Below are 72,089 nucleotides of genomic sequence, written 5' to 3'. Positions count from 1 at the left end.
CTTAATATTTTATGTTGTTTTTAATGTAGTTTATAGTAATACACAATAATCTTGCAAAAGAAGTATTAAAAAAATATGAATATCACTCTTGAGAAAAACTTAAAAAGTTAGGTCTTCTCGAGATAAACAATAGTATTACCCTGACCACGCTATTTATTCTACCTTTAGATATGTCATCAATATATTTACAATTATATAAATACATGAAAAACAAGGTTCTTGAATCTTGAGGGAGTGACGATACACCAACCGCCAATCACATAAACAAAAATACAAAATACTTAACAGTTGTTATGTTTGTATATTATTGTGTATATTATCAGTTATGACCTAGTTTGTCTATTGATCCTTGACAAAATTAAGTGGTTGATAATATTGTTTAACAAAATAGCTTAAACACAGTATTAAATTCTTATAATTTTGTTCGTTTTCGTTGTGTTTAAGTTTCGTATTATCGCGTGCTGATGTTCAGTGACATTATGGTGTCTGAAATTGGACTGAAAATGAGGACGACGTTATTTGTATTTGTCAAACTTCAAGTCCACGGGCGATTATATTGCAGTGTCAATGATTTTCAGACTATAATTCTGTAATATATACCCTGCTTTAGAGGTGCTGAATAGTAATCTGGAACACCGGCATAATAATAAGACGGAATACCAAAGACCGTTTACCACACCTACCCACCATGGAAAACCAAGTTATCGTATATACTACAGATTTGGCAATTTCTACTATTCGACTATTATCAAATTCCTGATCTAGTACAGATTTACTTATCTACAAGTTGATGACATTTTGAGCAATGACACGCATAAAACTAAATTTCATCGCCCCTTTCTTGCTTTATGAGTGAAATATATGTCAGCATCACACGTTTGTAAGAAGGTCGTTTTTCAACAAACATGGTGATGAGACAATAAAGTATTATTTTATCACCCCATAAATCGAATATTTTTTATAAAGTTGATAACCAAGCAACAATAATTAAATATAAAAATAATAATAATTAAAGACTATGGTGCAGCTGATTGAATACATTTTGAACCACTTTAACAAGGTAGGTACATCAAACAAAATTTAATGGCTCTACTAGAAATTTATATTGAAAGTTACGAAGTATTTTCATCGTTCTTGACAATAATTGTTATTAACTCGGTAATCACTCGTACACAAAATTAGCATAACCACGATATTTTTTGGATTTTAATCTCATTAAAGACACCTTAATCAGATGACGATTAATTATATTAACCTTATTTATTAGTGATCTCTTTCAAATATTATTGATTTTTAAAATAAAAAATATGAGTAGAGATAATGTATTATAAATTAAAACCACTGTTTACAAACATTCAAAGTTACATTTATAGTTTAAATAACTTTAAGTGTGTAGTACTAAAAGTTAATTTCAATATAGGAACTACCCTAATTATTTTAGACTAAAATAAAAAAAAGTTTGAAGATTGAACATAAAATCTAATAATGTATTGTGAATGTAATAAAATCAGATGAACATATAAGGTATAAAAATGTTTTTAAATTATTTAATACTGTAATATGTTTGTATTATAAATAATATTATCTAGTATACGAGTATTGATGAAAAAAACATTATATACTTCGTATAATTCTATGTTTGTGCTTGAAGAAAAATGAATACGTCGTGTACGCATGCAGTATCTAAGTGGCATACGACAAACAAACTGGGAAACTAAACAGGTATTCTTAGGGATTCGAGAGCAAGCACGCACACATGGAATGGAAATTACGAAAGTTAGGTCACAATGTCTCACGCATTGTACCGTTTCGAGTGATGACTGATGATAATAATAACAATGATACGAACCAGGAGGTATGATGAGGTTCGTGTCCCACATTTTTTTAAAAAAAAAGAAATATATTTTTCAATTTCAAAAGAGCTTAAATTGAAAAAATTACGTTCTAAGTGCATTTCTGTTACAAATACGCAAAGACGTACACGAACTGTTTACACACGTCAGTTGTGCCCTTAACCCTCGAAACACATTTAATACATGTGAGTAGCAGAAAATATGGATATAGTATTGGATCATGTCCACTCGTCCAGAGCTACATGTCGTGTATATGTGTTTTTTATACAATTTTTTATTTTACGTTTAATTCTTTCACGAAATTGTTAAAATAAAATCGAAACCAGGATGTCCCAGACGTTACGTTGCACACGTTGAAGCGATTTCTATTTTCACTCTAACGTTTTACCTCCTGAGGATCCACTGAAATAATTATGTCCCTACTGCCTCGTACATCTATTTGAATTTGGAGTAGACGTAAGGAGTACTATAATGGTCGCAATAAGGACTTGAGTGGCTAGACTTGTTCTAAAAAAAAAAAATATTTGTTATTATATTTATTACCTATATGTGAATTAAATTTATTTCCCATCAACACGTGTTATAGCTGATGTAAATTAATAAAATATATTACTAATGATAATACTTAAAAGTTGTACAGCCGTTGCTCGTTGCACTGGTCCATAAATCGTGTGCAATAATTTGTACATTATTGTACAGTTGTACAACGCATAAGTTACGGTTTATATAGGTTAAAAGTAAATAACGACATGCATATAGTACAAATTAAAGGGGTCCGGTAATTTATCTCACTGCATAAGTAGTTTTTAACTTCCAAATAATTAATCTATTTTACATTTTGTTTTTACTTTGCTCGAAAACAAAATTACGTTTCTCGATGGAAACAAATTTCGCGAAATTTTTAAACCCTCTATAATAGTAGGTACCAGGTACAAGCGTCGGGTATATTATATTATATTATGGAATAAATAACAAATTATAGTGTGTTCTTACATATTATACGCAACGCGCTTTGAACGATTCGCTTAACGGCCGAGTTATTCGTTGTGTTTTTGTGTGTGTGTGTGTGTGTGTGTGTGTGTGTGTGTGTGTGTGTGTGTGTGTGTGTGTGTGTGTGTGTGTGTGTTTTTTTTGTTTTGCGGTCAGTTTTATTACCTACTCTCCGCCTATCGTCGTTACTTCGCCAAAAAACAGTAGGCGGACGTGTGCAGTGCATGTACACCGTACCACAGCTATTATAGTGAATCGCTTTGTGCTCGCAGTATATTAACTTATCATAATATATACATATTACATTATGTTTTACACGAGATAAAACCACCAAAACAACGCGTGTGTTACGCTTGTATATATAGGTACTCGTCTGGTACTTGCTGCGAGCAAGCTAAGATGATGACTTAAGTCACGAGTGTTGTCAGCAACCACGGAGGTCAACACATCAACGTGTTCGGGGTGTGATTTAAAGAAACAGAGGCCCACTGCTTGTACTACACCCCCCCCCCCACCCGAGGACTTTTTTCAACTTAAAGTATGGATTTAAAATAAGAACCAATAATGACATGTTTAAAATAGCTTACTGCCGAGTACATAATTTTAACACATTAATCGCGACGATAAAATAATAAATTAATAAATAATAAATTACAATAGGTAAGCACTTTTTTCTTGTTCTATATTGTTTGCAAATATTTAGAAATAGTACCTTTCTTCGAACGTTAATTGTTTTGTAACATAGTGCGCAAACAATCCAGTTTCGTTGGTGCTTAAGAACGCCTGTGAGTTTTTATATGCGTTTAAGTAAAGAAAATGTACTCCATTGCTTCACAAATTGTGATTGACTAGTATTTTTTTTTTTTTTTATAGAGTAGTAATAAAAGACCCTAAGTAACTGAGGGCCACGGGCTCGTGCTTCACTGTATACTACAGCCATAAAGACCACTGTGGAGCGCAAAGTTCCAATAATGGACTTATTCAGTTATTCATTGCCAGAACAGAAAAATCGTTTTTTGATCCCTTAAAAACCTAATATATGTTATACTACACTAAAATGGTTTATTAATAAAATCGAACGTCGATAAAAAAAAAATATGTAAATTAATTTTTTACTTGTGAAAACTGAATGATTATTTAACAAACTTTTTTAGTACTTATTTATGTACCACGGGGTTCGACAAACGAAAAAAACGCCACAACCAACTACGGTACAACACCGAATTACTGAAATGTTACAATAAGCCCTGAATTAATAGGATAAAAATCAGTGAACGGAACTACAAGACTTGTTATATAATAATACTTTTAATACCTTACCGTTTTGTGAATAGAAATTTAAATATCGTGTTGGTGTCTTATATTTATTAAAGATATTAATTACAAATACAAAATTAGTACCATTTAAAATGTATCTCAACATATTTGGTATCCAATATGATGTATATTCTTCTCAAGTTATAATACTTACGTATACTTATTACCTATAGTCAGGTGCTGTTTTATTTTTAAATGTATAAACGTTTTTGAAAACATTCTATGGTGGGGAAACGTATCAGTTTTTTCATGATCAAATATTATTTATTAAATAATGAACTAAAGACTATTTTCTTGTCGTATTATTCATAATGTATAGTGCATATTTAATCTAATATTGTAATATGAACACTTAAAAATAATCATAACAATAATAAAAATAAAAAGTTGTAGATAAAATGTTGTTTTATTAATTGAAATGTTGTTTAAAATATCAAACATTTTTATTTTAGAGTACTTAACAAATATTTGACATGATCTATAGTTTTTGAATGGTTTAAATATTTGTCCCGAGACAAAATGTACATAAAAGCCGTTGGAAATTATCAGTGAATACTAATTTTGTTTCGTAAAACGATTAAAAACTAATTCATTATTAAGATTTTAGTAATTATTTATCTTTTATGTTCGGTATTACCTTGAAAGATAACTCGAGTAACGATGCACAAACGTATATAAATATATATGTATTCACACTCGGATAAAAAAAGAAATCACATCAAAACCTATACTACATAATATAATACGATCGTTTCAAGTGGCGTATATTATTATATTGTACATAGGTACTACATATATATAATTAAATGGTATTGGATAGTGTGTGTGTGTGTGTGTGTGTGTGTGTGTGTGTGTGTGTGTGTGTGTGTGTGTGTGTGTGTGAGCGCGTGTGAGCGCGTGTGTTAGGTCGAGTAGAGGGGGCGTGTTGTAAAATTCAAATTTTTAGCACTCCGACCAAAAAGATCGTTATATACACGTGATTATCGGGTCACACTTTTATTAGGTATCATTATTATTATTATTATTATTATTACATCTTTCTTTACCATTTTTTTATTTTTCCCATACAAACTGTTTGGAATATATAGGTATATATACATATTTTTTTATTGGATTCGACCGTTGTCGGCGAACACCCTCTGCAGTGTGTGAGAAATGCCCGTGGCGGTATCGTGTGGATAGGACCGACTACCAGGACATAAATTATCCGTCCAAACACATGAATATAGACACACACACACATACAACACTATTGCCGAGGAGTCGTGTAAAGATCTGTTATCTAGATATTCACTACCGTTGTCGATGATTTCAGTCGGAGAGTTAAAACTGGTCCAGATTCCTACCGATAAAAAAAAAATAATAATAATGGTAATAATAAAAGAGATTTCTATACAATATTCTGTACCGGTAACAATGATAATCAACTACACACAACTACTATATTACATCAGTATGCACATATACTAATTCCGATGGGTTCTTTTTATTTTTTCATTACGAATGAACGGGTAGGTAGGTAATAGGTATACGCGTATCGTTTATTTTTTTTTCCGTTTTATCTTTTTACGGGTCCCGTCCCGTCCATCTGATTTACACCCGAGAAGATATTTTAACGATCCAATAAAATGGTTGTACCTATACATGTACACACCGTATTCGTATATATGTGTATATATTTATTATTTTACGTTTTATTGCGTCGTGCACAGAGGCCACGTGTAACGTCTTAATCTCGCCAGCGTCAACTATATAGGGACGGGGTTAAGCGCCGCCGAGTAATTTTTCCACCATCCCCGCTTCCCCGAGGTCCGTCGCAGTGGCGATGGGGATGATTTTATTGTGTACACGGTCTACTGTTATTGTGTCTTTTCACGGTAATACATGCAACCCTTTTCGCCGGTAATTAAAAGTACAACACTGACGTCGGTGCTATATAAAGAGGGGGATGAGAGACAAAAAAAAAAAAAAACAAAATTACACGATAATCTGGAAATTTATCGAGTGTTTTCAATTGTTTAATGGTTCGTAAAAAAGGAAACCCCTTAATGGACTTTAAAATATCAAAAGGTTCAACAATTTATTGACCATTAAAAACAATTAAAAACTTAGCTTTTTTTTATTAGTTACCTAACTGTAATTTTTTTTTGTTATTTTAACAAATGCTCACACGATAAAATATTACACATTTCAATAAAATTGGGACCATAAAAGGTATTGTTCTCGAGTCGCACGATATAATCATCAATTAATATTGTCGGCAGATACACTTATTTATTTACATTTCAATTGATATTATTATTAACGTAGGTATTTTATTAAAATAATACCTACCACAAATTAAAAATGTTTCGTACAAGACATTCCATGATTAGTATTTTCATATATAATATACATATTTTATTTGTTGGTAGTTACCGCACATACCGGTTTCGGCTTTATTGACTACAAAAATACTTTTTATTTAATTTAAACATTTAAATAAATATTATCTACACGTTTTTAAATAGCATATTAACATCTTACTTACACAGCCATCAGACATCAGCTATTGAAAAATATTATAATCTATAGTGTTTAGATATTATAATATAATGTAATTTGCTATTGCAATAATGTTTACTTGTTGGTTACAAAGTTTTTATTGTGTAACATAAATAAAATTGTTTTTAAAATCAATTCAAAAATATTATCTAACTGAAAACAGTGAAAACCCATTTGTATGTTGTTATGATATATTACGTATACCTATGTTTATCCGACTACTCATTATTTACGTACATTATTATTTATTTTAGAAAAATTGTTTGGGTTTTGGAAACACAGTTAAACTATTTCAATGCAGAACTCATAATAAGTCATAGAATATATAATAGCCTAACCTGACCTAAATCAACTTGGGCTTTATTTTAATAAAATATTAATTATCTCGATGCATATATACATTTTATTTGTATTGATAATAATAACCATAATGCGTCTTAAAAATCGGTTATTGGTATAATATTATGTATACGATATAACATAAACATACTAAGAAAAAAATACGTTTTTATTTCTGTGGAAGGACCGGTGAATTATTCGTTTCGCATTCGGTACCACATTTTGTTTAACTGAAGGACACGATCGGGTAAATAATTCATTAGTTCGATGAAAACAATAAATTAACATTAAAATACTACTTAAGGACCGCCGTTCTCGCATGTTCGGGTGTGTGTGTGTGTGTGTGTGTGTGTGTGTGTGTGTGTGTGTGATAGATACTTGCACAGTTGCTCACATGAACACGATTAGGATCCCACGAAGCGTTCTGGCTACATTTCCAAAACCCCGGTAAAATGTAAAGTGTAGACTATAAATTATTGTGCTCATCATTGCATACTATTGACAGCCACGAAATGTCTCCACGAAAATCTCCCTCACGCCCTTTTATCCACCAAGCATCAAATTAAACAAACACCTTCCGCTTATAGGTCAGTATGTTAATCATCTTTTGATTGATCTGTGCTCTAATTATTATAATAGTTTAACTAGTTTCAGATAAGTTTTGGTCCACTGTATTCCACTTCCGCAACATATTTCTCGAAAATCGTTACTTACACGCTAACCTACACCTCACGAACAAAACCTGTTAGCTACTTTACATATTATTATTGAGAATATTAATTTATGGTGTAATTTATAAGTAATCATCTATATTGTTAATGGTAAGTACAACCTACGTGTATTTATCTACTTTAAAACTCGGGAAAAAAACATATTATTAATTGTTTCCACTAAACACGTATATCGATATCGATGCGGTATGATTTAAATATTATTTGAGTAACCTGGTTGGTCAACATGCTTAATAGTTATTATTTTGAGGTACTATTTTAAATGGAGACGATATTTTCTAAAAAAAACTATCAATAATGTATACTAAATACATCCTGAACTGCCAAAGTCTCATTTTTATTAAAACGTTCACCTATGAAATAAAATTTGAGTAAAAAAACTCAATATCCGTATTGAATTAATTCTTATATAAATTCCTACTGTAATATAAGCATAGTATAATAATAAGATATCATAGCATTAATAAGACACTAAATATTTGTAAGATTTACATACGTAAAATTCAAGTCTCATGAACTAATAACGTAGTTATAACAAGTCGTATGACTTATTTTTTTATGTACAAATATAAAAAAAAAGACCATAAATCATAATCGTCGATACTATATTGATATGACACATGTCTAAGTTGGCATAAACTTGACAGACCCTAAATTATAAATATCTGAAGTAATTCAAAATGCTTAATCATACATTACATTATTATCTCCATTTATATTCATTGATATTTCAAAAAGACTGAATGTTAATTATTACTATCTGTTTTTAAATTCATCATATACTTTTTATTTTTAGATATAAAAGTAAATAGTATTAGATTTGTTTTTAATTATTGTTAATTAAAACTTTTTAACTTGATGTAAACGTTTGAAAATTTAATACATCGTTCTTCATCATTTATTTCACGAGCAGTTAAAAAAATATATACATATTATGCAAGGTTATTTTTTATATGTATTTATTTAGTATAAGTTTTTATATATTATAAGTTAAATTGTTGACAAAATTCATCAAAATCCCGAAAATTTTGCAAATTATTTTTGAGTTAGAAATTCTAAATTTTTTAAATTTTTTTTAGCTAACATCAGACATTGTGATACAACATCTCCAACCAGTTGTCTACTTAACAAAAAAAAAAAGTTTACCTAAAAGTAACACCAATTTTTATTATTTTTTTTGGTTTGAATTTTAAATGTTTACGATACTTGATATTCAGCTGTTTTTAATTATTAATTTTAATTATTTATACAAGTATTCTAGGATAACACACTGCTATCTCCACGCTGAATCGTTTTTCATTGGGTACAATGATTTATCATTGAATTCAAATCAAGCATATCCATTGCAATGATAAGCTAGATATTTACTAAACATGGAAAGGGTATACCCACTCGTCCACCTTTTTTTAAAAAAAATGTTTTAATTTATATTGCTATATAAGTTAACTAACTTATGACATACAAACCCCAAATTTCGAATCATTATTTTTTTTTTAGATTTTCACTGTAAAATTATCATCATTGTTATATTCCGGTCGTTCAGATAATTAAAATTAACCTATAAAATTAAAATAGTAGCACCCCTATACTTACTATATTGAATTATATTGATATTTTTACTAATCATTGAACTCTAACCAAAGACTACTGCATATTAACCAATAATAGTTAACCTCCTTTTCATCCTATAAGGCTATAACAATGCATTTGTTCAAATCCTGACTGTCGGAATTTTAATTATTTCATTAATATGTGTAAATATTATCGAACATTAAGAAAAAATGGGTACGAAATCTTATATGTATATACTGGCTATCATTATTCTCCCTTAACATAATAACAATACATTTTTTATTACGCAGGTATTATGTTTAATATGTGGCCTCACATATTATTATCATTGTGTGCTATATATAATTAGAGACTTGACCGCATGAACCTATAATTACCTACCTACGGTAATTTATTGAAAAAGGGTGTGTAAAGTGATTATCTATATTATTAAGTGTCTAAACAAGTTAATTCAAAATACTGAATATACATGTCAATATTGTACGAATTGAGTTCTTAATAATCATATATATTTATATCAAATATAAACTAACAAAATTATAATCAGTTAGACGGTTAGCGAATTTGGGTACTTTAATTATTATCAGTGGTCGAAATTTCATAAAAGTAGTTTATGGTTAGAGAGTGGGTTTACAAATTAGATTAATTTCAACAAATTGCTTGTTAGGTTGGTATACACTGTAGTATATTCTGTACACTGTATAGATATTTCATATGATTTATTTTATGATAAATAAAAGAACATATTTGACATACATTTTAAATTATAATACATTAGACCGAATCGTTTAATAACAATGTAAGTTTGAGGTCAAGTTAAAATAAAGTAAATATTAAAAAATAATAGTTACCATTTATTATATAGTCTTGCAAATAAAAATGTTTCTAAAAAAACCAGAAATTAAAAACCTGATTTAATCAATTTTAAATATTGTTGAAAGATAGTTTAATTAAAAAATATGTATAAAATATTAGGAATGGCAAAACAGAAACATTTTTTTAAGCTATTGACAAATTATACTGTCAGAATAAACTTAGAAAAATTTTTTTTTAATAACAAATAATAGTAAATATCTAACCCAAAATATTTTTAAAAAATAATTCAGAAATAACAAGTCGACAAGTTATTAAATTTATCAACATGTACATTTTCAATTTGATAATATTATATACAATTAAATTGTAACGAAGAAAAAAAATTCATCGTAGTAAAATACTAAAATGTATCATTTCTAAGGATTCAAGCTTAAAGAATAAAGCCATATTTCCTTATCCATCCACCACCTTTTTCACTTAAAATTATTACTAATTATAACTTATAAAAACTAACATGTAGATGGTATATATTGTGAAATGTGATAAAAACTGTATTCTTGTAATATTACGTTGGCAAAATAAAACATAATTGATGTATGCATACAATACTACACCTGTGTTGGTTTATTGCTTTGGGGCTTACAGCTGCAGCGATCGACAGATCAATTATAACCTTTTAATGGGTGATTGTAGCACTCATCCAGAATTTAATAAAAACATAACACTTGAACATTAAAATTCTAAATTAAAATCAGGAATTATCATATGAATATATATTAAACACATTATAAGTTAATACCTGCATTATGTCACTCTCAAGGAACAAACATTACATTTTACATAATCCCGAATTAACTCAAAATAAATGTGATACGCATACGATACAATACAATATATTATAATTTAAGCGTTTTTTATCGGTCATTGTGGATTTCTGGGTATTACATTATTATATTTTGTTTTGCTTCCGTCTCCGACGATAAAAATAAACATTTGGTACAGATAGCCGACGTCATGAATGTGTACCTTTACAACATTCACCAAAACATTGCACAAAATAATATTATATTTTTTTAATCTAATACCATCTATATAGGCACTGACATGCTTTATAAAAATGAAGACTATCGACAAAACTGACAAAATTAATGGCCTTTGTCTAAAATTGTTGATATCCATAACGTCTTATTTTAAGAAGACTTTATACACATATACGAGTACATTTCACATTTTCACTACATTTCGTCTCTTATACAAATGAGTAACATACCAAATTTACTTGTAATCAGAGTGAATCAACCTATTATGAAAATTGATGGCAAGAATATTAACTGTGTATGCGGGTTTTTTACGATAGTTCAATAAATTGTCTATCAACTTTTGCGTATATAATAAAACATAAATTAAAAATGCCCATAACTCATTTAAAAACTGAGTTATTGTCAAAAACCCACATTCAAACACAGGCAATGTTATTATTATCAAGTTTCAAAATAGTAAGTTACTAAATAATAATTACTAATAAGTCACTCTAATTTTTAAGCTAACGAAGTCAAACTTGATCTCAGAGCGTAAATTTGCTACGTGTTACGCACTTGAAGACGGATACCACAAATTCCTGTGTAGCATCCTCTTAATCCGTGGTGACTTGTATACTATACTATTTATGGAACTGTTTAAAAGACATTTTTTTTCAAAGAAGCAATTTAAATATTGTAGACATCATTTTTACTCTCATAATATACTATATAACAGGCACTCGAAAAAATGTAAAAAAGCATAATGATTGTGTAAAAGGATATAAATCATAAATAATTATATTTAAAAAAAACAGGCAGTCAGTTTGCAGTATTCGTGTATAGATGGTTTTGACTTTTCGAGAGTATCTCGTTATTGAGCTGTAAGGTCACTGCACTGGATATGTTAAATTCTTAATTCAATGATAATAATTCATTGCTTACCAAAAACGATTCTGATGTTGGACTCCGTTTAGACTCATTAGGTGATAAATTATTATTATTTATTATACTTGTATAGGTTTAAATATCCAGTGTCATTACATTTGTTGTACAATTTGAACAACAGATGATTATAATGCACAATATTGTTACTATTATTATTATGTTTTATATACATGTTGTACTCTAGAAAAATGTATGAGGAATATTGTACATGTATGCCTTTAAATATCTTATTATTAAATTAAGAACAAATCATGAAGAATTTTGTATTACATTTTTGACCCGTAAATAGGTATAAATATTACATTTAATTTTCAATTGTTTGTAATTTTGATAGTCAACATTCAACTTTCAATGCGTATAAACAATAACTGGATTTGTGATATTTTGCTTTGCTTTAAGAACAACAGTGAAGAAATAAACATAAACTAGGTATAGATTTGTATAAAACGTATTATAAAACGTATTATTTTTATCAGATTCATTTTTACGAGTATATTAGTAGATGAAACAATAATTTGAATTAGTATTTCATGTACCTATATCATAATAGGCTACCTATAATCATAAATAATGTAAAAGCTTTTAGCTTTATACAGCATGTAATTAAGTAACTACACATTATTATTGTTGTTATAATTAATTGTTTTTGTTTCAGTTAATGTAAAATAAAAAAATCTAACAACATTACAACGAAGAGTCATATAATTATTAATTAGTTAATAACTTTAGAAACGATGGGTATATTACGATATTAATGATATTATGTTTTAAGTATCTATATGCATACCTATGCATATGAATCCATTTTAATGATACTATATTGGCGATTAATTATTATACTATGATATAGATACGAGTAAAATAATAATAAAATGTATTTAACCTTAAACAAAACCTTTCATCCTATAATGTTGTTTCTGGTTTTATTATTATATAGCGTTTATAACTGCTTTAATTACATGTTATGTGCAGGAGATACTTTAAAAAAATCTGAAGATTATATTTTAATCATATACAATGATATTGCTAAAACAATAATAGGTACTATGCAAATAGGTTATAATATAATATTATAATACATATTATATTGAAACATGTTTCGGGCGAAGTGGAAAATTTTCCCTTAAAATAGTATATTATTATGATTTATGAGTTATCGAAACACTTCACAAAGACAGGGTATTTCTTTAAAAATGTTCTTTTTTCATGTTAAATTGTTTTATTATTCATACATCAAGAATGATTATAATTTGGATTCGATATATTGTGTTAAATTGTTCCTTTAGATATTATTTTTATTTCATTTATTATAGTAGGTATTAGCGCTGAATCGATAACTGCAATACAATTTGACAACATTTTTAAGCTCTGAAATGTCCGTTTCCAATTTTTTTTTTTTTTTTTTCTGAAACTGTAGTAGACAGGAATAACAACAATCATCGGATGTTTTCTATTCGTTGGATTGTGGAGGTGACTAATGACGCCACGTCGTGTGTAACCTATATTAAAGAAGTATTAAATGGCGTAATTGGATGTTGAAGTCGATCTGAGTGCACGTGAAAAATATGTTTTTAAACATGACCACTTTCCCGGACCTGGGGCCAAAGGGGACGCACACGCCGTTTGCATAATAAATAATATTATAATAAGCGTATAACATAGTATAATTTATATTATATACATATACAGGGTGCTTTTTAAGCACGCTCACACAGTCACACCCAATTTTTATGTTTAAATTATGCATACGCAATATATTCATATTCTGATTTTTGGAATTTTGGAATTTTCATATGTAATTAATGATGAATATTGGTTTTTCAAACAAGAACCTATACAATGCAAATTGATGCAAACAGATGATTTTTCTGAAAATGTTAACCTATTGTACGTAATCGAAATTTGAAATAAAATGTTCAGTTATTCAACTTTAATACTAGTTAGAATATAAAATTGTATATTAAATTGTCTTTTAAAAGTACTTTTTAAAATAACTTATGTTTTGAAAATTATTGGGTGCAATATTAATCCATAATCATTTTGTAATATTAAAATACTGTCTTAGTATACTTGACTAAAAAGTGATCATTAACAAATATTTTAAAATGCATACATAAATATAATTAGATTACCGAGCTCGCATCCATTTACAATGTATTTAATATAGACTATTATCCTTATAGTATTAAAATAGAACAACTCAGAACATTTTCATTCGAATTTTGATTAAAATGTGTTAATATTTTTTAGAAAAATCCGTTTATAATCTGATTAACACACAGCATTAAAACGTCATATACGTTGTCATTTTAAAAATTAATTTTGATACTCAAATATTGTGAAAAATCTAAAGACCAAAAATATCGTGTTTAACTATGTACAGTTAAATATTCCAAAAATTCATAATTTCACAGGAAGGCAATGCTGTATACATCACTCTGTATAATATATTATTATATTATTATAATATTGTGTCCAGTGTGTCGGTCGTGAAGTCGATGATGAAATGCATTTCGGTGGTCTTACATGTTTCTTAATTATATTATCCATAACAGTTACAGCAAACTCTGAAACTTAAAAGAAACTCACCCGGGGCAGCGACGCAGGTTGATGCCGCTCTACGCGTCAAGTGTTGTTATTACAATACATAAAAAATTTCTGGTTAAAATGAAATGATAAAAATAAAATGAAAACAAATCGCACTGACAAAATAAATTATTACAACAACAATAATATAGTATATATTGATATTACGATAAAGGAGTGCGTCGGGTGCAGGGACGTAGCCAGAGGGGGGTCCATGGGGTCCGGACCCCCCCCCACCCGAAATTTTTAGTAAAATGTATTTTAATACTGAAATTAAAATTCTGCGTACTACGAATAAGCAAAATTATAGGGATAATTATAAATTATAATATTTTTATTCATGTAATTCATTAGAAGAGTAAAATAAAATATCTGTATTTTTACCATGTTTAGATGGTTTTATTTTACATCTCGAAAATAGGTTTGAACAGAATGACGATATTTTATAGTCAATAGAAATATTGTAACCAAAATTCGCTTTAGAAAAAAACGTTGAAAAACTAAAAAATCTCACTTTTTTTCACTTGATTCACTTGATTCACGTAACCGATCGTAAACGGGGATCGTCACTGGCCTCTAAGTGGAAAGTTGTTGATAAGGTTTTCAGAAGCTTACTGTAACTAAAAAAACTAAGGACAGAACCTACCAATACTTAATAGTATGGTGTGACAGTGGCTGTCTGTTTTAAGATCGACGAAGAACAGAGGCAGGGAATTTGGTCTGTGGTGACTTAAAGAACAGCGTAGTCTAATATATTATGCTTATTCTGCTTATGTAATCACCTTAATAAATCATGTATTTGACATTTAATGTTTTGATTCTTTGATCGGACTTTAGAATAAATAAAATATAATGCAAAAATGAAGAAGAATCTAATCCGATTTGATGACATGGAGACAATTTTTAGATGGTTATATTTGGAAATAATACAATACATATATTAAACAGTGAAGTTATCCATTATAATTTTTATAAATCTATCTAGGTTAGATAGATTAATTTCAGGTTAGATTATTGTGATAATATTGTTATTGATTCAGTTACATCTAAAATTAATCAATATTTAATAGTCTGATCATTAAATTAAAAAAAAAAAAACAGTATTCAGTTCTTTATTCTTCGCTTTTTTCACTTTTAAATTCTTCCATCATATCATTCTCAGACATTTCATTAATCTGATTGTGGCACTGAAAAAAAGAATTTATATCATCAAATAGTCTACATCTGATTTTTTATGATAATATATTTTAGCTTAATAACGTATTTTAGTAGGTACCAACCGTCCAAATTCAATGACATCTATACTAAGATAGCCATAAGTACGTAAATACGAATTTCTCTCGACTGGTTTTTGAAAAAGATAAAATCACAACAACTCACCATTCTATCAACGACTTCAGCTAATTCTCTTTCAATTTCTTCGATCGCCACCTTAGCTTTTGCTGGTAAATCATCGACTTTTTCTGGCAATTTTGTCTGCAATTTAGTCTTATGTTCACGGTGCTTAGCTTCTATTATTTTTTCTAGCCTAGTTTCCCGATCAAACATCTATCGATAAATAATATTAAACTAAAACTCGTCGTCATCTGGCACTATCAACAATTTTGAGACCTTAACCTAATTTTTACATTATCTAATCTTCCTACATCCAAGTATTAAATATAATTCCCAATTTGTATAAAATAAGGCAAAATATAATTATTATGCTACATTGAAATTAAATTCAATAGTCGGTTATAAAAAAAAGACATCAATTAAAAAAGATTTTTTTTTTAAATAATAATTTTTGACTGAAAAATCAGTTTAAAAATGTATCTAGTACATTTCCCTAAAAACCATTATATTTGTAAATAGCAATTTTATATCATTGGTTACATCGTTTTTTTATATGACGTCATAATATAATATTATTTTTTTAAATATATAATAATATTTAAATCACTCAGAAAACTTAAATATCAACTATGTATAGAAAAGGGAAAAACATTTAAAAATAATTGTATGAGGACCCTATGCCTAGCCAAGTTCTTTCTATTATCGTATGTCTAAACTTTAAGCAACTCCCTTGTTTGATGTGGTTGTGTGAACTAAGTTGTCAGTAATGTTTGTTGATAATATGACTACTCAACTCACAGCTGTCAACCGCACTCTATCGAATGGTCCGGGAGTCACAAACCAATCGTTCATTTCGATCACACGTGTGTTACCGCATTCGTCACCGATAGCTATCAGTGCTCCGTCAGCATGGCAGCTAATACAATTTAACCTACTGTCAGACGCCTAAATAAAAGATAAAGGAAATAATAAAAATAATAATAATTACTATCTTAGGCACCTTAATCGAAAGTATCGGTTTTTGTTGTTTCTGTAGAACATCCCAACAGTCCATGAACCCATCAGCTCTGGACGTATAGAAAACTGAAGGCTTCGAATTGCTCCATTTGCCATCGGTTAATCTCATATCGTAATTTCTATAATAGTATATAATTTAATATGACGTGTAAAATTAAATCCAAGGTGTTTGTTTTTATTATACTATTATTATTACTCATATTGGTGTTTATAGATATACGTACTTGGTCCACATTATCTGGGATTCCTTTGCCTCTTCTGACCATATTTTTGCCTGCCAATCACCAATAGTTAAAAAGTTTTTTAAAAACGTCGGATTTCGACGCACTGAATATATGGGGCCATAATGACATTTATAAGTAGATGGTATTTTTTCGAACACTGTTCTGCCCTTTCGGTTTCCATCAAACACGTGTCCAGTACTTGTGCCAATCTATATTTTGTAAATAATATAAAATTATAAACTATTTTTTTTCTATTTTTTTCACCTTCAGGAACAATAAACTAGTTTTGAAATAAATATCAAGTATTTTAATAATAATTTCAAACGGCACAAAAAAATAAACAGATGGTTTTCTATACCAAAAAAATCCAGAGGAAACTCTCTCTATATTAAGTTGTATACACAATAACAATTATTTTTAATACCACTAGAACACTGTCCAATTAAATAGTGCCCTATTTTCCTCTATGCACACTGTAATAGTTATTTTCATAACTAAAATTCTAAACCAAACACAACGCAACAAAAAATTAAATAAGTGTTCCGTGGGTTTCACGAAGTTTTGGTCCCGGTTACCTTCGGTTGAGCTCTGAATTTCCAAACTCTAATTATTATAAATAAATAATAGTAATATCGCATATTCGCATTGTAATGTGTTGTGGATTATGTTTGTTTATCGAAGGTTTCATGTTACGCAATTAAAAATAGTCTGCATGATTATAGTAGTCGTTGTCTGGTAGGGTCATTGGGAGGGATAACTGATACTAAAAAGTATTATAATATTATCGTAGAACTTCTCTATCCTGAGAGAACATTTTTAAGTACCATGAAGCGTATTGGAATCGGAAAATGGTAATCTATGCAAGTGACTCCATGTGCGCGGCCCCACTGCATCCATTCCGGTTCATCATTTTCCTCGGTTTTCAATAAATCTAAGAGCAATACATCCGTGGGTTCTTCAAGGTTTCTGGTATCCCACCACATGATCTGTGGAAGTTATCACAATATAATGACTATTATAATTATAGATATGTCTGCACGATATTGTGCCAAGACGTTAGCTGAGTAATTTAAATTGACGATTAATAATTATTTTTTAAACTGTTGAGCAATACGTTTTTATACTAGTAAAAGATAAATACGCTATAATAATTTAGCATGTACCTACTTGGCCATCACTGGATCCTGTCAAAAATTCCGAGTTGGTCTTGGATTGAATCCATTTGAGACTATGAATTTTGTCACGATGACCATTTCTTACATTGCTAAAGCCAACGTTTGTAGAACTTATTCGCATGTCCCACAACGCGACCTGTCCGTTCATCAAGCCACCCGCGAGCAGCTGTCCGTCCCTATGGTGAAACTTGATCCTGGTGATTGGGTATTGGGACTTAATCGTAAAATGTGGAGAAGTAAACATCTCTGTAAATTTAGGAGGTTTGTACATCAATCAAGGTATGCCCAGGGAGTTAACCAAAATTGAAAATTCGTAAAATACTCTATTGATCAAAAATACATCAATCAAATAAAAAAAACATAAATTTGGTTACATTCGGAATTCCAGGCTTAGCGTTCACATTTTTTATGTTGTAATAATAGTTAATCTATTCTTAGTGTAGCGTAAGTTGATAGGCCAATTCTTATGTCTTAATATATTTAAGTGCCCTTCACCCTAAAAACCGAAAATAGTTTAAAAAACAAGGTATATAGTCCTTGTACATGGGTACTTTCATTCAACTTTTTAGTTAATTATATTTTAAATTTGTCTTGAGAGGACGGCGGTACCCAAACATTTGTGCTCTCCGGCATACACAAGTATTATATACCAAATTTTCGTTCACTAGTTTCAGTTATGCGGTGTTAGTTTTGTTATTTGAGTGAATTTAACTACTATCAAATTTTTAGGTATAAAAATTATATGTGTTTAAGCATCGGATTTTATTTAATATTTTAATTTTCAAGGGATATATGAATATTTTTAATTTGTGATATTTCACAATTTCACACACCCATTTATTGCTTGATAATTAAAATATTAGACACACCACAGACGCTTAAGCGCAGCTAATGTTTTTATCTAAAAGTTTAACGATACATAAAATTCACTCAAATATCATAGCGAACAGCGCACTATTGAAACTAGTGAACGGACATTTCGCTATATCGTACATTTGTAAGTCGGAAACAACAAAACACATGTGTATCCTAGTAAATTGTTATAATTTTGATTTATAAAAAGTACAAATGACCACTTAATACAATTTTAAATGAAATGGGCTTTACATACAGCTGTGAGGGCGATAACCCCTTCTCACTACCACCCATAATTTTGTCCTGTGAAGGATAAACTTATTTACGAGGATTGTCTATAGTTGCACATATTTTTATAACATTCAATAGTGAAAAACATTTTGTCTATTGTTAAAAAAGAAATTTTGGAAGGCATAATATTTTAAGAGCACACCACGTTTTGTTGACAGATAAAAAGTAAATATTAATTTATTATTATTAAATAAATCCTATTTGATATCCATATTTTACACCTTGCATTTATACAAAGTTATGAATTACAATTTTTACAGTTTTTATAGTGTTGTTTAATGTGTTGTATAGTGTTGTAAATGTTATGGCAATCGCCGCTAAATACTAAGTTAGTTATGAAAGTTGATCCATATTGATCCATACATATATATATAAATATTGTCATCATTATCTTATCTAATTAATTTAGTTGAACTTGTAGAAGCTTAACTACAAAATAACTTTCAAAAATTGATTAACTTTGTATATTTTAAAAACCCTTAGCAATATAAAGAATTTGGGGAAATATTAATTCTTCGCTATTATCGCTTGCGCCTTTGCTCTTCACTCCAAATATTTAAAAAAAATGTCTACTAGTTATCTTCCGCTAAATATATAGGTATATACTTTTAAAAATGACACTGCTGGCAATAATGAGATAAAAATAATAGTTAATTAAAGATTGTCAGTAATCATAAATTAATCTAGAAGAACAGTCAACTTTTATATTTTAAGTATACCCTTTTTTAACTTAACCTTTTTTTTTTATTATCACAACTCTTGTACTTACTGAAAATGTAGTAGAGGTGATTTTTTTTTCTTTGTAACTAATAACCTTAACCGTATGATAAATGTAAATATCGTGTAAGTGCTAACTGCGTACTTTCTTACCCGTATCATATACGTATGAGTCAGGACTGTTCTTTGGATTGGCCATCTGGAATCTAATGTCAGAGTAACTGATCGCGATCATTGAGCTCTGTTCCGATGACCAAGATATGTTTTGTATCGGTCTCTTTGGTGAGCAGGGGTCCACAATTACCGCCACTGTCTGATAAGACGGAACTAGTGTTTGGAAATCTTTACATTTCGATTCGGTAAAGTACGGTTGAAATATATCTATTGCATTATTTTGTTTTATGAAGTGTTCGGTGAGCTAAAAATAACCATATGGATTTGAACATTTTTCATTTACAAACATTCTTATTAATAAAACAGAAAATATGTCCTTATTTATATACTTGGCTAAAAACATGTATCAAAATTAAATATAATTTATACTGTATACGATGTACATTGACTGATTTTTCTATTCATATAAATAAAAAATATTTGATTTTCGACAGAGTTAGGACGAATAAGACGAGGGAATTATAACATAAAATTCATTACTATTTAATGCAATTATTTCTGTAGATATATTTACATACAATTGACATTGTTTTAACCGATTGTAAATACAATTTGTCTTTCTCCGCTTTCCTCCGAAATCTGGACACTTGTTCCGGATCGTCTAGGTGTACGTCAATCGGCCAGCCACCTTCGCTATGCAAAATTCCGCGATCAACATACTTCACTCTTATCGTGTTGGCCTATATACACACCGTGTACTAGTCAATAAATAATATAGTAAAATGTATTATTTTACTAGGAAAAAATGTATACGTCGTGTTCCGACCACTTGTTGGTTTCGTTGGTGGATTTGTCAACTGGATTCCTCTGTATCCAATCTTTCTCCAGACTAACGTCTGGCAACATATTTATCAACACTGTAGGTCCGTTGTTGTGAAATCGACATTGTTTGCCATAGTCACTCCTTTTTTTTTCGTATGTATACATTTTTACGGGTTTTAGTAGCTCATGCAATAATCACTTTTGACAAAACAAAACGAAAAAATGATTTATGATAAATTAATACATGTACATATTTTTGCTTGCATATATTAACAACAACTCGTTGTTATCGTTGTACCTATACGTGCTAACGGTCTCCATAGTCACAGTTTATTAATTGTAACTACATTTATACTTACCTCTAACTTATAGTATTTTTTATAATTTTGTTATTATCTAGAATATGCTTGACGAATATTATCGTATTATAGATTTTCACTAAATATGTGTTTCCGCTCTGGATACACTGGTATTTTACTAATTTCACAAAATTCAAGCAAAAAATAAACTACAAAATCTTATTATATTTAACCTATAATATGACCAATTTAAATTACCCACATACTTATGACAGAAAAATATGGTGCAATTATAGGAGGTACCCATTGCTTACCTACTTAATAGTAATAGTAATAATAATAATAATAATAATAATTTTACTAAATGTAGCCGGTTATTATTTTTAAATCATTATTATACTGAGACATTATTGCCACTATATTTAACATCAAGTTTGAACGGCATCACTCCAATGTCGTTTAACCTGGGTGGGCTGATTCGGCACGGGCCACGTGCTCAGAGGCTTGAAATTATTAATTGCCAAGGTTTTCTCCAATGTGTATCATTTAGGTTAGTTAACCTAATACATCATTATGTTATACATATGATATATAGGGACGCATATTACATCAGGAATTATTTATTTCCTAAACAGTTAAATTAGTACATTTTAATATGATGTGTATAAATTCATTTTTACGACGTGAATACTATAGTATTACGCTTACGCATAAGTAACTATTAATAATATAGATTATTGAAAAAATGAATTGTATTAATTAGACTCAATTATTTTTGGATTTTAAGCTACCTATGTAATATATATTTGGTCATAGAACATATTAATGTAACTATTCGTAGCTTTACCTTTTGAATATTTATATATTTCAATAAATTAATCATCTTTAATTTACGTAAATAGATAACTTATGTTTATACTTAACAGGATTTTTCTTATATGATAATTACTAGATATTAATATATTATTATCAATGACTCATATAGGTACTCAAATATTAAATATTTATACTACTTTATATTATTATATATAATTATTATTATTATATTATTTTTATCGACAAAAAATTACAGCCTACAAAAGTAAATAAATAAGTACTTTTACTTTCATTGGCTTTAATGAATTAGGCACTAAGAGAATTAGCTGAAAGTAGAGCAAGAATAAATGCATTTAATAAAATAGTTTTTGATACTAATTATTGTAAAATTTGGTGCACAATTTTACAGTAATTTTTATTTACTGTTAATGTTTTATATTTTTTATTTTCGTATGCAGTATACACGTACAATATGTTAATAAATTTAATACTTACCATTGAAACGTGTATCCAAATTAATAAAATATGCAGTAATAATTTTTATTGACATGTGAATGACATTAATAATTTTATCATACAATTTGTATTTTCTTGCAGGCGTGTTTTGTCAAAAGGGCCCATATTAAAATTTCAGCCCTGGGGCCCAATGGGTCCTTAATCCTGCCATGGTCACGGTTAAATGCCATGCACACTGCAATAATATTTCATAGTGTGTCATCACAATTCAAGCAGAATGCTTGTGTACATTTCTAAATTTTTAATCCGATGTAGATAATAAATAATACGTGTTCATGATGGTACTTATATTTTAGGGCAACAATTGCCATGACAGTCGTAAACTTTTTATTGCACCAAAAACCGAACAAATCATAACCACTACCACCGTATAATAATGAATATGGTAAACAATATATAGGTGGTTTATATTTTCAAAACGGCAGAGTTATAAGTGTTTGTTGTGGTATGAGCTCAAAACGGTATATTATAATATAGATACTTACGTGTATCTACTATGCATAGTAAAGAAAAAAAAATCGAAAAATGTATATTGGACATAAAACGTCGGAGAAGTCTTTTTGATTTATGCATAACACGAAGCGTTGTGTATATTATGAAGGCATTATATTGAGTCGATTTCAAAGGGAGAAATTCGAAAATTAACTTCGTAATTTATTTTTCCCCACTCAAAGTGGTTGATTGTATTGTAATTATTATAATTATTAAAACACCGATCGTATTAAAACACGGACATAACTTGTATAACTTTGTGTAGTGTAGGAGGACACCTCGTGAATATTAACCACACAATATTATATATTATTATGTAAATAACATAAAGTAGGTGAAACGTTTTACAAAGGAACCTCTCTCGTACATAGGAAAAACTTCAAAGCCGATATTCGGTGGATTAGGTTTATACGATAAAATATTTTATTATTATTATATAGTTTTAACTGGGTAGGTACTTAAAGTATTCCGGAGCGGACCTCTCCGTTAGTGATAGATGATTCGTTTTCGAGCGTTGAGGCTCGTCGTCGGTAGTACAAATGTGTATAAATTATAAATTATTTAACATAATTTTCAGGCGCATAACAGCGGCAAAGTACGAATATAACATTGTGCAATTCGGTTTTTACAATCGTCATCCCTCTCTAAACCCGAATGTCTTTTTGTAATTTTTATTATCTTATATACGATATTATAATACACGTATATACACGTACCTAACCTAAACTAACCTAACCTATACAATGCGTATTATACCGAAGTGTATAATGGGCGTGTTGGTACACGGGTAACAGACGCTTTCAACACTTCGGCAGCTCCGAACAACACGATATTTAAAAAAAATATTACATATTCGTACGATCACGTCGAATTTTCGGTTTTTATAGACATTTTTCTCCGTCTGTAATATAGTCGACTACAACTACAACGTCTACAACACACGCCCGGACGAACGGCAATCCTCGTGCGTACCTTTTACTCTTTGTTGACGTCCGTGGAAAATCACACATTATTATAAGTAATAATATTACCTACTGCATATTAAATAATAAAGAAAGACAAAATTATACGGTTTATACGGGCACTCGCACTTAACGTCTCGTAGGCGTTCCGAAGAATGTTGTATAAACATTATTAAATGGATGTTAAGAAGGAGCTCATCGGTCCGTGCACCCGTAATTACATGTATTATTACAACACGCGTTACGTCTTGCGGTCGTACCCGAGCCTTAAGGGACAATATATTTTATTATAGGTGGGTATCAGGTACCTATCGTATTTTCGTACGGACAACTTCTGTCCCCTGTTGTGGAAAAAAAAACAATAATTAAAAAAACGAGAGAGGCTAAACAATTCCGTATCGTGGATTTTTCGTTAAGTGGCAGTGTTGAACGAACTAATTCTCCGTTTGTTACCAAATCCGTACGATACGTAAACGTGTGCGAGTGTGTGTGTATGTGTGTGTGTGTGTGTGTGTGTGTGTGTGTGTGTGTGTGTGTGTGTGTGTGTGTGTGTTATATTTTACTCTATTGTATTTCACCGCCAGGCTGTAACAATACTACTATAATTACCGGTCGAACGAGGAGAAATGGAAAAAAAAATAACCGTCAAAACCCGGGAATAAGGTCTGCATTCCTTGCAGACACGCGTTTTTTTCGGCCTGCGCATTAGATATAAATAAACAACACACAATTATTAATTATAGTATGGGTTTAAATGGTTTAATATACCGATACGCTACCGTGGTATATCCGAACCGCACTTTTTTCGCCGTCCTTCAATATCCCTCTACATTACAATATCGGCTCATGTACTCAAACTTTTATCACACCATATTATAATGTAGGTAGACCCTTCTTTTGATACAAACGTTTAGATATCCACAATAGGTGTCGTTTATAGAACCAAGTATGTTTACCGATATACTTTTATGGTCCTAGCATCTAATTTCATAGAAAAATAAGTTTTCATGCCTGTATTTTAAGAACAATTTAATTTAAAAAGTTAATTTTATAACTTATTAAAATGGTGTACGAATAGACAGTATAAACACTGATAGTGTAAAGTGTCCCGTACAATAATAATACATAATAATAAGTAAATGTGTGTGTAGTATATTATGTGTTTGATATTTGTATAATATACTGAAAGAATTATAAGGTCTATAATAATTGACATTTTTATCAACCGTAGAATTTTACATTTGTAAGTGATGAGATGGGTTTCATTATCAAATGTATTTTTTTGTCAATAAAAACTTAGATACTAACAACACACCTCATTTCGTAAATATGCATCATGCCAATTAATTCTTAGTTATTACTTATTAGTTTAGGGTGGAAATGATGTTTTTTTTTTGTTTATTTCTTAATACACGTTTACCAAAAAACTTGTTTCATACATTATACTATCATACAATTTAGAAATGAAACTTTTAATTTGGATTTATTTGGGAATTAGGAAAATTTTATCTATTGAGAGCATTTTTCATACATTTTATAAAAATGTAATTCTTAAAAAAGTGTAAATATTATTTATTTTGCATGATGCATGGTCATATAATTTATTAAGTAGACGTGTATGTACTAGAGAAAAGCGGTGGCGGCTTCACATGTTCAGACAAACAATATTTGCGGCATATCTAATCAGAAATATATTATAATGTAGCTAATGAATTTTTAGTTTTATTTACGACTTGCATCAAAACCAAAACACAAATAACAATTTAAAAATACAAATTTGACTGTCAAGCCAATTTTTTTTAAATTATGTTAAATAAATGTATGGACTTTTTTACAATTTTTTTAATATTATTTTTTCATTAAACTATATTAATGTAAATAATTTTTCTTGTTTTTTAAATCATTTAAATCCACGTCCTAGTTGTTGTCCAAAGGAAATACATTCGGGTAAAATACTGAAAGCGTTATATGTATTTGTTAATAATTGTAAAGTTTTTAATTGCAGTTGAGCTTAAATATGATGTGAATGCATCTGTCAAGTGTCGATAAGAATTTAAATAAAGTTACCTTTCATTGCATAAAATGCACTCAATTCTTATATACCTAACTTTAATAATAGTATAGTTATTGTACATGTAGATTCGTAGAATATTGATTACAGAAACGATTATTGTGAAGAATGACGTCAGCTGAATAAAACAATTTAAATAGTTAAGTAAATTGTTTAATTTTTCCAGCAAAATCTTTGCATGTCGGAAATCAATATTTAGAAACAAATATTTAAACAAAACACGTCCACTATTGCCTTTGTTTCCCTAAGTAGAATATGAGTCCCGCCATAAATATATACGAACCACGTGACCTGCAAATTTTTACACGGACTGTGAATTGTTTTAAACATTTCATGCTGAATACCATTTAAAACGTAAAAACAAAAACAGCAATATTTTAATCTCGTTCTAAGTACATTCGTTTCGAGCAATTAAAAACATGACGTTCAAAACAAACAAAAATCATTTGTTTTGTTTTTAAAAGCTGTTTTCATTTTTTTTACACTTCCGTGCTTTTTCCGTATACATTCATCCTGACTGACCGAGTTCCTGATTTGAACTCATCATTCCAACAACATATAGAAAATAAAACTTTGATAGATACAACAGTAGTGACAATTTACTGTTGTAAACAGTAAATAGCTAAACTCAAGATTGGATCCAGCATCAAGAGCACGGATAGTGATTATTTTTTTTATTAATTATTAGTTACGAACTTGAACATATTTTTTTTTTATAATTGATTTAGTACTAGGTACTTACTGTAAATATTTGACTATCAAACTGGGGGAGGGGTTTGTTCCCACCGCCCCTTTCCCTACACAACTAGTTCAACTTTTGTTTTTGTGGTTGATGTATGTGGCAGGATGCGGATAATGTATCGAAAAATGAGCTTTTGTGGGTATATACATTCTGTCATACTATAGTCGTTGGATTTTTTTGAGTCCCGTGGTCAAAATTATTAAATTGATGATGGCCATTTCGTGGGTCGGTATTCCTGAAGTGTTGGTACAATTCATTACCACGATGCGAGTAAGTACTGCAGATGCGGATGGTTTAAGGCCGACCGATTTACTCGCAGGCAGATTCCGACAACCTGGGTGGATCATAAGGAGAATTTATTTTTAAAAATACAACCTAGAATGTAAATTTATCTTGACGAATGGTCATAATATTCAAAATCCTATTATTAAAAACGCACCTATCACTGACGACTCACCATATATTACATTGTTATTCGTGATGAGTCTTTGAGTCGACGCAGTTTCAATTATACAGTAGTTACCTATTTTGTTATAATCAAACGATTGCGACAAGGATACTTTTTTTCTGTCGACGGGTCGGTTTTTATATTCTTTTTTTTTTTATGTATCGTACGAGTATAAAAAACGTACACAATATGCATATTCATCACAATTAATACTAATTAACACTTGAAAGATGGCGCATTTTGTAAACAAAAGAATTGTTGAAACTATTGGCAATTTGAAAAAGGAGCAAAAATAGTTAAAACAATTTCTATTTTGAACTTGAATCAATTCAGTGTTTATTTTCTATTTCAATTCTAATAAAAACTAAATAAAATAAGGTTGTACATGCTCACTTAATTGTATAAATAAATCACAAAAATGAAAAATATGATTTTTCTATTACAATTTCGACCACTGGACGATACTAGTAGTAATTAGTTCGGTTATGTTTTGTACGTTACACACTACTATATAGTACCTATAATTAATTTATAAATAAATTCAATAATTATCACTGTGCCACAAATATCATAACTCAGCGGTGAACTTCGACATGAAAGTTATTATATAGTCGACATTATACCCAACGCTGTTCGTTGGCGATCCGACCTGATTGACTATGATCAACGCCGTACTCGTTTGATAATACGATAATAACGTATACCCATCACCGTATATTTTAGTACCTACCTCACTATTCTAAACTAAAGGGTTATTTAATATAATCCACCGTTTTCAAAACACTATTTTTAGAGCCAATGTTTAGAGTAATACTTATATAGTTATATGATAATATACATTGGTTGTCCCACCTGGCTTTGCCCAGGCAAAGATTTGTTTTTTTATAAAAACGCTGGACAGTCATTAGATCCAAACTCCGTGTGGCCGTGTATAGGAGACCATGTTGATAGATATCAAAATAAAATTGATAAAAAAAATCAATTGGTACCTAATGGGTATTAATTATTAAATATCAATTATTATCAACACAATATATTGCCATTTAGATACTATACATTGTTTCATCCATTAATTTAGTAGTTAAGTGTATTGGAAATATTTTATGGATTAAAAAATAGTATTCTAGAAAATATCTTATAATTTATAAAAATAAGTTTCAATGTTTTTAAATTAATATTTTACTGTAGTATTTAACACTAATGCTAACAATAGTTTTGTGCACTCAGAATTTTGTGTATTTTTTTATTCTGAATCCTGGATTTACTCTTTATTACTTAGAACGCTAGAATACATCCTTTATCTGGAAGTATGGGAGTAGAGACCTGAAACCCAAAATCCGAATAAACGATTCGGGTTCACAGCCCAGCACTAATATTATTGGTATGATAAGTCATTATTTATTACTTATTAGACGAGTAAAGCAGACAGATCATTTTCAGTTTACCTATGTTAGATTCATGTTATAACATCAAAATCACGGTCTTCGATCAAAACATTACATATAATTATCATTTAATTCATATATTTTATAAAATTATTAATTTACAATGATATGAAATTATATTTCACTATATAGTATATACATTAAATTGATAAAATATAAATTATACGACTGAGCTGATAAGCGTATATTTTTTTTTGCAATTTCGTGGATATATATAATGTGTTGAAGAAATTAAATTTAAATATTTTCCTGCAATGTTTATTTTATTGAATTAATAAGTTAATTACGATTTAAATTTTATGTATATATTGTTATGTTACCATTAAATTACACTACATTTATTTCATAAGAACTCATAATTCTATTCTATTATAACTATAATAACACATGGAATTAGTAGTGCTCTGCTATTATGAAAACAACATTCTAGAATTTATTTCGATATTTAAGCTGGACGCTTGTATTATACCTAGGTACTTATCTCATATATCATAATAATTAAATTTCAACTCTAATGCAGTTTTCTCAGTATTCAAAGTTACTTCAAAGTGTAGGTAAACTGTAATAATGGACAATGGTGCTTAATCTACTCATAATATTTTGGAATTTTCTTTTTCCTTCTTCATTCGTTTAGTTACTAGGTTCTTCATAATTGTCAACAAAATAATTGTAATATTTTGTTTTGGCGTACTTAACGCCTTAAAATATAAATTTTCTATTTGTTCAATTATATATTGAAAAATATACGTTTTTAAATTGTAATATTTGAAAATAAATATTGAATAGTTTTAAACTATTACCCAAAGGTATATAAATTATCATAAATAATTTCCAATCAAATGTTTATATATTGTTTTTGTACCTAATACAAATTTAAAAATAAAATTGGTCTTATATTTTGTGAAACGTTGCAATCAAAAACTGTTTCTTGATAAAGTATTAAAACCGTAATAATTTCTAACGTCTTCGGTGTAATTTCAGTTACAGGGTCACAGACACAAACACTTGCACACAAACATTATCGCCGTAAATCTCTTGCACGCGCACAGCAACAAAATTAATTACATTGAGTGAGTAGGAAAAAAAATGAAAAAAAAAACAAGTTTGAATCATGTACACATTGCACACGAGGGTTTTATAACAAATGCGTAGGTGACTAAGAACAGTGTTTGAGCTGCTTTAGATATATACTTGAATACTTCTAATAATTTCAAATTTTTGGCACCTATACTTGTGTAGGTGACATTGAAAAATTACGTCTATATTTTATTGCGGTAAAAACACTATTTGGTCTGACTTATGACATTAAAGCATTTCAGTAAAATGAGGGTTAAAAACAATTTTAAAAACCTGATGCATGCTAAAGATATTACTAAATGCATTGTCTACACATTTTAAGTCACTCAAAATGGGGGTTTTTGAATTTTAATTCTAGTGCATTTACATAATGTTCTGTGATAGGACCCATGTACTATTTTTATTTATACATACGTATGTACGTAATTCAGTAAAAATAATGAATTTAAACTTTATAGAATATTGAAAATATAACAATATAAAATGTCAAATGAATTATATCCGTTAAACATTCAAAAACGTACTTTATTTGGAAATGGGCCATTATGACTCGTGTTAAAATTCCCTAATAAAATTATGAACTACGACATTAAAATTACATAATTAATCTAAGTACCCAACTATATTTTATCAATGGTTTTGATTATTTTAGAATGTTTCTATAATTTCCATGTATTTCAAAATAGACATTCGCAAATCAAACATTACTAAAAAAAATATTATAGCTATATATATTATACATATTATATTATTGTTACACTCACTCATTTGTTTCGTAGTTTGATGTACTTAAACAATCCATACTATGACAATGGTGTACATAACAGTCTGATAGCGAAAGGATAATAGTATTAAAAACATCGAAATACATTGAAACAATATCATACTAATATGTAACACAGCAAATTTGATCTTTAGCTACAATCGTTTTCGTGTAGCTAAATCGCCTGTCTGAAACGCCGTGTTACAAAAATATCACGCAAATGTGCTCCGACGGCTATGAAACTTCGATACGTGATTATAATTATTATTTGCGAATGCAGTGTCGTCGTAAGGATAATTTCACGAGTTTCACAAATATTTTATGTTCTTTAGGGTGGCTTCTGAGTAGTGAAATACATTATTAATCCCTAATGGATAATTATTAAGTTAGAATCATTGCGGTCACAATATAATATTATTATTATGCTTTTTTTAATAAACATTTATTCTGATGACTTTGTGGATTAATTAACTGTTCATAAATTGACCTACTTAATTAAGGAATTATACTGAAATATAAAATGTAAGGCTTATTGCCGTATCTTACACAGTCATACTTAGAAACACAAAACAATTATCCTTTTTTACCGTAGGTGGGTAGAATAAACTTGTTATGCCTCTTATCCAAAATAGACCACGTATAACCATTTAACTACCGCTTTTTATTTTGCCTTATTGTTTTGTTTAAAATCTAAGAGTCGCTGCCTGAAACGTATACCTTTTTTTGCGCAACCACTGCATAGGGGTGCATCACTTTCGTAAGACTTGCCCCTTCACCTGATACCTACCTCACATATTGTATGTCTAGTACACTAAACATGTACAGTCGAATTCGGCAGTGTGCTACATTTTTCGTCAACATTCAACCATCGATTTTTTTTATTCTCCTCCACGGCCACTGTTATAATAGATTTAACTAATATTATAACTAATAATCAGCAACAGTGAATATTTAACCTTTCACAGCCTTTTTCAGAGAAATATCTACGGCAGAAAGCAATGGTTTTTCACTGGTTATGTAAATTTGTTTTTGTTATGTGCACAACTCAATTATATTGTTATAATATTTTTATAGATACATCACTTGAGAAGTTCACTATTTACCGTACCGTGTAATAATTTATAGATGAGGATTTCCGAAAAAAAAAATGCATTATGAAATTTAAATGTACATGTTTGTAATTATATTCCACAACAGCACTAAAAAAATATATAAATTCACAAGAATATCAAGTAGCAACTGCGTACCTATGACGTTTGATATAAAAAAAAAAAAACATAAAATACATGTTCATAAAAATACAAACAAATATATATATATATTATATATCGATCACAGTGAACCGTAGTTTGTTTAGAAAACTAATCTTCTTTGGTGTGGTTTTGCGACGGACAACAACCGTAATAACTCAAGAGTTAGTTATAAGCTTATTGTAACGGAACACTTTTTTTAAATACCTATCGACGAAGTTTTCGTTCTATCCCTGCGAAAAAGGCGTCCTTGAAGTTATCACCAGCTGGTAATAATAGTAGCAGGTGTAGTAGAATCGTTGATGGTGGCTGCAGAATTACGACCATACATATTGAAACATGAAAAACAAAAACAAACAATATGTAAACGAAACGAATCATTGTATAATATTATGCATTGTATGATATCGATTATCCTACAAAAGTCACCTCTCCCCCCTGAAATTTACACTGAAAACGAGAAAATCGTTTTAATACACTATCAATTGTTTTAAAAATCCCACACTCAATAATTTTGGTTTCTCTATAGTAATTGTTAAATTTTATTGAAAAATATGAATGATAATTATTAACTAAAAAATATAATATTATATCTAAAAATAAATAATAAATAATTACAAAACTTATATAAAGCAAGGGCGTGTATGAGGGGTAATGGGAGTCAGAGACTGTTAGACCAACTAAGCTTTTTATGATACATTTTACAGATTAAAAGAGGTTTTAAGTAAAAATATTTTTAGAAAAATAATAATATTGTTGTCCATATCAAATATGATAGGAATATGTATTTCATTAAGATACATACTTCATACATTAACAATTATAATGCATAAAGGAAACATAATATCATTGATTATAGAATAAATAGTTTATTCTATAATCAATGATAATATGAACTGTGTAATAATATAGTACAATAATTTCTTTACTCTTTTTTTTTTCAATTGTTTTTGATAACATTTTATATTTTAATAGGTATTTACTGTATTTTTTTAAATAAAAAGTTCAAGTTTTCTTGACACAATTTTAAAACTGTATGGCACACCCAATGGAATTCACTACTTTTGTAATACATAAATATAGTTGTAGTATACACAGGCTATAGACAATAGATCTAAAGTCTCATCCATATATCACCACATCTTGTTAAACGGGTCCACACTCCACACAAAAATTGTAAAACGTGATAGTTGCAATAGTGACGACGATAATAATGTGACTCTTGTGAACTGGGCAGTGCAACATTACCTAGCTGATATCGATGGACGGTTTTCCAAGTCGTTTGGACATTATCTTCAACGGGTTCGATAGTTTTTTTGAATTAATTTGTTTAACGCTAAATTTTATAATATATGACACATTTCTATAAAAAGATAGATACAGGTAAATGCTGGGTAAATAGACATTCGATTCGTGGCAGTCAATACCTGTTTATATATTACTTAATTATTTGGGCAAATATTTGATTTTATTTTTCTGTATATTTTATCGTATTTGATTTATTCACTCAAAGTTTATCCAGAACCGTGACGCGGGATAAAATACAGTAGGTACCTACATTATGTTGGAATTATATTGTAAGTAACGCAAACACGAATATTCCCGGTTTCAAAATTACATAATCTATTACCAATACCTGCATTATTTGGTGAACGATTTTGATTGGTTCAGGGAATCAAGACCGATCAGGTTTTAATTGAGTTCACAACGAGTTTGCATAAAGTTATAAGACCTCGGTTTCAGGAAACCGAACACGACTTCCGTTTAATCCATATTGTACCGCGTACAAAAATACCATAAGTACCTGTATCGATTCGAACTGTATAGGGTCGGTGCCGTAAGTCTGATACGGAAAACGAATTTCGTTGTTGTATTATAGAACGTGCGAATCACACCCGACGGGGCTGCAAAACCCATGCACGCGCCACCCCATTGACGGGACTCTGAACACAGCGTGCGCGTCTGTCGGACGAATGTCAAATAATGCGAAAAGTTCTGAGACGTGCTCGTGCGATTTATCGCATGCGATGGCGTAACAAATTATTCGAATACCATATATATATACAGGTTATATATATATATATAGGTAGAATTATATAGTATACTTGCATTGCAGCACATTACGAGTGTGCAGCGTGTGAGGTCGACATCATTATTTGGATAATATACCAGGCTGCGCTCGAATAATCCAGGTAAATAAAATCACACGTGTAAACAGCAAACTGCTCTCGTTTATATTGTTATATCAATCAAAGAAGGGAGAACATGTAATCTGCACATTTCTATACATCGCTCAATGCATAAATATTAAATATGAAAACATGTTCTAATTCCGTAACGTGTTTAATGGACAGTAATAAACATTAAACAATAATATTGTTATGCATATTTAATGTATAATATACCCAATTCTGAATTCATTGCATAATTAATTCATGATTCATTGATAATGAGCACAATAATCAAATAAAACTACAAAAACGAATTAGTAATTGTCGTCTATTGTAGAACAGTAAATCATTAATAAAAATAACGTTATCTACAATAAACAAAATTTAAAAAAAACTTTTTACTCGATATTATAGCGAGTCACTACATATTTTTTATCTTCGATATGGGGAGTATGGGTACCTACAATTTTACGAAATTCAAAGTTAATAATTTGTGATTATTGATTCTAAAGTTTGACCATCAGAGCGTCAGCACTGTTAAAATGATCAAATTAAATAGTATAATATGATTGTTAGTCATATTCTTAGAATTTCGTCACAGATAATCTAATTATCAATAATTTCGATAAAACCATCTATCTAAACTATTTACAAAACATTTAACGTATTATAATATTTTTCTAAAAATTTGTGATATTTAAAAAAAAAAAATACTGTCTAAATTTTTTCAGAATAATATTGATTATTTGATACCAACGATAAACACGAGAGAGCAGATCACATAACATACCTTTTTTTTTAACCAACCTGAAGACCGGGAGCAGAATACATAAAAAAGGGTTTTCGGGCGCACCTTTCAATTGCTGGTCGAGCTTACGTAAACCGTCTAGTCGATGCAAAAGACAACGCTATTTAATTTTATTTTGGTTCTCTTGTAATTCAAACAAACCCAATATGTAAACATATATGGAAGGTAATCAAATCGATAGTGATTGTTACGTTGGTACAAGGTACCTATATATATTATACCCGTTATATAGCGTTGCTTTCAACGTGTGTCCCCAGTTCTATAATATTAAATACTATGGCCTGCGAGTTTTACTTCGGGTTAGCTTATAGGAATTAAAGTTTTTGAGATCTTGAGAAATCAACAGTATTACAATAGTTGATCAACATTTTAATAACATGACAATAATAATATTATATTATAATGTTTTGCTTTATAACTAATTGTATTATTTCTGCAATATTTTCAAATGGTTTTACTGACAATTTTGAACAATATTCTGCTTGATCTTTTCACTTCCGTCTTAACCATTAAAGAGATTATATTATTCGGTTGCTATAATATTATAAACTCTACTCGGATAATGTTCAGATAACCCGTTTCGTACACGTTACACGTTTTTTTTCAGAACGAAAAATACGTAAGTCTGAAATTCGAAGATCGATCATCATAATATACGGGTGATGTCGAGTCGACTTAGTGTAAAATCGAAGATAAAAAAAAAACTTTATTTTATACAATATAATATTAGTATATTACGTTTACGCGTATGGGTATATGGATGGAAAGGATTTGACATGGTTGATCACACAGCAAGCGCAAAACACCTAATCCTCCCCCCCCCCCCCCATAATATACACACGTATGCGCAACGGGACCGCGGGGGTTGTATTAATAGGAACCGGAAACGCACACCATCGGGATCACACTACGCACTTACATGGTATTAATATATTACAGTAATAAGATTATAACTGGCAGAGTGCGGCGACGACGCTCGGGGTGGCCCGCCGGAGACGTCAGCCCCCCCCCCCTCTTCCTCGGTGAAAGAACCGCAGAAATTTCCCCACGAGTACTCCACCCCGCCCCGCCATCAAAGCTCCAACCACGACCCGGGATCGTCAGGCGTGAAGCGAACTTGGTTAAGAGGAAACGACGCCGACGCCATAAACATACTATCTACCTATATATCGTATGTACATATACCTTTAAGTATTAAAATAAATATTTTTGTCTTTGTGTTTCAAATTAGTACATTTTATTTTCATTTCAGAAACAAAACATTTCGTATTTATTTTAAGTAATTATGTTAAAATTTTATGTTTCAAAAATACTAAATACTAAAAATATGTCTTGAGTACTTATGCATTTATACTTATGATATTATTAAAATACAATAATATCATCATATTTTATTTTTGTGTCTCCCCCCCCCCCCAATTTCAAAAATACTTTATATCATCGTCCAAACTTTTTATGTATCAAAAAAAAATTCCTATGCTTCTGACGAATCAGGTGACGAAGAGCCATCAATCATCGTAAACTCGTGAGTTCTTAAAAGTATTTATATTTGTATTTGAAAACTAAATGTAAAATCCATTTAGTCATTAAGATTACTTTACTCTCTTTTATTTGAGTAATTGTGTAAAATACTACACATAAACTAAATTTCAAAAGTATTTTTTACACAGTATGCGAGACAAAAATTCAATACGTCGTGCACAGTGCCACATAACAGTGTACTGTTGGTACACGATAAGTAGCCATTGATATAGGAGTGGAATATTTAAGGAGAAACTTTGGGCTATTATATTGACTGACTTGGCTATTATACCAACGTCCAACAATAATAAATTGTGTATGATTTCATCGAATACCCTAAATGGGGTTGGGTAAAAAGCAAATGGAAAAAGTACATAAGAAGTGGGCGCTGTTGTGTAGTAGGTTTCGAATGTACATAACTCATCATTGAGAGGTCACTGCAATAATGGATGTGTTAAATTTGAAGAAAAAAAATGTAAGAATAGACGGTGTGTTAGTTTATATTTATATAGATGTTTTATAATTTATTCCTAGGTAATTTATTTTTATATTAGTATTACGGTAAATTAAGCTAATAGTTGAAACATACGTTACATATATTTTATTAATGATATTAAATTATTACAATGATACATATTAATGTATCATACGATTTATTATGCCATACATATTATTGCTATCCACTCATACTTAGTCAATACCGACTTACAACTGCATGAATAAAATAGTAGTACATACAGCTTTAAATTAGTCTAAACATTTTAAAATTATTTCATTGCTTCTTTAATGTAATAATATACGAAATGGATAGTTAATATATATATTTTTTTCTATCGTTATTTTTTGTACAATCATAATCATCTAATTTGAATTTAATGTTAATAATTTAACTATAGAAAAATGCAATGTATTTCCGATATTTTAGAACAACTTATGTATTAACAATAGTACCTATTACATATTCAAGCTTTTTTATTTTGAAAAAAATTAAAACAACATAGAAATACTAATACACAAATGCAAACAGTTGATCATTACCCAACTCAAAAGAAGCCAAACTGTTTTGAAAAATAGTAGTGTTGGGGTGACTTTGTTAATCTGATATTTAAGTTTTATTTTCATTTACAGAATGATGCTAACTTATTATCAAAATTGATGGCTGTTTTAAATCTTTAATATTATTGTCTGTTATAGGTACTGCAAAAATAACATTAACTGTTATTTTCCACTGAATATTGTAAAACTGTTCTAGATAATCCAATAGGTATGTTATGTTAATTCTGTTATCATAAACTTATATATCGGTTATGAAGATATTTGTTATAAATTATAAGCAATCTAATTATTAATGAACATAGTATTTTCCGAGATTCTGAACTGAAGTGTATTCAGAAAAACCAAAAATAAATACCAGCTATTCGTTAATAATTACTTCAATAATTGCTAACAAATAAACAAAATATATTGAAACAACAATGATTTCAGTAGTTCGTATGTATGAAAACAAAAAAAAATTCAGTTGGACATATAGTTGTTGAACAGACAAAGACTATTTAAGAATTGTTGATTTTGTATTACCTATTAAATGTTCAGGTTGTTAGCAAAATTAAAAAAATGATTTATGTATAAGGTAGCTGTAGTAGAAAATGTAATTGAAAGTTTATAGATGACAAAAAACAAAATTTTAAAATCCAAGACCATTATGTGTTAGAAATAATACATATTTCCACAACCTGTGTCTGATGTTAGAGAGACATTGTAAGATAGGAATTTTTAACTATTATCAGACAGCGTTAAATACACATACTTCTATGACTTTATCATATACTTTATAGGACAAAAATAATACAAAAAGTAGAATTTGACATCATCCTGTTAACACCCCCCTAACTGCCTAGTGATTACTTATTTACCTAATTCGATACAAATCTATTTAAATGAATATTTTTATATTTATACCGATTTAGTTTTATTATATTATGTATTCAATACTGTTCCTAAAGACTGAGTTTGTCAACTAATTATATTGTTATCAACCTTAATATTGTTTGGTTGTTGTTATTCATACAATTAAAATATTCTTATCAATGTCACCTTATAATACATTTTATATTGTAACTCAAAAAGCAATTGACCAAATTTAAGATATGCAAGATTGATAGGTTTCATACTATTACCATTAGCTAAACATACAACAAAAATGGTGGTTTCAGAGTCGCCCCAAATTCTGCATGACTTTGATAGCTACTTCAAAAATATAATTTAAAAACAACTGTCCGTTACAAAAAAAAAACCGATTATTTTTTTTTGATAAATTTCAATCTTTTTACTATTCATTTTTACATTGTTTTGCTAATAATTGTTTCTCTTAATTTTTTTCCTGGTTTTCCATTTTGATTCAATTTGAATATTCAAAAGATCGACAACTTAAACAACTATATAAATAAGAAGACTCAGAGCTCCATTGCATAACCTCCTCAAATTTCGCATATTACGGTTAATGGACTTTCGACGATGTCTCATTTTCTACAATATAATATAAACTATATTTCGATGCCCACGTCGAATGCTCAGTTTTTCATCGTGCCTATATAATAATATATGTCGAACCACCGTACGAAAGCGATTTAATAAAGTCCATCTCATGATGCTTGACGATAAGTTACGCAGCGGATTTTCTGATAAAGATTATGCGACTGCGTTCTGATTGTGTTCGGCGTGTAAATGTGCCTATAATATATGCGCGCGCCACTTGGGTAAAATTGCCAATTTATCTCGTCCCGACAGTTTCGTGTACCTATCCCAAACGCCGTAAAAACGTATATGCCCACCTTACGCAATATAAGTGAACAGCCCCCGGCTCGCGCATCTATACTTTCATACGGAAGTGTCAGTACGAAATGTGTGACTTGGGTGGCTCTACGTACAAGGTAGGTACATACAATTTATACGCGCACGCGAATACTGCTACTGTGCATGAACGTATATTAATATCGTGTTTTATGCACCTATAACATGGTTAATGGTTATGGCATACAGCAGTGTTACAATACGTTACGGATGACTATGACCATCTCCACATGGCTACATCCGCTTCAAGCGATCGGTCTTCGAACGGAACGAGAAATATAACAACGATTATTATAATAGGCTTATTATAATATAGCTGCGTACAGAGCTTCATCCGGCGTGGTATGTATAGACGACAGTGTCATCACGTCACATTCGCTTTTCGGGTCGAGTGCCCGCACTGCAACACCGCTTCGTTTTTTAAATACTAATAAGCCCAGACCTAAGTTTACTGTGGTTGAGACCAACGTGATAAATCATAATAAGTGCGAATAGTACATAAAAAGAAAATTAATCATTGGTATAAATGTATTAACTATTTTATTTTTTGACGACTACGTCGTCCGATGGATAGTTATGTTTATAAATTAATCAGATCATGTTCACGTTCAAATGTTATAAATAGGAGTTCTTAGACGTTTATTATGGCTATTTATTTTAAAAACGAATTCATTCAATATTCATATTGTCCACAAGTGAAGTTACAAGTTCTTTATACAATTTAAAAACCAAAACAAATGTTAAGATATTTGTACCCCAAATAGGTAATAATAATGGAATTTATTTAATTTAAATATTTATTATGGTACCTGTGTTCAATAAGTATACAATTTTATTTTTAATGTTTTATACTTCTGTAAATGACCGAATTAAAACAATAGTTATATTTGTGATAAAACAATATAATACCTAGTAATATAGGTATCTAATAATTCGAAAATATGTATTTTTGATTGCAAAAATAAGAAATCAATATCAGATTAAATATTTGTATTTAGTTTTAATCATAGGTATCCAAAAATTACGATAGACTTAACTTAAAGATAAATTATCAACTATCTTGTGTTATTTTTAGTCATTGCATCAATGGGAGTTGAACCAAACATTCACACAAACGATGCACTGCAGAAAGGAAGCCCTGTGTTGAAGCGTAAACATTTATACTAAATACTTTTTGGGACACTAATAAACAGTTATTAATTATCTATATTTAGTTTTCTAGTATTCACTTAATTGATCATCAGATTTAGGTTTTTTTCTTAGAGTCGATTTTTAGGGTGATAGAAAAAAAAGCATTTCTTCTTTCTCTTGTTTCTGTCTATTCTGACTAAAACCACTGAAGCACCAAAATATTTTGTTTAATGTTATCTAGGCATTATGACTATATTTATTTCTCGATTGGATATTCTATTCTCTGTATTGATTAACTCAAACTTATCTAATCTAGTTTAATAAGTAAAACTATACATAGAACGAGAAGCTCATTTATCATCCAACCATACTTAATTAAAGTTAAAAACAATGTGTGTTTAAATTAATGCATTCAATAAGAACTTAATCTTTCCTACTGGTCTAGTGCAATGATAATATTTTCTGAGAAATGAGAATTAATGTCAGACATTTTTTTTTTAAATAAACTGTTTTGACCAAAACATTAAAAATATAATGTGTATACGAAAATATAATAACAAAAATAATAAGGATTAAGTTGGCTTAAGTGATCCTCACCATTTTTGTCATACAATACTTATCGAAGACCTCATATATATTTAAATATTTACATATTATGTTAAAACTGTTTATTTTACCACTCAACAATTATTACAACCCTTACGAGAACCCTTAACAATACCTGTGTAATACGTATATTAAATATAATTAACTGGTACTTTGGTAATTGCCCAATTTTTGTATAGGTAGATTTTAATTATAATTATATATATATTATATTTTTTAATCATATTGTCACTGTGCCTGTTCGCCACAATACCATTTTAGTTTGTATGAAATTGAAATCAAGTTTCTCTAGTAGAGTTATTTATCAGAGAAGTTTTGACCTTCACATATGAACATTTTATAAACAAACAATTGCTTTCATAGTATTTAAATTATTTAGACATTTTAAAATGAGTGGTACTCGAATATTTCATAGTTAAAAATACTATTATACCTATACCTTATCAGCATTTTGTTGACCTTGAAATATAAATTTTATGTTCGCTAATGGCTGATCACTTTAAAATACGAATTATCGTCTAAACAAGATTGGTGTTTAAATTAATTTGTAATTATTAGTATCATGTAAAATAAAAATTGTACCAAGCTCCTGACCACCCTTCAAACAATTCAGTTGAAACTACCATTAAGGTGGCTTGACTACAACGAACTAATAAGAAAAAAATAATCAATATAAATTACGAGATCAGAGTAATTCGATATGATGCACAGTTATTATACATAATATTATGGAGAGTTGAATAATATTTATATTATTATTATGAGAGAGCTGGGTAGTTGTTACGAACGCCTGCAGAGTTTTCGCTCATACATAATAGTACTATAGTATTAGTATAAATATAGGTACAGCCGCATACCACTGTGTCGTCAATCTGTGTTTGTCGTCTATAGCACTATTTGCGTGTATGCTCTTCGACCTCAGCCACACATAAATAATAAAAAACAATTCCTTGCAATTATTTTCCAAAATTTTCTCTGCATAAATTAATGACAATGCAAACATATAATATAATGACAATAATGTACGGACACGCATTTGTAGAATAAAAGATAATTATTCGATTAGCACCTTTAATATTTTAATTTAATAAAATGTATATTTATATAATTACTAGCTGTCCCTTTCTGCTTTGCTCGTCCCAAAGATATATTTTATTTATAAATATATTTGTAAAAAAATGAATAATTTGATGTCATATTTCTACTAACTATAATATGCAACTCGGCCACTCAGATAGACAATGTTTAAACATTTTTGTAAAATTTTATCTAAGCTTGACCGTCTTGATGATTGCTATCTAAATTTGTTCAACATGTGGTTGATTCGGAAACTTTAATGTTTTTTATGCTTATTATTGTACCAAAATAAATAAATATAAATAAAACACTTTTTAGTTAACCTTTCCTGAAGACTACGGAAAATGTGGAGACCGTCATCTACATATCGCCATATTAAACGGTATGATTAAAGACTGGCCCTTTGATGTTTCTGACATAATTCAATCCTCTCAACAAGCGCTAAACGAAATTAACATGATCATAGCTATTTTTAATGGATTGAGATGAAATCCAATAAATAAGGCAAGAACAAAATATTGTTGGTCAAACAAACGAATGCTGCTGATCTATTAGATCTCTGAGAATGGAAATGGCAATTTGGTATCTATGGTGAACGACCAATCTTGTAAATCATACACTTATATAATAATGTAATGTTATGGACATAGACTTAAGCTTATACATTTTCATACACAAACCGCCAGTTATGAGACACCAATCTTTTCTTCAGAACATTGATGAATAATCATGTCCGACAAATATTGTTGATCAAGCAGATGAATGCTGCAGCTCTATTAGATCTCCGAAGATGGAAATGACAGATTTATTTAGAACATACTCGTATGAGGAACGACATATCTTGTAAACTTAATTCTATACTTTTAATAACACCCGGCCAGTTACGAGACAACAAACTGCAAGAAGGGAAATGAAAGATTAATAACTAACTTAAGATATCCAATGTGTTTTTGAGAGAACGAATAATTTTGTATAGATATTTTTAGATAAAAACTAAAAGTAAACGAAACAAAATTAAATTCTCTAATTTTTTAGTAGCTAACCAACAGTTATTTTAAAATAATATTCAAATTACAATAAATATCTAATTATTTCAACAGGAAGTAACAGATCATTTTCAATTTTGACCTCCCAAAAGTAGTGACTAGATCCAATTTTCTACCAGAAATTTCCATCAATGTTAGAAATCAGAGTGTAATTAGTAGAAAAGTGTCTCTAGATACTAAACAAAAAAACACACGTTATTGTAAAATTAATACATTCAACACTTCGCTCAAAATCTAATTATAATTTTGCGAGCACAACACAATACATTATTATATTTTAACTAACTAATCAAAATTCGTGAACATATTATGAAAACTGACCGTTCAGGAGGCGGCCGGGACGAAATTATTTTAGGGGTGAGACTGAGCGTTGAGTCGGCGCGAAGAGCGCTAGCAGCCAGCCTGTCTTCGGATCTCCATGGCCGCGGGTATCAAATTGAGCAAGTGCCTGGACCGACTTTCGTAGGTCGGGTGCATGGACAGCCACCACCACAGCTTGTGCTGTTTGTTTGTCGTGGCCATAGAGCTCCAGAACAGGTGGCCCTGGGTGACGTCCACGCACGTTTTGGCGGCCATCTCCATTCCAATGCGGTCGGCCTCGGTCTCGTACGACCGGATGCATGGCAGTACTATGAACAACGTTACGGCGGTTGACAAGCACAAATGTGTCAACAGGTTCCAACCTAACGGCAGCAGGGCAAAGATCAAAGGGGTCGCCGGCACCAGGCACAGTGCGGTGATCGCGAACCTAAGGCTGTTGATTTGGTTGGCGTGACGGAGAACGCAGTGCGCAAACTCGTGGCCGATGAGTATCGTCAGCTGATCATCGTTGGCCATGGACATCAGCCCGGAGTATACCAACACCAACCCGTTGGGCTCGACGATGGCGTTGACGCTCTGGCTGTTCACCACCACCACGGTCCACTGGTGGTCTTGGATCGCGTCCACCCCGGAGTTGGCGGCCAACAGCCGGGATACCACGCCGGCCACGCGCACGTAACCAGGGTGCGTGGAGTCGAGCTGATTCGGGCGAGTCGACTTCAGAATATCCCGCGTCTCGCGCTCCGCCTGTTTCATGAGCATCTGTTCACTGAACAGGAGCAATCGGCGACTGCCCGTCCACGGGTCCCGTTCCGTGTGCTTCCACAGAAATGCCGCGAACAGGGCCAGCGAGCAGGCCGCCGCCAACTCGATGTATAGGATGTTCTCCCAGAACATGGCCGAGTACTGTTGTCTTGTCTCGACCGTGTTCCGGGTCCACCAGAACCGCGCGGCCAGGCCAAAGATGATACCGAAAACGATCGCCAATTGCGCGATGGTCGTTATAGCTATGTAATCTAACGTCGCCCATAATTTACACATGCTCATCGAACTGTCCAATTATCATCAAAAAAAAACCCGTCGATTATTGTCGTTGCAGTTTATCTATAGTTGAAACATGAAGGGTTTAAAAACAAAAATTAAAAAAAAAAATTTCATTTTTGTAAACATTTCATTTCCCCGACCCTAATTAAAATGTTGATCCACTTGTGGTCACTCGTGAGTCTCGAATAAATACCATACGGTGTGGTGTATGATATAGAATATATGCTTACAACTGTTAATAGTTACCAATATACAATGAATATACATAGGTAATATTTTAATATAAACGCTTATTGGTATGTGGGTACCTTCTAGCACTGTATACGTTATTCAATACTTATATACATAATATTAAAGTCGCATCGTAAATTACTCATCATGATTTTTCTATTGAAGTTCGGTCTTTTTGGTTATCTTCACCACAGGATTCGATGTTATAAACTCCGTGCCACTTATCCGAACAAACGATGGTTTTATCAATAATCTGAAATCTGAAATTGACAAGAGTGGATGATTCCTATAAATAAATGTTTAAAACATAGAAATGTCTGCATATTGTAGAAATAACATGAAGATGATAATTTTAATAAGAAAATTATTTGAGTCGCCTTTAAGGCAAATGTAACACTGTACTGCAATAAACAAAAAATATTAATTAAACTACTTCCTTTGTATCTTAGGAAACGCTTATTTTTGTGGATAAAAAGTCATAGAATACATTTCTTTAGTTTAAATAATAATAGTTGTCAAAGGTAAATTTTATAAATGAAACCTATTGTATTATACTTATATATTTAATCAAGCATGGGCATAAACTAGTTAAAAAGTTAAAGTTTAGTTAATCTTCACTTTTTAACTTGGCGTTTATAAATTTAATTTTAACTATCTTAATTTTTAACTTAACAGATTTTGATTTATATAAAGTTAATAAATAACAAGTAAGGTACTTTTATTTAAATTCAAGTTGCTTTAATTTATAAATAATTAAATAATAAATATAATACAATTGATGATACACATTGCCTAAACATTAAGTTTTTATTATTTTAAACCATGTTGCTGACTATAATAATTGATGTATTAAAAAAAATAATAATAATATTAATAACTTAAGTTAATAAATTAATTGTAAGTGTAAATATAACTTTTAACTTAACTTAGTTGAAACAAAATTAGGATAACTATTATCTAAAACTTTTTTAAATGTTGAATATCAATTTAGCTCAGTTAAAAATGATCATTATTATTTATCTCATGTTTGTATTGTACGTATTTGGCGAATAAACGATACGATACCGGTTTTTGAACAGAAAAAAAAGAAAGGTTTATAAAAACTATACATACATATACTATAAAAATATACATTTTCAAGTGCTAAGTTTTTTGACCGAAAAAAAATGTTAATCAACATTTATTGAAAAATAAAATGTGACTATTTTATAAAATTTAAAATGCCTACTAATTGCTTACAATTTGTCTAAAAATGTTTTAATGTTTCATTGATTATAGATTGAAGTAGTTAATGGATGAATGTTTCAAGTTTTTATGATTAAACTCTGTTGAGTTATAACAAAATCACAAAAACCGTTTGATGAAAAATTCATTATTATTAGTTAAAATATTCAATGTCATCAAATTTGAATTTAAACTCTCAAAAAAAAAGAGATGTGGCTGAATTTTGAACAATTTTTAGTTTAAGCAATAAGAATTTATGTGAACTCTTGTATTACATTTTCAAGACTTAAATGTTAAAAATTGAAAATTGTAGAACTTAAAACTATAAAATAATTTCCAGGTCTCAAAAAATGTTAACTTTAAACGCCAATTTTCATTTTTTTTTTTTTTAAATACTAAATAAATATTTTATAAAAAATCTTGAATAAGATATTTTCAAGCTTTTTGAATTAGAATAAATAATTATCAGCACATTAATGAACAAATCTTAAAATATTTAAAAATTGTATTTGTCTATAAATATTTTAAAGAGAACCAAAATGTAGAAAACAATATGGGTACATATTATTATCATCTCTAGAAAATGTCAACATGATATTTCTTGAACATTTTTAGTATCTAAAAAAAAGGATACACATAGCCTGCCACGTACAACGTCAACTACTTTATCGCACCATGGACGGCATCTACATGTGGAGTGACGATACCATAATGTTCCTGTCGGCCGCATTGAGACGCTAAAGTTAAACCATACCTTAAAGTTATTTATTTTTCAATTATTACTAAAAAGCAAAATCGCTTTTATCAAAAACTGTTGTCACTGAAATATTCACATTTATCTGCTGTTTGTTTTTTGTTTGCTGATTGTTTTGAAAACTATTTTTGCTGGAGTGCCAATACTAGATGCAGTTTACTGTACCAGTAATTACTAATTACCCTCATAAAAGAATATTGAACCTGTTTTTAAATTTAATATAAACAGTGCACTTTGCAACAATTATACATAAAACATAATATATCGTTATCACTTATCAGGTATTAGTAGTACCAATGTTTTTCGATGTAATAATAATCCATCACTGGTGAATTATCATTCATAATTAATCATAAATAATAATTAAATAATTACTGATATTAATTATGAATATAATAGTATAATGTATTGTGTATGTGGTATTAAACTATAAGAGCTGATTGAAGCATAATTTGTAAACAAATACTTCAACACAATTCACAGGGTGGGTATATAAAAATATATGCACGGAACATTAATCAAAATTTAGCTCACTTAGCTGGAACTTTAAACACATTAATTTGTCTAGTTCTTGTCGGATCTCCTACCTATACACACCAAATGATATAAATATGTAATATACATTTCTTTCCGGCCAAGTAAACTAAATTTTGATTTATGTATATTTTTTCAAGTAGCTTGTGCTCTATATATTATAGCAGTGAAGGGCTTTTACTTGTTGTACCAAATGCCAGAATTTGTAACTCGGCTACTTTACGTATCTTAGACAACAAACTTAAAGAATTTTATATTAAAGAATTATGACTTTAATCATAGTTATATTATTATATTTAATCTTATAAAATAATCAAAATAATATTCCTATTCAAATAAATCGTACTATTACACTGCTATACGAATTTGTGTCATGTACTCATATTGCGGCCGAGCTCAAACTGATTTTTATATTTTGTATCTAATCAACACAGTAATACATGTTTTGACTATTAAATTTTGATAACCAAATCGAATCAAAAATATCTTTAGACAATGACTTGAAAAAAAAAATGACAATAAATCCAAAATACTCGAATAAAACTGGCCATATCTTGTTTTAGAAAAAACGTTTCGATCGATCGCTGTACCAGACCCGTGATAATAAACCCAATATTATTATTTTATAATACTTATTTATTTATTTTTTGAAATTCGTCGAAGTAAAACTTGATAAACTTAAACATATATACGAATCTGTTTCTCATCTAGACATCTGCTATTCATTCGAAGTGGTCGTTTTTGTTTTTATGTCCATAAGTTGTCTAAAAAATGGTGCCACTAAATATTATAAAATCGTTCAGTGACTACTGAAGTCTCAGACATTTTTCATAGATTCATCAAGGAGACAAAAATGTCAGTATTGTGAATGCAAATCATACAAAAAACGATTCAGAATGAAGTTTAACACTTTTTTGCTAAAATATTAATAAAACCCTATTCATTGTTTACTTTTTTATTATTATTTTAGTTTCTTTAAAAAATGAGAATAGAAAATTTAAAAGATTGTATTTTCATATAAAAATTGGTATTTTATCATGAAATTTGTTGAAATCTTAAAAAGAATAAAACCTATATAGAAAAAATTGGAAAAAAAATGTTAGTATAATACTGTTAACCTGGTCTACTTGGAATATTATATTCATAATGTACAAGACAAAAATGTATGGAAGCAAAGATGGGTTTATCATAATATTTTGGATCTCTATGTAGACGTGTAACTAGGTACTAAAACAGTTCTGATTTTCTATGTACATGGGCCATAATAACAAAATACAACCGTAACTATGAGAAAAAAAATAGTTAATCTATTCATATAATACCTATTATTATTTTGTAGGGAAAAACATATCATACCTTTATGAATCCTTGAACTATATATTTTTATGCACCTATGTGGCTATGTATATATTTCGTATATAATATACGAGTCCTGCCAAAACAATAACGTCTCAGAAGATAGTGTTACCGTAAAAGGTTTTTTTTTATCTACGACATAAGATAAATGGATTAAACTTAAGACGTTTATAATACGCATGTATTCTTAGTGTTTTTTTATATCTGCTTAAATTTAACTACTCCAATATCGCTCCAGGGCTATATAATTTGTTTTTGTTTTTAACCATTACCTTCTCAAATTTCGCCTCAATTAAGATAAACTATATTATATACCTACTGATATAATTAACTTATATTTTGCTTGATCAATATAAAGTTTTTAGTTTTAAGTTGAAACACTGTTTGACACATGTTAATCCCTATACCGAGTACATTATTATTATACACACTAAACAAACTAACATTTTAATTCCCTTTATAATGTTATGCAGTTATATATTTAGTCAGACTTAGTATGGACAGCTAGAAAACCTTTATAAACAAAAACTATAGTAAAACATAATTATTATAATTAAATACATTTCTCATTACCAAATTAAAAACTTAAAGTTTCTTAAAACTATAAGCTTTTAGTTGGTTAGCTATAATTATTAAATATCTATAACTGATATGACGTGTCCACGCTTGTCTTAAGCATACACCTAAAGATTTACATAACTGTAAGCGATTAAGTAACTCATACTATAGCATTATTATAATTGCATTGATGTTCATGTTCTACATAATAAATAATTCAAAAAGTAAGTTATGTATTACCTATTTCTAAATGCGAAACAATGCAGGTATTACCTAACTATAAAAGTAAAATTATGAAAATGAAATATGAAAAAAGGTGTTTCTTTTTCAAAACAGTTCTTTTGTACATGGTTGGTGAGACTAAAGTAAATATTTCACCATAATTTAAGTATAATATGATACGTAAAACTATACAATTTGATTAGTATTTTTCAACAAAATATCAAATTGTTCATGTATATTTAATATGATCACTATGTATGTGTAGCACAATAAGTAAATGGCATTTGTACGGTTCGACTAAAACACAGCATGTACCGGGAAAGAAGTTTAATGGTATAACAGTGTTATCTATTGAACAATTTTTCCTTTGTGAAATGTATAGAAATCTCTGTGTACAGTATCGTTACGGAAACGGAGAACGCATAAATAAAACATTATTACCTAGTAAATTTTTCGAAAATCAAATAAAAAGTAAAATATTATAGTACCGCTCGATCGAAACCGTTAACTTAAAGTATTACACGTAATCATTTAAGGCGTATAATACACATTTTACAATACTTGAACTCTAAAATTATCAGATAAAATAAAATAAATACGTACAACATATTATACGGTATAAGGGTATAACGTACTGAATAAGACTACTGCAGAGGAATCGGTTATTGATGTTCATTATCGTACAGTATTTTATTTTTTACCCACTTCGAACTATTGTCTATGAGAAATTTGAAATATTACTAAATTTTAATCGACTTAAAATAAAGTGTCATTGTTTGAGTTTTTTGTTGACTCTCAATTAAGTAGTATTCGCAAAAACAAACACTCTCAATATAATTTATTGTATCTTTTTAAACATTAAAGTATAAATTTGTAATGAATTTAATTATTTTTCACACAAACTTAAGATTCTCAAATAGTAAACAAAATATTAATTATTGGGATTTAATTTTAGTAACACAAACACCCAAAAAAGCATAAACTTATACTCTTAAATTGTATTTGTCTAAAAATTGAATTTATATTCGTAAAATGGTTCCGATTAAACTGAATTTAAAATTGCATTATAATATATGTTTCGAATTATATTTCTTAAAACTTGATAAGCTTATATTTGTATCCCGATTCCAATTTCCATAACTATGCCAAACCAGCCATACATAACGAACAACAAAAATTGAGTTAAAATATTGTAAACCATTAATAATTAATAGGATTTTTTTCATTTTTCATATAGACATTGTTTTAATTAAATTTATTACGGCAACCACCTTTGGGAGTTCCATTAAAATATGGGGTTTCACCACTCGTCTATGAATCTCTCAATAAATAAATTAATCACATAATATGCCTTCTAAGGTATTGGTTATGATAAAACTTTTATAAGTATTGATATTATAGATGGCATATTTATCGAAATGAGAAAAACAATTATTGTCCTTTTTTAATTACCTTTCCCGGCTTTTATTTTAATGTATGACGATGACTCAAATAACACTTTATTTTAGAGGTAAGAAATATTGTTTATCTATATTCGTATAAATAATGAGTGACGAAAAGTACACTCTCTAACAGATATATACCTGCATTTGCCAGTTATACAATTTCAAATAGTTCAAATGTACTTCAAAATTATAACGCGAATAAATAATTTAAAGTCTAAAACTTACAATGGATTTTACATTGTTCTAAAGACGGGTTGTCTGATCGGGTTGATCATCATCAGTATTAAGAGTCTAAAATAATTCAAAACTTATAAGTAGTTGAATAAAATATATTCAGTACTGATTTTATAACATGCACGGCTTGAGGCAAAGTAACAGTTTAAATAAATATAATAAAAACAAATAATTATTAAAATAATAAATTCAATATTTTTATTGTTTTATTGTACATCTTGAATAACAATTTAATGCTTCAAGGCTGATTATTGACTATTTAAACAGTACACTAACAAGTTATATAATAAATAGAAAAGTACAGCTAATATAATAGTAAGATGTTACTTTTGTTTTCTTTTAAGAGTTACTTTATACGTCAAACTTTTTTATTAAAAGCTTATTTTGTACCAAATTATTTTAGCTAGCTACTTTTAAATATATTTTACTTATTTGGTACATTTAGGTACCTACATATTTCCTCCTCAAACTTAGACTTAATTACATTTTTAATTTAGCTATTAACCTAGGTATCGAAAAACAAAATAATGTCCATTTGACCAAGACTTTGATGTTACAATGTTTTTTTAAGATTACAATGAACTAGGTTACCTGTAATATTTTTAACATTATTGTAATGATATTTCTATTTTTTTCTGGTTTATAATTAGTTAATGAATATCAAATTGTTATTATTTAGAATTATAAAACCTAACTTAAAGTTTATATTACAATATAGACTTGTGCAGTAGAACAACATAGTTGTTCAATAAAATTAATATTCTTCCGTTAATGATTACCATTTATTTGAATCGTTCTTCAAAATGTGTTTCACATATTTTGCTCTTTGTAAACAATAAGAGATTCGAAAATAAAAACCGGAATTTTCTAAATCGTAAAATCATAGTGTACAAGATGGTTCACAAAGCTGAGGATTATGATGTGTCTTGAACGTTCAGCCATGCGTTTATTTCCGGCAAATTATGTGGACAAAACTCACCCACATGCAGCCGTACCCATTCGAAAATAATAATAATAATAATGAAATCAAACATTTACCAGCCCGAATGCGTTTCGGCCATAAATTTCGTCTGTTGATCCGCATTGGTGCGTGATGACGCCGTAAAAACGACTATTTCGTAGTACACACAATGTTTGTATGTAGAGTCGTATAATAATATTTAGGTAGGCACAGTGACAGTGTATGCACATTAACATATTATCAACAAGAGTGAAAAGACTCGTTAACGATGAAACGTTACGATTTTGGAAAATCCAACATGTATGATTTCTATACCTACTGCAGAAAATCACATTTAGCATTACGCCTACCTACGTTATTGTGTATATTATTATTATACATAAAAGAAAAAAAATGTAATATACATTTTCAGACAAATATTATAATAAAGAAATTAAAAAAAAAAAATCATCAATAAATAATTAAATTTATTTATTCATTTTTCGTTGCTATTTTTTTCGATTTTAACTATAAAATCCACTATGATTCATGTTCAAAACAAAATTCAGACAAGTGATAAATAAATACTAAAATACGTATACCTAATATTATAATATATTGTCTTTTTTTAAAAATAAATATGGTATTAAATTTCAATAAATATTCATCTTACACGTTTGTTACTAACAACAATAATGGTTATTCTGGTCGGACACAAATTGTTTGGGTGAATTCAATTTATTTTAAAAACGGTCTGGTGTATTAATTATTATTAGATACATACCTACCTAAGTTATGAACACGTGCAACTTTTTATTGATAAAAAAAAACATAAACATATGTATGTATTTTTTGTCGGTGAACCTATTTTATATGAATACTTATTCAGTTATTTTTTAATTAAAATTGTTTAAAGTCAATATAATGACGTTATATTCATTGGAATGCAAACAATTATATTCGAATGCCCGTAGATCGCTTTCGAAGCAGTCTTCGAGTTCACATATTTTCATTTATTTGTGTGTGTGTTGTATAATCTATAATCTGATAACATTATGAAACAATACATATTTGAAAAAACGATTTTATATGACCTCGAAGTGACCAGATATAATGGTCCTATTATTACTATTATAAATTACTAATATTATAGTTGTTATGACCAGTACCTCATAACAAGCGTAATCTAGTGGGTGTTTATATGCACCAGGACATTTTAATAATTTATCATCATAATACTACGTAAGCAGCTAGTTGAACGTGATAAGTGAAGTCCTATTATTATGACGTGTTTCGTTGCCGTTTTCATAAACAAAATAGCACAAAGTATGATATTACAATAATTGAGGCTTTTAATCGAACACTAAAATATTATTTGTAAATATAAAAATCGATAAAATATTAATCAATAATCAATTAAAAAATATAAATTATTTATGGTAAGACAGTGGTCAGTAACTATCTATACATCGAGTACTGTATAGGTGTACTATCAAGTATACATCATCACAGGTTAATCTCTAACATAATATATGTAAAGGGCAATTAAGTCCTACGCAAGTGCTACTGTGAAAATAATAACCATAGTGAAAATAGATGAACGAAAATTGTTATCATTCAAGTATTTAGCAACTCCTCCTGGTCCCGGTTTCGATTTTTTTCCAAGACGCCTCAGGGGGAAGTTTAGCATTACAATATTTCGACGAATCTTAAACATTTCGTTTCCGATCCGACCAGGCTTGGCCGACTGTGTGTATTTGACGACGTCTTAAAACTCATATCACAGATCTGTGTAGTGCATATAAACAACCATCAATAACCATAATATATATTATTTATTATGGGTAATATTATATAATAATATATTCATATCAGTGTGACAAGGATAGCGTATTATGCGAGTAGATGTTTACTTCTGAATAACTCACATGGTATGAACCTACCCCACACGCACACACACGCACTATTTCGAATAATACGATTTTCGTTTGAAACCTGTCCAACCGTGTCGGAAAGCTATGTGGGGAAATTTTATTAGCCCCCTTTTGAATGCCGTTGGAGCGGAAAATCGAGCTGGTTAGATTTCTTTTTTATAAAATTCATAATTCACAATATACAAATATATTGATAATAATCGAAAGTGATTGATCTCCAACGATAACTATTCAACATAACATTATATTGTATAATATATTATAGTTTCGCACTGAATAAACTAGATTTGTGTTATTTTTTATTATTACTATTATTATTATTATTATTGTTATTACAACTATTCATAGCAAAAACTGGGCACGGCATGCAACGAATTATTACAATTCAATAATATAACATAATATCTGTATATTACATTATCGTCGAAACAATTTAATAAATCGGTATAGGTACATGGTGCGTATATGTCCGGTGAATTACATGAATGGACTTCGCGAAGTTATATGAAAATATTTTAATTCGTCAAACTGCCAGTATAGGTATTTAATATATACATAATACATGTGTTATAAAATAGCCAATAGGTATAATAATATTGCATACGAAAAAAAAGTAATGACAAATATGTAATTAAATTAATATTATAATTATTTCGTTCGCACAGGAGAACCTACTCGGCTACTCGTAGACTTCCAAAATCAACGATTTGGACGAATTGTGAGTTTAATTTAAAAAAGAAAAACTTTCAATTTTGTTAGGTATTATAGTTCTACTATACTATCTGACCTGGTAAATGAGGTATCTATTGCTCGTAAAGATTATTTTTTTAAAGTTGTTTTTTTATCGCGATATCTCACCAAAATAAAACCCAATGGAAGTACCAACCCAACCTTATATGATAAGCTTCTGTAGTTTTCAAGATAACGAGTTTATTATAACTTGTTAGTAACATAAGTTAATGTTTGATTTAAAAAAAATGTTGATTTCAGATGTGTCGATACCACGGTCATCTACCGCTAGATAACCGTGGTCGATACACTGGATACTACAGCCTCTACATTTCTACAACGCGATGGTTATAACTAGGGCTCAGATTTTGTAGCAAAATAAATTCTTAAAAAAGCATTTTAAGTTGCCAAAAAAAGCAAAAAATATCATTTATCAAATTTAATTCTAAAAAACAAATTTTAATTACATATAGAATTAAATATTAAAAAAGGAATTTGCGACCGTATATTGAGTCACGTTATTTTCATGAAAACTTATACTAATAGGTGCCAATAAAATTTTAATTTTTAACTTTTGGCATTTTAACGATTATAGAGAGCACTATACCTCACTGATTGTCGATTGATATTTACCAGTCAACTAAAGTATTGGAACGTGCTATAAAAATATGCATATTTTATATGTATAATTCAGATAATTTTCACTTTCCTTGAGTCGTAAATACAACTATAGATAATTGTTGATACAACTATTTTGTCATTATTTTATCAGTCATACATTAATCACTTGTTTTTTCACTGGTTTTATCATTTCTGGTAATATTAATTTAGTCCAAGTATAATATTCATAGAAATAAGTTAAATTTTCAAGAAAAATGTATAAAAATATAGAAAAAAGAATCAAATAGGGGAAAAAGCAATAAAAACAGGTTTTGGGGAAAAAAGCAAAACAAAGTTTACTTCATTAAAATCGGAACGATTCAAAACGTATTTATATATAAGAATTATCTTTCTATCATATTCCCCCCAAAAGGAGCATTTGCTACAAAATCCGAGCCCTAGTTATAACTTATAAAATAACCATAATAATTATATATAATAACGTGAAAAACTATTGAATAAAAAAAAGTTGAAAACTCAACAAGTACAAATAATACATAATGCGTTAGTACATATGAATATATAATAAGGTAATATTTATTAATTAAGTATTAATAAAGTCTAATAACGATAAATTCACGTTGTATGATTTATACATTTAGAATACAACTAAATCGCATCATACTTTGCTTTCATAATTAAAATGTGATAACTTAATTCATTCCTCGTTCACCACCATGTCAAAAATAAACCGTTTATGTCCGAGTTGAATTATCGAATAAAAAAAAAACAATGCGAATATTATGTTGTCGGTTAAGTATATGCATACATAATTTACTTGTCACAGACAATAGTATAAAAAAATAATGCATTTAACTTTTGCATATTAGGTATGTGTCATATCTGTACCACATATCACAAGTGTGGATATACTGTATGCAAACATAATTTTTCACACCTAATCATGAATTTTTAACTTAAACATGGCGTGTGTTTATGGACGGTAAATCTAGTTGGGCAGTTAAAAAAAAAACATTTAATAATTATAATTATATGTTATTCTTGTCTGCTTCAAAACGAGTCAGTTGTGACTCGTTCCTACAACTGTCGTGCAACTGACTGTTATAATATATTATTCATATTTATATGCTGTAATATATCTACAATAATACTCTCTAGTCGTCACTAATCGAGGATTATCATAATCGACGATAACTTTATTAAAACGACAACTGAATCATGTGAATCACTGTATCAGGATCACCGATGCGATAAAATTTTGGAGCAGATTCGACTCTGCTTAATGTCAGCCTTTATTTTATTTTTATTTTTTATTTCGGAGTACAAAATCACACCGACGGGTCCAAATGGTGTGTTCTCGGAAAATACCGAAAAACGGTCCCTTGAATAGATTTTTGGCACCCAAATCCATTCCATCTCTACCCGGCTCACCGGACTTCAATCTCTCGAGTACTGTTGCAGGTACATTTATATGTGTATACATTTTATTATATAATACCCGTACAGCATAGCAGTCTCCCACGAACGCCCGTCGATTTTACCAGCACCCCCCTCCCCCCTCACTAACCTAGGTAATGCTCGAATAATATATTCGGATGCCACGATAAATTAAACGATCTCGCGCGTGTTACTTTCCACATATGCACACACACATTTACACAAAATATATGTACATATATAATATATATAACATAAGTATCCGACGAGGGGCGACAGAGGGATGTTGTGTGGGTCACCGGACTGCACGCCTACCCACCCTTGTCGCGATTTGATTCGACGCCAAAGTGTCCGGTCGGCAACGATTTATCGTCGCTTCCGTATATACGAATTAGTTGATTAGACCGGCGGAATGGATTCGTTTTAACTTGGCCCAGTGCGACCAGAGATCAGTCGTCGGTTTGTACATCCAACACATAATATGGCGTGTTATATATAGATACCTACATACAATAGCGTATACATAACTTTTGCAGAAAAGAAGAGGGGATCGGTGGAAAAATACCTTACCTTTGTTCGACAAAAAGGCGTTTTAAAGTGTATATAATGGGTACCTTAAAAAAAAAAACAAAAGTGTGTACAAAATAATTTTAGGCGGTCCTCAAGCCCCTAAATTTAAAGGCCTAGTTGCACTTATGTGTATACAGTTATAAGTTATAACTATAAATTATTATTTGTCACAGTTCCAATCATCACGTTTTATTTTATCGTTATGTGGACCCAGCACATGACATCAATGAAAACTTAAATTAAACGAAATTATCATGTTTTCGCAAACAATCGAAAAAACTCCATGGTTTTGGAATAAAAACACTTATTATAAAATGTTAAGCTAAAGAATAGTATTTTAGAGACAAAATATTTAAGTTTTTGAATTATTCTTTAAGTACAGCTTATTATCAAAGACTGTATGTCTTGTACACTACTATTATATTTTGAAGTTTTTTCTAAAAAAACATTATTTAGATTTTTTATAAAAAAAATGGACAAGCGTATCTGACTATAATATTATCTGAAATGTACCAATCACAAATTCAAACTCTTTCCTCGCAGTGCACTGAAGATATGGAACAGATTAATAGTTATCTTTTAAATGGGTCTCTTGGAGATCTTTTAGAATTTCCTCGTATTTTACTCACAGCTAGCTCCAGCTTTCCTTCTTTATCACTAGTCAGTAGTCCCACCATTTTGTGCGGCCATAACCACAGTATCTATTCAACTCATTCTCATGGCCTATATTAAATGAACAACTTGTACCTACCTATTTTTATGTTTTTAGATTATGTATCGTTATGCATTATTTTTCTAATTAGTGAGTCTGCCTTAAGTCTTAATTCAGTTTTAATCATATTTCTTTACTACATTTAGTACCTTTGCCGTTTATATTTAAATTATTGTTTAAACATGTTCAAATACTTAAATTATAACAAATATAACACAAGTATTTAAACACTATATTAATCTCAAATTTCAAGCAAATCATTGTTATAATAAATTTCAATGTTTTAGGTTTCCCACTCTTTTTCCATTATGTCGATACCAATTATAATATGTATACACTTATTTTTCTACATAATTATAGATCAAAGATCTACCTAAATGTTATTTCTACCAATTTCCATCTTGATATAGAATTAGGCTCCAATATTATTAATAATATATTTGAATACTTTTTTTTGTCATTCAATATTTAAAAAGTGTTTAAATTATTTTTCATCAATATTTTCGAGATACTTAAAATTTAAGATATAGTTAACCTGCAATGTTATGTAAACTTGAACTTAGATTGAACTTAAGCTTTGCGAAACTAAACGTTAAATCAAAATAACCTTTGTGAAGTACCGACAAAATTAAACTTATAACTATCATAGATTTTATACCTATACGGCTTTACGTCGCTTTCTATTATCGCTTCACATTAAATTTAAAATATTTAACTTTTGAAAATATAACCCTCTACTCAATAGTATATTATAATAAAGTGCAAACATTTTATCCGATATAAATAATAATAATAATACATTATTAGTTTTTGATTAATTCGTCTATAAAAGCATATTATATAGTCGAAATACTTGGAAAGGATTTTAAATAATCGTTTGGTTTCAAACTAATAAATAGGGCACGGATGATGTTGCATTTGCAACTTTTTTTCTACTTTTTCAATTAATTGCTAAGTAAGTTTTAAATACGTTTCATGTAAGTACGAATTCAAATCTAAAAGTTTAAAGTGCAATTTTTTGCAATTTTTGGGATTTTTTCAATTTTATTGCAATTTTGTCGAATTTACTCATTTATACAACTATTTTAGCAATATTTTACATTTTTACACATAACGGTCGTATGGATAAGATTATACCATAATATCTAAGCCATAAAACACAGTAATAGTGGTATCTTATCGAAATAAAGATAAAATCAAGTCGATAGGTATTTAATACAATAAATGTAATAGTGGTATCTTATCGAAATAAAGATAAAATCAAGTCGATAGGTATTCAATACAATAATTTGTGAAATGTGACTGACTGTATAATCTGTTCTTCAGTCACTCCGTGAATTTTGAACGATTGTGTTGTTACAGTGTTAAATAATATGCCGAAAATTAAACCAACTATTTCTACCGTTGTTAAAAATTACGTGTTAGAATTTGGAGAAGATGTATTTTCGTGTGATGAATCCGTACTTTTTTGTAAATTGTGTGAAACAAAAGTAAGTGCTGAACGGAGGTATACAGTTACACACCATATTGAAACTGCAAAGCATAAACGGGCAGTTAATCGAAAAAATAACACCAAAACCTCTACATCGCAACTTCAAGTAACGTCATTTTCCAAAAAATCAACATTTAATAAAGATTTGTGTAAGGCAATGTTATCCGCCAATATTCCATTACATAAAATCAATAACGATGATTTTCGTTTATTTTTGGAAACATATATGAAAAGAGATATTCCGAATGAATCTACATTGCGTAAAAATTACGTGAACGAAGTGTACTCAGATACGTTAAATAAAATAAGAGACAATATAAAGGGAAATAAAATTTGGGTCTCAATAGATGAGACCACAGATGTTAATGGGAGATATGTGGCTAACGTTGTGATCGGAACACTCCAAACTGACCAACCAGGAAAAGTGTATTTATTAAATACAGAAGTTCTCGATAAAGCAAATTATTCAACAATTACCAAATTATTCGATAAATCAATGTTCCTTCTTTGGCCGGATGGTATTCGTCATGATGACGTTTTCCTGTTTCTTAGTGACGCAGCTCCATATATGATAAAAGCAGGGACTACAATTAAAGCACTCTATTCAAAAATGGTGCATGTCACATGTTTGGCCCATGGCATGCATCGAGTTGCAGAAGTCATACGCGGAAAATTTCCTGAAGTAGACAAACTCATTGCTAAAATTAAACAAATATTTTTAAAAGCACCAAGCCGAACTATTCTTTTTAAAAATAAAGTACCAGATACACCATTACCACCACAACCTATTATCACGCGTTGGGGTACGTGGCTTGAGGCTGCATCATACTACTGTAAATATTTTAATGAAGTGAAAAGTGTAGTGCAAGAACTTGATCCTGATGAAGCCGTTTCAATAAAAATATCACAAAATATTTTTAACCATAATTCAACTTCAGCTGATTTAGCATTTATTCACTCAAATTACGGATTTTTGCCGGACGCGATTTTAAAATTAGAAAATCAAGGACTATCGGTAGTTGAAGCCATTAATATAATTCAAAATGTTCAAAATAAATTAGAAAATGTATTTGGTGAAATCGGGATTTCAATCCATGAAAAATATAAGATAGTTATTGAAAAGAATACTGGACTTAAAACCATTATTAAAATCAATGATATACTAACTGGACAAAGAAAATCGTTCGATGGTTTACCCGAAGACTTAACAGTAAGCGATTTAGCTTATTTTAAATACGCTCCGCTCACATCAACCGACGTAGAACGAAGTTTTTCGAGATATAAGAACTTACTAGCTCCAAATCGAAGAGGATTTGATTTCGAAAATTTAAAACAAACACTTATAGTACAGTGCAATGATGTATAATATAATAAATTTATAATGGCATGATTATAATGTAATGTATATATTTTTTTTTGATTATTTAAAATTTTAGATTATAATTTATAACAGTAAACTTAAAACATTTATAACAAAACGTTGTTATTTTTTAGTGCAATTTTTAATATTTTAAGTGCAATTTTTGATATTTTTTAGTGCAATACTGCAATCAATTTTACTATTTTTTTAGTACTACAACATCCGTGCCCTACTAATAAATAATATAAAATCGTATTATAACATAATATAGATAAAGTATGATACATGTTTATTTAAATGTTAAAGTAAATAAATAGCTGTAAAAACTACAGAAACTTGAAACATTAAATAATTGTTTTATTATACCAAAATTAGCGATTTTTTCAAACAAACTAAACCATCGTCCATTTTAAAACGTTATGGTTTATAAATATAATTATTAAAACATACCAAAAATCTTTGGTCATATTGTAAGCAATAATAGTATTATAAAAGAGTTTCTGAATCATTCAAAAATATATCTAGAATATTTATCATGTAGTTAGTATTGTCAGTATAATACTGATCATTATATAGGTATTTATATCTTCATAATATAGGCTACATTTTCCTGTACTTTTAGGTCTCTAAATCTTAAACTCCATAGGACTCATGTGTTCAAATTCCATCAGTTCAAATAAAAATAGTTCTAAGTATAAGTCATTTTAATATTTATAAATTTAAAGATTAACATAAAATATTAATAAATATAATATCTGAATAACATACAATTTAATTAAGCTGAACGCCCAAACGTAAATAATCTAAGCATAATAGGTACCTGTTATAGTTCAAAGGTGGGCAATTGAATGACAAAAATGACTTGAGTTAGGTTAGTAAGGTAAGTCAACATTGACAACATCAAACAACAAATTTATATTATTTAATTCTAAAAGATTAAAGTTAGTAATAATATTATGGAGAAAATATTAATTTAACTCGGTTAAATGTAAATTAATATATTTTTTTAAATTATGATCTGGATCAAATACAGTGGTTGTTAATTTTTTTTTTTAATTAAAACTTAACTTTTTGTCTTACGTCATTCCTAATATTTCTTGTATTGCACACTAACTATTTTTAGTAGTTCAATAATTAGTGTTTTTGTGGTAATTACACGTTTTGATTAAATCGATGTTGCTAGTTTATTTATTTTTATTCGAAATCATTGTGTATAGCGTAATCAGATAAAAACATAATTAATTAATTCGTAATAACTACAGTTATAAATAATATGTATTCATGTGGTACTTTTAACTGACATGCTATTACTTAATTAATTTTTAATTAACTGAAAAAAGTAAAGGTATTAAAAATATTTAAAAGAAATAGGTACCTAACTACAAATTCTAAGTTATTTACTTAAATTTTAAACTCAACAAACTAATTAAGTCAAAAAATCAAATTAAATTTTAAATTATTATTAATACTACCATTTTTATGTTATTTTAAAAAATATGTTTATTTTTTCAATCTTTATATAGTATTCGGACAAATTTATCCCAAAGCTATTATTTTTGTATGCAATATGTTATTATAGTCAGTTATATTATATACTTCGTAATATTACGAATCATGAGTGTGATTGTCTTTGGAGTTAAAAGGTATCTGTTGTAACTAAGACTCAAGGAACGCATACATCCCGTAAAGGCAATAGTATAGTCAAAGCAATAAGTAAATATTGTGCTGCTTCTGCTGCTGCTGTGCTTTTCAAAAGCTACAAGCTCGTTTCCCGATTGTGCTACCTATGTATATATTATATGTGTGTTAGTGACTTTGTGAGTATGTGTGGCTGACAGTACCTACAGGCTGATTATTGGTACAATAGTGTGTGTAGGTATTCTGATTTTACAGAACTATAAACTCAAGTATATTAGAGAGTGCTATTACGCTATTACGACTGTCATAAAGCACGATTTTTTAATTAAAAAAAAAAAAAAAAACATAGGACCTCCTTGTGGAACGGATATCGTACCGTCTGTTTATGTTAAAAAGACCTAGACTGGACTTGTGGATCGTTGAAAACTAGTTTACTCAATCATTGGAGATTTGGGGACTAATCTCTTCGATGTTATGTTAGTAATAATATTATCAGAAAGAATATAAAATAATATGTCTAAGATGTACATTGTTCACTGTAGTATAGCTACAGCCTGTCTAGTTTTTAACTTCAACATAGGTATATTATAATATTATGTACAATTATATTTAAAGTACATGGCGATGGTGCAATGACTTTTGTTCTAATCAATATTCAACTTGTTTTAAATATATTTCAATCAACAGTTAATATAATATACTTATATACCATATATATATTATATAGGTATATAAAAATCACATAAACTACTTGGCCGTTGTCAATAAAACTTAAAAGTTATACCAACAGATTCCTTGAGACTCGGAGGGTGGTTATAAAATTTTTTTCAATTCCTATAATTTGATATATAAGATGGTTCACACATGAATTTAATTTTTGGCTCACGAAAAAGGATATTATTATTTTTTGATTATTCATACCGTTCAAAATTGGTTATGCATACCTATCATAATATTACCATATTAATATAATCAGTAGAAATATGACACATACACTTTTTTACAAATATTTTTATAAGAAAAAAATCATTGGCACGTGCAATATGCCGGACGGGACAGTTAGACAAATTAAAAAAAAATGTCATTAACAAATCTTCCAATATTAAAAGGTATTACACGTCATGTAATATTATTATATAGTTGGTCGATAATTATACATTTATCAGTTAATTCTGTTAAACATTCTATAATATACCTATATTATATACGCGTGTACCAACTATATAAATATATACAAGAGCTCAGGACGAACCATTCACGGGCAATGCACTAATGCGGCCAATTTTAAGACCCACCCCTAAAATATATATATGAATACAATGTATGTTATACGTATATTATGTACGTTTTCTATATTATTATACTCTGATTGGAGTAAATACCTAGCCCGGGGGGGGGGGGACGCTACGACGGCCGGAATTTCATTAAATCCCTTTTCGGCGAAGGGCATAAAACGTTTCACTTTTGCATCGACCCGAATAATAATCGTTATGCGCCAGCCAGCTCGCAGCAACATTCCGCCGATGATGAGCTCAGAGAATTTTAATACGCCACCGACCACTCTTTGCGAGAGCCGTTCCAACGGAGCACCAAAGGGTTTCGTTTCCGCCGTTCGGACGTATCCCTGTCTCCGTCCTGTTTGCCGGACGCAAATACAACTTTGTCGTCTTACTCCGTCGAGGGTAACTGCCCGTCGTCGTAATCATCGTTGTTTGTTACGCTCAAAACTTTGGTCGGAATCCGTTGCAAACAGACCGGCCTATTATGTTATATACGTATGATGATTATACATTACACTTTATTGGTACAACGTTCGAAACCATCGTCCGACCGGAAATGTCAACATCGACAACGTATTATTATTATTAGAGCAAGGACTTTCATGCATTTGCATGTTTTTTCTGGTTCAGTTAAACGTATGCAGAGTAAGTACACAATACCTTTCACAACGTTTGTGACCAAAAGCTAAAAGTTTTTAGTACATATTTTTGCATATTTGGACATTTTTTGGTTTAAGGGGCATAATTTTGATTGAAAGAGCGTATTTTAAGCTTTTAGTGCATATTTTGATGGTTTATCAAAAATCGAGCACTTTGGTGAATATTTTCCATGCATCAAGATCAACAATTTGTTATAAACTTATAAAGACAATAGAGATAAATTTTATAGTATCAAGTAACTATCTATATTCAGTGAGTGGATTAGATTAGTTCTAGTAGATTTACCACGTGTGTGTAAGTTCCGCGAGTTTAATTTGTATATTATAACGTTCGTGAGTAATACGCCAAAAGAAAAATTCGACAAAAGCTTATTGTTTGTGTAATTTTTGTAATCGAGTTTCGGTGATCTGTATTTTCAACGGATAACAATTAAGAAGAATGGGATCCGACATTCAAAAAAAATTCAAATCAATTTACTTATAGTGAATAATAATAAAATTAATTTTTTAAGGGCATATTTAACCGCATATTTTTAATTTTTTGATGCATAAGTGCATGTTTTTAAATGCATATTTGATGATTTTTTTAGTGCATGAAAGTCCTTGCTCTAATTATTATTATTATTATTTTCGACTCCCCAAACTCGCCAGTGAATCTGTTAATATTTTCCTCGAGAATCAGATTCCGGATTTTACGTTTGACAATTTTTCTATCTCATATAGGTAGCTAGTGGTATCATATTCAAGCGATATTGTGCGTTTTACTCTAGATTGATTGATACTGAAAACATTTTGTTATTGATCTGAAACCCTGAACACGATAACAATAGTAATATAATATTATTATGTTCCATAAATTATGCAGTGTATCTAATTATCATAGATATTTCAGAGATATCAAATCCTTTAATATGTTTAGTTACAGCGAAAATAGCATATGAATGGAATAATAATTATATAAGAGAACCACACAAATAACGGCCGTTACCAAGTCCACAAATCAATATTACAAAAAAAAGCCGTTATACATATTTTTTCGGTATACCAGTGTGATGATTAAATAATAATCGTGTCTACTATCAATTATACATTATGAATGGGAAATTTGTATTCTATGTATTAAATATTAATAAATAATTAATTATAGTAGTTATAGAAGAGTTTTAAATAAAATATCATCCAAGTATATAATATAGTCGAAGGCATTCTGTAGTATAATATGTGTGGACGTGTGGTATTCATTTGTATGTGATGAAGTATTTAAAAACTATGCATTTTTAAAAAAATCGATGGACGAAAAAAGGCGAAACTAACCGAAACGAATATACCAACTACCTGTAAGGCTGTAACGTGAACTCCACAAATCCAAACTCTTTCTACTGGAACGAATCTTAAAAAGACACTGATAATTTGGTGAAAACAGCATTTCTAAAAGTTTTGAGTAGCACTTTTTTATGATAGGTACTTTGACCTTTTGCCAAAGTTCATGTACATTTTTCTAATTACCTCGGATTTCTAATTAAAACTACCAATACGCATAGGCGGTACTACAGGGGGGGGGAGTAGGTAACTACCCCTCCTGCGGATCGTACCTACTAGATAGTTCCTTGAATCTCAGTTTCCTGACTCTAAAAAAAATATATTTTTATTGTATTTTCAATACGAAATTTGTTGCTATAATATACACGAAAACTCACAAGCATAGATAATGAATCGCTGAAAAAAAAACCACGGAAAAAATCACAGAAAAAAAATTTAACGTAAATGTGAAAACATGTACCTAAACTCCTAATTAGTATTTACCGTGTGACATGTACCTATAACAAAATATAATATATTATGATGAAAATAATGTCATAAATTATTTTCATGTGTAATTTTTGTAATGTTTGTACATACAACTCAACCACTGTATATTATGTATAGATGAGTTAAAATTTATATCAATTTTTTTTTTCTATTAAAAACGGTTTTTTATATATAATTAATAGTTAAGCATAAGCCATATTCAGACATAAAATAATTTATATTCGAAATTTTTCATTGAATAAATAGGTACTTAAAAAAAAGTTTCTTATTAATTGAGTCTTCGCATGTATAAACAATGCATTATTAATTACTAATTAAAAGTAGAGTATAGGTACATGTGTTCACGTTTATATTTAATTTTTTTTCTGTTCTTTTTTTCCTTGGTGTTTTTATTATTTTGTACTTTTTTCCGCTAGATTTTTTTCCGTGCTTTTTTTCGTGGACTTTTCTTTCCACCTACTAAATTAATTATATTAAATAATTTAGGCGACAATGATTCAGATGATCGAGAACGTACTGACTTAAAAGATAATTAAATAAATAAATAAATTCATGTTATTTTTTTAAAAATATTATTTAGATACAACAATTTTTAGAATAAAATTCATGTTCTTTTCTTTAACAGTAGGTATTAGGTACCTAAAAATGTGGACTAATTTAAGAATATAAATAGTTCAAATATTTTTTGGACCCCGCTGCCAAGAGGGTCCACTACCGTCTATGCCTTTAAGTCTTATTTATGATTATTATTTTTACGTAAGCCTCGAAGTTTGTATTTTACATTTGATAACTGGGCCAAAAACAATAGCTCAAATTATTATAATACCTCTTAAATATTAATATGAGTGAATAGCAATAAAATCATACATTTCTCCATGTTGTGTCAAAACATGTTAATTACAAATTCACAATCATTAATAATAAATTCAAAATCAAAGAAAATAAACACAATCTACAAAAAAAAATTACAATCATGTAGGTAAGCATAATGAGAGAGTAAAAGACAGGACATAAAATAATATTACCCTACAACTATGACATATAAAATGAACGCACGTCAATAGTGGATCTTTTTTTTACAGTTTTGAACCGACGACCCCACGGGAACTGCTTTCGCATTGCTTCTGCGACAACGTACCTAAGATATACCTAAGATGCCTAAACAAAACAACGTGTGGTCATAATTTTGTTATTTAAAAAAAAATGTACTAATACTAATTTTTAATATTATAATAACATGAAATATAGATACTGGAAAAATAGACTTTATAACTGATGAGTTAAAATATCAGAAAAAGATTGAAGTCACATTGAAATTGTATAACAAAACACAAGGCATTTCTTCCTTGTTTACAATCAAATTCACCTAGAAACACTAAAATATTTTATTCTTACATACAGCTGTCCTATGTAGTAAAGTAATAGAATAATAAGTGATTTATTGATTTCTCATATCAGTGTTCAATCATGCATCGATCATTGTTTTGTTGTTTAAATTGTTCTTTGAGTCTTTACAGGTATAAAACTAATCAAAAAAACAATAATGCTCACTTCGTCCAAGTTCACCGGTACAATACTAATTCGAAAATTATCTTTATGCTTAAGGCCTCCATTAGAAAGCATACCAAAGCACAAGTTATCATATACAATTTTTAAATATGACTATGATATATATAAAAAAAACATCCACTTCTTCTCCACATCAGATAAATTGATATGATATGCAAGAACTTCTACACAATACGAGCAACCATGTTATGATGGAGGCTTTAAAATCGTAATACAGTGTTAAAAGTATGTTTTTTGTGAGGTAAACCGACACCGACTTGATCGTGAACTGAAGTCACTCGAACACGAAACACACCAATCGTCAATTTTAGAACTTTTCGTTTTTTCCCAGGAGAATTCGAGTACAATTTATACACCTATAGCGTATTATGCACAATAATTTTATCATTAAACACGTAATTATTCACGCATAGAGATAGAATGTGTGCGATATGTAAACGATTATATCCAGGAACCAAAATAAAAATGAAAACATTAAGCAAAACAAAAATGGTATAAATAATAGATAAATATCCCACTAACGTTGAACTCAATCGTTTCGTTTCCACGATATTCTTTTTATCATTCCGAAATCGTTAAATCGAATGTTCCGTGCATGACAAATCGAAATTTTTAACGAACATAATATTATAATTGGGTGAATTTTTACGGTGTTTCCTACTGCAGTTCCATGTTTAATGTATATAACGAATAACAATCTCTGCGCCGCACTTTTGGAACAAGTTATAGAATGTATTATATTAAGTATCAGCGTCAATGCTATTGTAGTTTAAAAATTGGTATAACTTAACATCAAATGTTCCGAAATCGTTTCTCAAATTCGCCAACGCTAGTTCCCATATTGTTGTACACAATATTATAATTGTTATATATTGTTGTATTGACATCAGACATTAATGTAATATATCTACGAATCTCCTATGTATTTCCTATGCTTATAAGTATATTATATAATTCGTATATTTCTTATAATATGTATCTATATATAAAATAATATTATTTATATCGTGTATTTATTTTGTTCGTGTGGCAAAACCCGAACCATTTGTTATTTGTTAATGAATACTACTATAGTTACTTATTGTGGCCGTAATTTGTACATATATCCCTGTCGTATTTTTTCTTATACAGTCTGGTTCTTTCATAATCACTTTATAGTATATTATACGCTTTTAAAGAATATTAGAGGATATAAAAATACAGTTTATTATGTGGATTTAATGAATATACATTTTCCAAGTCTTATGCCAATATACAACGTACCTAATGCATATTAACAACATAACAAGGTAGGTAATAAAACTGTGAAGTGGTGTTAACGGTGTAGTGCGGGATATTAATTTTTTTAATTTATATATTTATTATACACACAACGCATTATAAGCGTGTTATAATATATCATGGGTAGGTGCACATTTGGGTAAATCTATTATATCATTACGTTGCCCGGGTACAGATACAGAGCTGATAATAAGGATTATAACCGTAATGAAAAGAGTCATAAGAATGTAATTTATAAAATACAATATATTAATGGACGCGCATAATTAAGGGGAAAAGTCCCTAACTGTATAAAAAGCGGCGGCGGGTGCGCTTTATCTGGCAGCAACGTGGGACGAGACTATAATAATTATAACACACTTAGCAATGAGTTGTTTATGCGTGAAACGACTACCGGAATCAAGTATTGAAGTATGTACCCAACGAACGATATTTTTGATGGCATCAAAAGCTAATAATAAAGTATCAAGTACAGAACCTCGTGCATTTGTAATGCGATAATATTTAGGTCATATTTTAAATCTGTATTGAGAGTTATTCCGCCGTAACTAATCACTGGTGACAAAAATCGAAAGAAAAAAAAATTAGTAATATTGAAAAGTCATCTGTTTTATAATGCTCGTGTATAATGTCTCTCTGGTCGGAAAAATTGTCTACTGCACTTTGAATTTTCGTAAAACTGAGTTGGTAACCAAATAAGAGACTGCACTCTCTATTGAAACGTAGACTTGAAATTCGCGCTTTTCGGTCAATATTACATTTATAACACAGATATATAGTTTTGATATTTTGAAAAGGCTTTGAACCTATTTGATTACCTGCAAATACCTATCTGTTAGATGGGAATGCCACAAACACTTCTGATCCCTTTGAAGATGTTCGTACTCATTTTACATACCCCGCAAATCGTAATTCTGGTCGATGCGAAACACACTTTTTACACAGTAGGTGTACCTGCGTCAATGTTTAATAATAATTAATTTTGCAGTCTTACATTTTGTTCCCGGGTACCTACTGCAAAATATGTCATAAACAGTGGTATCCTAAATATATGATCATACAAACAAAATATTATAATAAGTTATAAGCGAGGAAGAGGTTACAACCAGTGAATTACTGTGTACCAGCTTATATCCCTTTAATGTAAACACACTAGTGAGAATATACGAATTCAGATATCGTGATACCTACCTACTCGTACATTTTCCTTTGATCTTTGTATCCTAGGGAAATTGGTTGATCGCTTTTAGACCTTATATTCATATATATATATAATATATGTATTACAATTTACAGCATATGTATATTATATATGTCTGCAATTCGATAGTTATCTTTTCTCGTGTGTGTCAAAAATCCTATAACAATACTGAACCGATTGAAAAAAATATTTTTTAAAATAGTTTTAATACGTAGGTAATAAAATGTGTTTTATTTAGTTATTCTTATTAACAACACACACATGTCTTAGACATTTCCAATTTAATTATTTTTATTTTATTTTATTAGTGTCTATAAAATTGTATTTGTTGGGTCAAAAAGAAGGAAAATTCTATACTAGAGGCTTCTCTCACATCATTCCAATAACACTATCTATGCAAAATTTTTTTTGAAAACATTTAAAAATTATTTTGTAGTTGTCAAACATGTTTAAAATGTTCAACTTTTATAACTAAGGATTGAAAATTTAAATAAGGTTCCAAGTAAGTAGTTAATTCTGTAACCGAAAAATCTAAAAAATATATAATTACGAGTAGGACGAAATTACATATTAAAACCAAAAATAAAGATTTTAGTCATTTTGTTGTAAGTAGTAAAAGTATTCTCCGACGTTATTTTATAGATACAAAAAAAATATAAATAATAATATTCATAAAATATATAAATATAGTTTAAATTCTGAGCGGAGCGATGAATGTATTGATTTTACAATGATGTATGTTTTTATATTTATTTATTTTTTTTGTGTCTGTCATAGTGTCATCACGGTTTCTTGCAGTAAAAGTGCTTCGATTTTCTTCAACAGCAACTTTTCTGGTAAGAAAGTGAATCTAGTTAGTGCATTCGGGAAGTCAGAATTTAAAATTCCCAATAGTTTTCAAAAGAAACAGGAAAAACAAACAAAAAATTAAGTAAAAACGAGAATTTTTACTCAAAACGGCAGTTTTCGAAAAAAATCGGAAAAATGTTGGTTCTTAGTGTAACTTTAACAAAAATGACCGTAGATACATGTGATTTTCACTGAATAATTTTGTAAGCATTTTCTGTACACCACACAATTTTTAAAATATTTTGTTTTGTGTTGAACTATTTATAGACATGCAATTTTCGATTGTTATTTGTTTTTTTTAAGCATTTCATTTTTTTAAACAAGATTGAAAAATTTAATACAAGATTTTTTACAAATTTGTCTACCTCTATCAAAAAAAATTGTACCGGAAAGTCAAATTAAATTTTTATGAGCGTTTGGAGTTGAAATTTGTACAACATTGGATATTCACTCGATGTCTCTTTTAGTGATTTTCTTATTTAGTTGTAATTCAAAAACGAATTATGGCAGACATTTGAAATTTACACCAACTGTTTATTTCATCAATTTATATACTTGATAAAATATTTTGACTCGTTTTAAGCTGTTGATGGACATTTTCAATTTTAATTTTTTAAATTTTTTTTTTTTACTATAAATGTCAATAAAATTATATATAATTTAATGGTTGGGGCAAAAAGCATGAAATTTAATACAAGACTTATGATAACTTGTTACAATAGCGGTAGAAAA

The 72,089-nt window shown here is 29.3% G+C and overlaps 3 protein-coding genes across 3 annotated transcripts; 1 reads left to right on the top strand and 2 right to left on the bottom strand.

Annotated features, from left to right (window-relative positions):
- Positions 1–15,815: 15,815 nt before the first annotated feature.
- On the bottom strand, positions 15,816–21,499 carry LOC111030764 (dynein intermediate chain 3, ciliary-like). Its single transcript, XM_022310432.1, has 10 exons — positions 21,254–21,499; positions 21,019–21,180; positions 20,480–20,744; positions 18,456–18,709; positions 18,113–18,274; positions 17,289–17,497; positions 17,048–17,183; positions 16,846–16,992; positions 16,093–16,260; positions 15,816–15,899 (listed from the first exon to the last, which is right to left on the bottom strand). Exons 1-10 carry the CDS (start codon positions 21,425–21,427, stop codon positions 15,825–15,827), a joined length of 1,752 nt encoding a protein of 583 aa, XP_022166124.1. The 5' UTR covers positions 21,428–21,499; the 3' UTR covers positions 15,816–15,824.
- A 10,570-nt stretch (positions 21,500–32,069) lies between these two features.
- Positions 32,070–45,493, bottom strand: LOC111030763 (metalloendopeptidase OMA1, mitochondrial-like). Its single transcript, XM_022310431.1, has 2 exons — positions 43,675–45,493; positions 32,070–32,452 (listed from the first exon to the last, which is right to left on the bottom strand). Exon 1 carries the CDS (start codon positions 44,719–44,721, stop codon positions 43,744–43,746), a length of 978 nt encoding a protein of 325 aa, XP_022166123.1. The 5' UTR covers positions 44,722–45,493; the 3' UTR covers positions 32,070–32,452; positions 43,675–43,743.
- Positions 45,494–59,113: 13,620 nt separating this feature from the next.
- LOC111030768 lies at positions 59,114–61,101 on the top strand. The gene is made up of 2 exons (XM_022310438.1): positions 59,114–59,427; positions 59,492–61,101. Exon 2 carries the CDS (start codon positions 59,593–59,595, stop codon positions 61,075–61,077), a length of 1,485 nt encoding a protein of 494 aa, XP_022166130.1. The 5' UTR covers positions 59,114–59,427; positions 59,492–59,592; the 3' UTR covers positions 61,078–61,101.
- Positions 61,102–72,089: the final 10,988 nt, after the last annotated feature.

The sequence above is a fragment of the Myzus persicae genome, unplaced genomic scaffold, assembly GCF_001856785.1.
Source record: "Myzus persicae strain clone G006 unplaced genomic scaffold, MPER_G0061.0, whole genome shotgun sequence".
Classification (NCBI taxonomy): domain Eukaryota; kingdom Metazoa; phylum Arthropoda; class Insecta; order Hemiptera; family Aphididae; genus Myzus; species Myzus persicae.
Note: the sequence above shows the minus strand (reverse complement) of the source record. Positions and strands in the feature narration are given on the sequence as shown.

What these genes read in the sequence shown, in the direction of transcription:
- LOC111030764 (XM_022310432.1), bottom strand. Translation starts at nt 21,427, where the DNA reads ATGTATACATACGAAAAAAAAAGGAGTGACTATGGCAAACAATGTCGA. An exon ending in TCCCAGATAATGTGGACCAA is followed by an intron (nt 17,184 to 17,288) that starts GTACGTATATCT and finishes ATACTATTATAG; the next exon opens with AAATTACGATATGAGATTAA. An exon ending in ATAGAGTGCGGTTGACAGCT is followed by an intron (nt 16,261 to 16,845) that starts GTGAGTTGAGTA and finishes ATTTATCGATAG; the next exon opens with ATGTTTGATCGGGAAACTAG.
- LOC111030768 (XM_022310438.1), top strand. Translation starts at nt 59,593, where the DNA reads ATGCCGAAAATTAAACCAACTATTTCTACCGTTGTTAAAAATTACGTG.
- LOC111030763 (XM_022310431.1), bottom strand. Translation starts at nt 44,721, where the DNA reads ATGAGCATGTGTAAATTATGGGCGACGTTAGATTACATAGCTATAACG.